Consider the following 72,089-nt stretch of genomic DNA (forward strand, 5'->3'; position numbering starts at 1 on the left):
CTTAAATCCGTGTAACAGTTGCCTCACATTTTACAATGAGAAGCCTAGCAACAAAAATGAATCAAGTCCACGAAGTGACTTAGATGAACATAAAAATAGACGGAGGCAGGTATCCTCAGCTAAACGTGAATACTGATAACTTCTTCCCGAATGCAATTTCCACAATGAAGCCTCTTATCAGGATCCGAACAGATTTCTCCGACTTTAGTTTCTGATCCCGTACAAAGGCTCTCAGTCGTTGTTGCTTTGTTTGCTGATTCTCTGTCAGACATTGTTTGTTTGGTTTGAGGTATTTTGGAAGGGTATTAAACCATACGTCAGAGTTGTGTGCAAAAAGTTAGAGGTTTTGCACACTGCAGACGTACGCCGGGATCCTCAGCGGGAGCTTTGTCTTTGTTTCGTGGTTGACGATGAACTCCGCGTCGCTATCACACACAAAACCTGGAACGACGACCAGGAACATGCGAAGCTGTTCAAAAGGACTTGTCAGGGAAAACCACAGGTGTTGTTTCCGCTGAGCATGCGCACATATTGAAGTAATAACACGCCTCGGAACTTTAGAGGTGAACCTCTGAGAAGAGATCAAACGGCACGAGCGCTTAGATCAACAAACCCTGTCTCATTCAGCTTCATTTCTCTGTGAGCCCTAACCCTAGTGTGACACCTCTCTATGACTGCCTTTAACAGATAACAGTGTGCTTTATGCAATGTACTGGATAAGAGTGTAAAGCTGAGTACACATTCCCATGCTATCCCATATATACATTCTGTATATATATATATATATATATATATATATATATATACACACACACACACATATATATATATACACACACACACACACACACACACACACACACATACATATATATATATATACATATATATATATATATATATATATATATATATATATATATATATGTGTGTGTGTGTGTGTGTAGGTTAATACTCCCTCCCCATGTTCCCACCAGCCCAGGTAATTTTGTTATTCTGTTTGCGCCCTCTGTCTACACCCACCCCTGTCTGCTGTACATAATGGTCCAAGCCCTGGGAGGAAGCAGGCATTTACTTATACAAAACCTTGAGGAAATCCCTACCAATCCTCAGGGCTCACGTTCAGGAGCGCCCAAAACACAAAGGCTATGCAAATCTGCCCAGCCTGCGTTTATCTACCCTCGGTTTCCGTTTGCACCGCGGGAACCAGCATTGTGCTGTGCGTGGCGATTATCGCATGTAATTTACATAGAATACGCACAGGAAACAGTGCACTGATCTCTAACAAAGCAAGAAAGAGTCTCTATCGGCTCAGGAGCTATCTGACGGTGCAGCAAAATTACAGGTTTAGCTGTGGGGTATTAAACCTACAAGGTGTTTTTTATTTCTGGTGTGCAGGGAACACTATCTCCTCCAAATGTTGCTTGTTTATCTGCCTTGTTTGTTTTATAACCCAACTCTAGCAGTCCCCTCTCTGAGAAAGCTGCATCTTCAGCCAGGGCTAATCTGCCCTCTGCCTGTGTTTCCTTTGTCACTGAATCCATGTATCAACACAGCGAGGTGCAGTCAGATTTAGGAGGTGTGTAATTGCACAAAGACACTCGTGCTAATATAGCTGGGAGACTGAGTATGTGTGACTGACTCAGCTGACACAAGACATGTTGTGAGTGTGAGGAATGGAAGTCATAACACTGCAGCATGGCTTCATCCATACAAAGGCTGGTACTGTAAGTACTCTATCAGAAACCTGAGACATGAGGGCGAAATGAGAGATCGGATTCCTGATGCAGACGCTTCACCTGCGGGACTGCCCGGAGAAGAAAACCCCAAAGCTTGTTGATACCTTTGGCTGGGGGTCACACAGAGGTCGTGGCCCCTAATAAATCTCCTTTCAGCTTTCACACCGACTGAATACTGAGGCAGTTCTATAAATTTAATAAAGCTGGATGTGAAACATAACAAAAGTCAACTGCGCGCACACACACACATACAAAAACAAAACAAAACTAAAACACAAAACTGATGACACAGAAGCTGTGTGATTTGTCCAAAACAGTAATTACGAAATATCTGAAAATGATCAGTAAAGTGGAACGAGAAACTGCAACAACTTCCACTATATCTGACTAACAATTTAAAAAACACACACAAAAAAGCCTGTATCCAGTGATAAGTGACACTTCATCAAAAAAAAATACAGTTGGACAAATCAACCAAAAAATGTGTACATGTGCTAAAATAGTAGCATTTATTGCACACATGTATTCAATTTGGTTGTGATTAATGTGACACAGGCCGCAGATTCACCCATAGCGTCTCAAGAATCACATAAAATGTATTATTCAGTTTTGATTATAGGCTCCCTATTGCCCCTTTTTTTTTTTTTAAACTTAAGCAGAACAGACAGCCATCTGATTTTGCTCCAAGAAGACACGCAAAAAATACACTGCCGTCATTAATACAACACTGATTCTTTCAGAACGTCCCTCCGAAGGCCAGTCACAAGCCTAGCATGGGTTTCTTACTGTACAATAGGCACCCTTACAGGCTTATCATCCCCGTCATCTTCATCATTATAATCATTGGTGGTATGATGCGGCTCAGTCATCAGTTGTAAGTATGACACCAGTGACTTTTATTTTGTCTAACAATTTGGGAAAAACATAAAAGCAGGCCTGTTACAGAACACAGAATATGTACCAGCAGCAAGACGTTTCGAATCTCACCTCCAGTTTGCTAAGAATAGCCCCAGGAAATCCTGTTACACTGGGTTAGGATTTGACATGGGTGTACACACTTGACTTTGCTCGAGAGCAAATTCTACAAAGCCGAGTTTTTACATTTTGAGTTTGGTGCACCGCCATGACAAAAGAACACACAACCACAAAAATCTGACTGTTAACAACTGCTTTGGGGTTTATTTTACAATTCAGAGAGAGAGAGAGAGAGAGAGAGAGAGAGAAAAGAAAAATGAAACAAACTAATCGGTGCTAAAAAGTCGTGGTTTTTTTTCTTTCTTTACAATATTGTCGATAAAACATTGAAATGTATAGTCATTGTGCATCGCTTATTTATTTTCCACACCATTTCATGCATCAAGTTGGATGCAAGTAATAATTAAAATCATTTCTGTAAACCAAGCCAAAGAAGCTAAATTTGTATTTTTCTTTAAAAAAAAGGTCATTTCGTAGCTCTACAGCATATATCTATGTACACCATCTGTTTTTATTTTTTAGCTTTTTCTTTTTGTATATAAAAATGACAATATAAAAGTTCAAGAATGCACACACCTTAAGATACAAACAATTTTGAGCCGTTTTTCAAATGGTAAGATATGTCTCATGGAGTACTGACATTTCACTGGTAATCATTTACACGTGACGGACTGTTCTCTTTACAGCTGAATAAAGCGACACAGTTTAGAAAGAGAAAAGTTGTAACAAACCATACACCTGGAAAATTGCTATGAGGTGATACTTCACAACAAGGAAAAAGTTTCTGCAGCAAACTTGCATACCGATGGCCGTTCATTTCCACTGATTAACTCAGAACCAGAAGCAGCATTTCACTTTTTCCAAATGTTCATGTGATCTTTTTTTTCCCTCTTTTTTACACTGACAGATTTATGAGCAGGCCATTCATCATCAAAAACATTGCCGTGACAGAAACCCAAGAAGGAAAGAGGGGCGGGGTGGGGGTGGGGTGATAATCCTTGATCTTTTAAAATCTGATTTTGACAAATGCAAGATATTTCAAAACATGTTCTCTTTACAAATTCAACTGTCTAAGGTGCTACTTCAGTCTTTCGGGGTATTCTTTCATTCTTTTGGTGTATACATTGAATTTTCCACCTTCTTCATATCAAGTAATATACAGTTATCTTTTCCACCAATTCTGTCCACTCGCCACTTTTACCGTTGAAGCAGTAGTTGTATTTTTGCCATGAAAAGATTAAAATATCGTGTTTAACCTTGATTCACTAAAATACATGCACAGATCAGACAAATAGCATATAAATATATTACAAAATAAGTGTAAAAAAGCTTGGCAAAACAAAAACAAATTGACATGAAAAGACATGGTCCAGTCAGGCAGTTATCACAAAAAAAAAATTAATAATAATAAGACTTGATTTTTATTTTTATTTTTCTGGCGGCTCAGTTCGGCCCAGTGCAGTAACTGTGAACAACGTCATTTTTAGTGCAATGAAAATCGAGTCAGTTCCACAGCTGTCAGTCTTTACTCTCAGCTCGAGACATTGTTTAAACCTTCTCCATTTTGTCTAGCTTCTCCAGTTTCTCCAAAGCGGTGACAAACACCAGGTGGTCCTCTGGAGACTTGCCATGGGTCTTGCTGAGGTGCAGTTTGACTGCGTGTTTGCTGACGAATGTCCGATTGCAAAGTCTGCACTGGTACACGGAGCCTGTGTCGTCCTCTGGCGTGGTCAAGGCTGACAGGGGGCTGCCGAATATCATTTTGTCTGTGATCACCTTCGAGGCAGCCTGCTGCTCCCGTAGGTGCTCAGCTGACAGTTTGGACAGGTCCTTCAAGCTGAAGCCCAGGTGAGACTCCAGGTGGCTGATGTAGGAGGAGGGAGTCCTGAACTGAGAGGCACAGTCACCACAGAGGAACACGGGCTGGCACGAGTCCATGTTCTTGAGAAACTTGGTGCCCCCAGTTCGTCTCAGCTGGTACTTGACATTAGCCAGCCAGTGGGATATGGTAGTCATGGAGAGGCCCGTGAATTTACAGATGTGGACCCTTTCCTGAGGGCCCAGGTCGGTCATGGCGTAGCGGCCCTCTGGGGTCTCCCTCAGGCTAGACGCAAACTGTGCCTGCAGAATGAGGAGATGCTGGGGATTCCAGTTTGACTGTCTCCCTTTCCTCTTCTGCACTGGGGAGAGGTCCTCGAGGGCATCCTCAAACGCGCTGCCATCAGCGTCCGACTTCTCTGAGATGGAGGAGGGAGTTGAAGATTTGGGCGTAAGTCTCCCGGTGAGGTTCTTTACCATGTCTGAAATGTCCATCAGAGCGTTCTCTCTCAGGGGTGAGGAGACTGTGTCAGGGAGGGAAATAAGGGGTTTGTTACCATTTACGCTACTGTTGGTCAAAAGTGCACTGCTGCTTTTGTTGTTGTTGTTGTTGTTGCTATTAGTGGCGGACTTATTTTTACTCAGGTCTATGGGCTGGTCATTATTTTCATACAGCTGGTAGTGGTTGACGGGCTCAGCTGGCTTGCCCTGAGGAGTTGGGTTGAAAGCTGGCTTTTCCATCATGCTGTTGCTGATTTTGTAAAGCATAGACAGTGGATCTGCTGCGGGACTTACTGGTTTTGAGGCTTTCCCCAGGTGTGTGTTCATGATTGATTGGAGTGCGCTAAGAGGGTTGATGAAAGGACTTTCAGGTGAGTGATCGGTGATGATGGCAAGACTGTTTCCGTTAGTTACTGGGGATTGGCACGTCTCAGAACCATTCTTTGAATGGTTGCTGTGGCTATCTACTAGGCTCTCTTTGGGCTCCTTCTTGCAGATAAGCTCTGAATCTACACTGCCCGGGCTGCTACTTCTCATACCAGATGGTTTACCTACAGAAAAGTCATTTGGAGATGCCAAATGCTCTCGCTGTTCTCTCAGTGCAGGGGAAGGGGATTTTCCCAGCGATGGTTGTCGGCATCGTTCCAGGCTCACCATCTTCTCCTCCTTTTCTTTCTTCACAGTGGCAGCTTTTCCTGTCACTTTCTCCACGAGCTCCTCCATGGCGGTGACATTGCTCCTTAGGGGAGTAGGAGAGGAAGGGCTCCGAGGTGAGTGGATGACTGAGTTGGGGTCGCTCACAAGACTTCGTAGACCACTGTTAAACATTGGCTGCATCTGAACACTCTGAACAGTCGGGGGTAGAACAGTAGCTGAGCTTTTCACGGCACCCTGCAGCTGGTAGGCCGCATGAATGCTAGGGTAGCCACCCCAGGTGGGCGTGCCTGTCTGAGCCTTGCTGATAGCACTAGATACTGTGTTCTCAAGGGATTTGAGAATATCTAAACCCTCTTTAGGGGTCTCCTCCAGGTCTTCTTCTCTAAGGTATTTATACGAGGTGGTGTCAGTCTCAGATTTCTCACCTGAGTCGTCTTTCTCTTCCTTGATTTTTTTCTCCACTTGCTCGCCTCCTTCGACTTTTTCATCCTCACCCGCTTCCCTCTTTTCCTCTGAGCCAGAGGATAGTGCAGGAGACACTGGCTGGGACTTAACCATACTGGGAACAGGGAGTCTGGTGGTGGTTGGCGGTAATGGGATAGACTGAATCTTTTCTTCCACCACTGGATCAAAGACTAGCTGCTTGCCCTTTTTGGAAGCAGAATTTGTGACCTTCAAAAAGTGACCTGTAACCATCATGTGGGCAGTCAGCTGCTGCAATGTATCATGGGAGCTCCCGCACTCCATGCATTTTAGAATCTGTGCTTTGCGAGCTTCAAACTGCCATGTGTAGCTGGCACCATTCTGGTAGCCATAGCGGTTGTTTGGCGTAACATAGGGGTTAGCTGCAGCTTTTGTGTCTTTGCCAGCATCCCCAAGAGAGACACTGCCACCACCACTACCAGCATGGATAGAGTCTGGGGAGCATGGAGAGACTATAGCATCTTGGATAGCACGTTTTTTAGCTGAAGTGGGCACCAGTTTAGTGGCCAAGGCTGGCACTGGTTCTTTGAGAGGCACTTTCTGGTAATGCTTGGTCTTGATCATATGAACGCTGAGATCTTGTAGAGATTCAAATGAGTGGCCACAGTACATGCATTTCAGAACTTTCTGGGCGTCCTCTTTCCCCTCCATTTCCATCAAGGAACGCTTACGTGGTTTGGACCAGCGCTTTCCCTGATCTTCCTCTTTGTCTTTGTTGTCATCTCGATAGTGGCCCGTCTCATTCATGTGGACCGTCAAACCCACCAGTGTGTCATAGGCAGCACTGCAGTCTTTGCAGCGGAACTTGCTCGCACCAGTAAAAACAGAGCCATACAGCTTGTTGTTCTGTCGGTAGAGCTGCACTGTGCTGAAGAGGCTAGGCTCTGGTAAAAGGTGATAGGGGGTCTGCTGAAGTGTTTTGGCAAGTGCTGCCTGATGCCAGTCATAGGCTACACCACTACCATTACTGGCAGCAGCACTGCTGCTCCCACTGCTGCTGGTTGCACTGTGGCTGCTAACAGAGCTAGCTGCTGTGCCATTTGTACTGCCACTTGCGCTCCCTGTGTGGTTGACAGTGGTGCTGGAGGTCTTGCCGTTATGGTGACTGCTAGCCATGTTGACCCCACTGCTCTTATTTATGGTTGTAGTTGTGGCCACAGAGGCAGTAGAGGCAGGCTCTGGACTAGTGAGGGCACTGTTGACACTGCCAGCTGCAGCAGGCTTAGATTTCATGATGTCCATTGTGATGCTAGACCAAGAGGCATCTGAGATGAGGTTTGCATAGACGGCCTTCATCTGTGCCAGGCTGTCCTGGAAAGAGAGGCCGTTGTTGGGACGGAAGGGAAAAGCTGAGCCCTCCCTCTCCTGACCATCCCTGGAAGAGGTGCTCTTGAAGTCTGCAAGTCGGTCGCTAGCATCACTAAGCGGAGACCCGTATCCAGCGTCAGGGTTAGTGCCATTGCTGAGTGGGGAGTCTCTGTAGCTAGGTGGTCGGCCCCCATCCACGTCTTCTTCTTCCTCGTTGCAGAGGAACTCAGTGTCCTGGCCGTCTAATGAGAGGCCGTCATCTTGCAGGTGCTCTTCCTCATCGTGAGCAGCTGCCTTAAGCTCGTCCTCGGGCATGTACGCTGGAGTACAGAGAGACAGCAAGAGAGGGGAGATAAAAATGGAGGGGGGGGGGGAGGGGGAGAAGAAAAGAGGTCAGCTCAGTGAAATTAAAGATTTACAGCACACTAACAGGACCACTGTCAAAATAACATGGAATGAATGCTCAATGGTGGGAAATGCAGGCTTTTATTCTCACCCAATGTGAGTGTGCGTATATGTCTGCATGCATGCATGACTTTGTGTGTACTTTGCACACATGTGTCTCTGAAAGCCAGTGGTGAAAAAAACCTCCAAGGGAAAAATAAATCACTGAGCTTCTGACAGTTGTCCTTTTCCTTCCCAACTATCTATTCCTCCACACATGCCTCATGTTCCCCAGGAAATGACTGGCTGTTTGGCCTTGTTAGCCAGCTGCATGCTTACATGTTCAGCTCCCTCCCTTCTCTTTCTTTCTCACTTTTCCAAGCCTGTACTGCATCTCACTCATCTAGTCCATGAAGCCTAGCTCCTCTCCCATTCAAGTTATTCGACTGGAGAGGGACAGAAGAAAAAAATTACCACTTTGGAGATATCAGTTTTCCTAACCCACTCCAATTAGCTGACGGTCACTGTGCTACTATGCAGGAACTGGAAAAACAATGCTCTCTGGTTTGAGAGCGATACAAATGCAACCAGTTTATATATTTGCACTCCAGCTGTTCGATGATCCACAACAACACGGACAATGTCTTAAAAAGACAAATTAAAACAGGAAGGCAAACACTCGATTAAAGAAAAAAAGCCAAGCGGAAACAGAACTAAGATGTAACAGGTTTCAAGGAGAAAAAAAAACGTAAAAACAAACGAGATTGAAAGACAGACTACGTGCATTTGGAGGCGTGCATTTTTGTGAGTGTGTGTGTGCATGCAAAGAAAGGCACAGTAAGCATTAGCAAGCTGCGCAGACAGGAGATGGTTAGGGGGAGAATAAGTGAATGAGTAGAAGACGTGGGAGAGAAAGAAAAAGTGAGCAGGAGGCGGTGGGTTTGTTAGGTGGGGAGAGGCGGAATGAGAGGGGAAAAAAGGGAGAAAGAAGAGGGTGAGTGAGGCAGGGAGACAGGAGAGACGGCCCCCTAGCTTCTTCCTTTATCTCCTTCCTGCATGGTGAGATGTGTGTCCTACATGCCAGTATCAGTCTCTCCCGATGAAACAGATGTGCTGTCAACTTCAAACGGCACGCTAACCTGTCATATCATAATCTAAGTGGACATAATACCTGATATATATACACTGGCACCATTTACTGCTGCCTGAGAGGAGATGGGTGGAGGGTGGAGGGTGGTGGGTGGCGGCGGGGAGGAGGTGAGCAGCTGCACCATCAACTGTGAGTATGTGATGATGTGCATGTGCGTACGTGTGAGTGCCTCCGTAAGTGCCTGTTTGCGATTGCGACTCCGCACGCATGCTCACCTTCCGTGCCCATGTGTGTACTTTATGCATTTTTCCCCCCCCACTCGTACACATTTGCTCTTACAGCGCGAACCTGAACCCACCGACCATAATATTGCCTATAAGTCTGAGTTCGCTGTGTGCTACTGATACACCCTTCTCCAAATGAGCAACATACTCCCCTAACGCCTGACAGGATTTCTGTGAAATGAGAGCACTACAGGAGAACCTGGCTGCGCTTCAATCCCACTGACAGACTGAGACCGAGACAGTTTCTAAAACTCCTGAAAATCCCTAACACAGCAGATTAGCATTATGTGCTGTACTCTCTACAACACATCTGCAGAGTGTCTTCTGCTACAGTGCCTTCCCTCTCACTAACCCGCTTCCAAAAGAGGAGGCTATCAATACATATCAGCCTTTTTAATATACAAAGCATCCTGCAGAACGGCTATCCATTCTTCTCAAGCACACAGGAACGGCGCAAGCATACAGTAGGAATTACCTATGTGAATCACTCACATCAGCTGCAGCCAAAAAAAACAGCTAGCTGGCAGTGTTCAATAAGTAGACACGCAGATACACAGACAGCAGGAATGAGAAGCAGCAGATCAGAAATATCCCTGGGTGAGTGACAAAACACAGACTGCAGCAGGGAGGGGCTTCGAACGATGAGCAGGTCGCCAGGGAACCCTTTGACGATCCCTGTCAATCAATTCCTGTCCTGCCATGTTGTCATGGAAACAACAAAGAGGGAGATATCAAAAGCCCACAGACAAAAGACTGGCAGAGACAGACATCTGTAAAAATCACAGGCAGCAAGTGGACGGCTTCGCAAGCCATAAACGTACAACGTTCGTGATGAAACTTGAGTCTGAAATAAATGATCTCTCCATCTGTTTTGAGATGCTGCATGAATTCTGACAGGATGCTAAAACCCAACAAATATTAGAAGCTACGCATCAACTCAATCACCCGCAACTTGAAGAAGTGCGATTGTGACTGGCGGCCAGATTAAGCCCCTTCTCTTCTCCTGGATGCACATATGCAGAGCAACACCAGCAGCAAGGGGCGGGCCCGGGAAGGGCTGGCGTGCCGTCCCTGGCGGTTTGGTTTGCCGAGTGGGTGATGGCTGTGAGCAGGGCCATCTGCACGGGCGCCAAAGCGCCTGTCACTTTTGCTCGGGGACGTGCCGCCATCAAGGAGACAGGCGGCAGTGCGGCCAGGATAGGACTGCAGACTCACTGTCACAAGCAGCAGCAATCAAGCCCGCCACCAGCCACGCCAGATCACCAGCAACAACAACAACAGCAACAACACGGGGAAAGGAAGCAAGACTTATCCACCCAGTGTCTCTGATCTCCTGGTACCTGCTCAGAGGGTTAATGTAGCGCTAACAAAAAGGCTTATAAAATTTGTAAAGTAGCAAAATGGGTTTGTAGAAGCCCCTTTAAGTGTTGTAAAGAGCTCTTTGAAAAATGCATAATGCACAAATAGATTGACATACACACTTAATAGAGCTGTAATGCATGCATTATCAAAGGTTTTCATGTCTCTGGTTACCAAATACACTTTGGAACACAGACCCTTATTTGATTAGAGATAAGAGCTTTAAAAGAGCTCAAGTATGTGTTTTGTTCCCATCTGCCTCATTTATTATTATTCATATTTAAATGAGATAGTTCCTGAAGGACTACCCAACTAATGCACCCATGAAGCACCCTTGATTCTAACTTCTGCCTAATATGTAAAGATTGCAGAGCGCCGTGCGCCATTACAGATGTTTGCTATCGCAATCCGTGATCAAGTTTGTGCGTTTAACGCGAGCACTCAGGGACCACACCAGAAACGAGTCTGTGCAGTGCCCTGTTATGTTTGATATCATGTTTTCTGATGAAAAGTCTTTGGTGAACGCCCTGCCTGCTGCCTCAACACAACACTGGGCCTCACAGCGAGACAGAGCGATGGACCTATGTACAGATCATCTCTTAAACATTTTCTCCGTCTACACGCAGCGTAACTTTGTGTGTGTGTGTGTGTGTGTGTGCATGACTTTTGTAAATGATAGCAAATGAAATACAACCAGCGGGATACGTCAGCTTTTTTGGCGAGGAGCAGAGCAGAAACATATCACTCCTTTTCAAAACTTTGCATCTTTCTCCGCCCTACCCATTTTTTCCTTTTTTTTGCTTTCTCCTTTTTCTTTGCTGCGAGTCTGCTGGTTGTTAAATCAATAAAACTCTCTGTCAGGCTCGCAGAGCTTCACCATTTGGCCGCTGTCAAAGCCAAACAAACCAGATAAGAAAGGCAGAAAGGCGATGAAACGAGCGAGAGAGAGGCAGAGAGGGGGGGGGGGGGGGGGGGGGGGGGCAAGAAGGGGATGAAACCAGTCAGCCTCCCCTCGCCACCACCTCCGTTTCACCAGCAATCCCTCCTTCTATTTATTTACACACATTTCTTTATTTATTTGATGTGAGTTTGGGAAGAGGGGGCAATCACGGCAGTCATTTGCGGCACTAATGTCCAATCATGGGGCCCTTCACTCATGTGATTTAGGCAGTGCAGGAGTGGGGTTCGCGGCGCAGAATGGTGCGAGGAGGGTGTAGAAGGCGGCGGTGAGGTGGGGGGCAGAGGCCGTTTAGGCCGGCCCCTAATAGGAAACTGGCAGTCTTATTCCTTCCCCAGATTCTGTTTGTCACCCCGCTCTCCATTACGTGCCTCCCAAGCCTGATGGCTTTGGACAGGAGCTGATCAAAAAGCCATCGCTTGACCTACACGCCGTGGCAGAACGAGACTCACGTCCTGCGCAGGGAGAGGAGAAGATGAGACAGAAGAGGAGAAGGAGGGGTGTATGTCAGTGCGTGGTGCAGAGCTGGAGAAAGAGGGAGGGTGATAGCTCTCGGACCGGGACAAGAGGGCTGTAAATAAAATGACATTATTATTTCCTCTGTCCCGTCATGTAGAAAAGCCAATTATGGTAATGCTGCTGCCAGCGTGTCAGAGGGAATGCTGGGATGTGCTTCCTGTGAAGCGGCTAACATGAGAGCAATGCCCTGATCAGGAACACAGGCCTCAGTTTGACAAGATACTGAACAGATAGGAAGAACAAGAAATAGCGAGGGACAAGGGAGAGAGAAAGCGAGAGGGGTAAGGCCTTGTTTGCTTAATAGATAAATATTAATACACCTGGATGGATTGAGGACCTATAGTCATCTATTCACTTTCAAATAGTTCACTTTCAACGAGGTGTAGAAAGTAACAAAATAAACACCAGTGAGGAGGTGTGTCATACAGAATCTTATTAAGTTCAGCTTGGTGATGTGAAAATGATAGAGATGCCTGAGAGAAGTTATCGACCCCAAAAGTTCATGAATTATATTCTGTCACACCTCAAAATTTGACGAGATGAATTATGCAAAGGCGACGGTGAAAGAGCCGGATATTGAGGGTGAAGGCGATCATTTACTTTAGAAGCTAATTCGTTCTCATCTCATCTCAGGCTTCTCCACGGTATCCCGTTCTTAAAAATTCCTCCCGCGCTTGATAGGGGTTCTCTCCTTAAAATAATTCCTCAGCTACCTTTCTCCTTTAACTCTCATCCATTAGCCCTTCTTTCTCTTTTTCTCCCACCCTCCTCCTCTTCCTCCTCCCCTCTCCGGCTTTGCTCACACGCCCACATGGGCCCCTCCCAAGCGGAATAATGGGAGCATATGGCCTAGGCAGCACCTACAGGGCCTTAAATAACTGCTGCAGCATTCCAGCTCGCTGTACCAATTTATCTCTCTCCCCCCCCCTCCCCCCCTTCCTCTTTGCACCCCATTTCAAAACACTTCTAGCTTGAGTTGAGCTCAGCAGACAGCAGCGGATGGGACATGTTGTTCTTCAGACACATAGCAACATAATGGACTGACACAGAAAGTGGTGTAAAAGTGATTAAGCGTCGTGCGCATGGTACTGGTGTTGAAATCCAGTTTTATTGGCAGATATTCACTGGCCTTCTTAGCGATCATTTTGCACCGGCAAATACCTCAAGTCGTGTTGCGTTACGGTGAGCTAGTAGCATTATTTAAACTCACTGCAGTGATGCTTTAGATGGTGTTGTGTGTTGAGTGAGCTGAGTGTATACATATCAATGCTGGACCTTTATTTGCCAGTCTGTCCGTTTAAGTTCTTGGCCGACAGCTACTGAAAGCAAAGCATATGCTAGCTGGAAGTTGTAAGAGTTTCCTTTTGGTCTTTGAGAGAAAGGAGCTCAGGTTCAGTGTGTTTTGAAAGAATAAAAATGCATACAAAGCGTCCACTTAGTTGCCTAAATTCTGTTCACCTGATGAGATTACTGTCCTATAAATGTGGGGCTGAAGAGGCGCTAACCTGCTACAAGTCACACTCTCGTGTAAATATGTCCCGCAGAGTTCCTTCTATACGACCTTAAAAAGAATGATATATGGATTAATGGGCAGCTCGTGTTGGAGTGTTTATGCACACGAGTGCCATGTAAGTGCCTGGGCAGGTGTAATGTCTAAGTAGAGGGGCTGAATGTGTGCGCAAATGAGAGAGAGTGAGTGCGAAAGGTGCTGCTGTTTTATTTATAGAGCCAGCGCTATTTATACCCAACTCAAAGATCAGTTCAGAGAAGCTTGCTTGTGGGCCACAGCCAAGATCACTCTCCATTACGGTGCATGCTTAACACCAAAACACACACACGCACGTACACTCTCGCCTATATGCGAGGTGGGGCTGCGGTTGCCATCATATCTGCTTTGTACGTATACACACAGTAACAAAACAATGTGATTTAGTGCGCATACGGTACAGCCATGCATTCGTTCACAAAGGGGTGGATGAGGAAGGGGAGAGGGTGGGGGTGCATGGGGGTGAGCCCACACTGACTGACTGAGTGTTCTTCATGGAGTACAGCAGGCTTTAACATGCTCAGGGATCAATACAGTGAACCAGCGCCAATCGATTGCAATTCATCTGGCTATTTTTTTTTTTTTTACATTTCATTCTCACCCACTCACACTGCACGCTGAGCAGCAACCCTGCGAGGCAATACATAAATAAACATACACACATTTGCATACAGAAGCACACACACACACACACCTGAGCCGCTGGAATGATGCCCCCCCCCCCCCCCCCCCCGGCCCCTTGCAAAAGCGTGTTCAATAAACCCGTATGGAATTTATTTATTTTTATTGAGCATATCAGCCCATCCTGGTCCTCTCTGCATAACAAGGCCTGTATAATTAAACCATAAATTTCAGTGCGCTCCTTTAATTACCACAGACAATGTCAGGAGGCAGCAGGGTAAACAAATGGCTTTGAAGTGAGCGAGGGAAAAAAAAAAAAAGGTTCGACACAGCAATGGAGAAGCTGTTCATTTTGGTGAGAATGTTGTTGCACTTGAAAAGGATGAAATGTTAAAAAGAGTGTACGTGCTCGGGGAGTACAGTATGTATTTTTTTTCCTCCCTCCTGCCTTTTCTAAGAATACTTTTGAGGGATGCAGTTTTGTCTCAGAGTGAAGGAAGAAACAATCAGCGCATTGCTGCAAGCATGACGACGTGCAAATATGTATGTCTGGATGAGCACAGTACACTTGCGACTACTAATAAACTGAGTAATGGAGTGGGTGTTTTGGGTGTGTGTGTGTGTGTTTGCATTTGTGCCTTTTTTAAGCCTCTTTTTCCCATGAACACACAGAAGATGCAGATGGTACGCTCGTGTTTATATGTAGTTTACGGGGAAGCCAAGTTTCTTGAGTATGACTGGAGACACCTTTACGGTCTTCAACAGCATACATCATATACAAATGTGTGTGTTTGTGTGTGTATTGTGCACACGTGTGTAAGCTTTAGGTCAATGTCAACACACAGACCTGTTTCTCAGCAGCTTAGCTAATTACACAAGAGCCCTGAAGGCCACTTAGAACAGGTTAGCTAATTAACAAACAGGCTGATTGCAGATTAATTGAGAGGTGTTCCTAATCTTCACCCCTAAATGCAATGACAAATGCTAACTGGCACTAATTAGGCTGGTATGGAGAGCTGAGAGTGGAGGCTGTATTTACAGTTACCGTGGCTCATATGGATGTGTGGCTTGTATCCAGCTGCCTCTTTCAGACCTGCCAACAGGTTAAAGCAAATGAAACTTTAGTGAAAGTACGAGGAGGCTAAGAGGTAGTGAAGACAGCTTCATCAGCAGCCTTTTTAGGCTGCAGTGCGATGTGGCCTCAGTATGCATGATACATTTATGGTATTTTCTGTGCGCAAGAGTAACTAATACATATTTGAATAGCTCACTTATATTAGAATGTGAATATTTACTTATTTGCAGAAAGAGAGGAAAATTGTTCAATACAACACTGTGCAAAATTGGTGGGACACAACGGATAACTATAGGCCACTGGCGCCTCTAAATGTGGAACACTGCATCCTGAATTATTATTACAACTGGCAGTAAATTTTTTTAAGTGCTGCTTTTTTTGCAGTCTCTGTGAAAGAGAAACATGTCCCACTTTACCTGTGGGGATAGTACTTTTGAAAACTCCCTCTCATATGTCTATTGAAAGCCTACTGTTAAGACTACACTATTTGCAGTTTGACCTTTCCCTGCGTGTGAGGATTGGTTCCCTCAGCTTCAGCATGAATGGCGCGCACAGAACATGAAACCTGAAACGGTGTCAACACAATGGGTTAAGGTGGATTACAAGGACAAAATAAAGAGAAATAGGACCCTCGGTGGGGATCTGAACCGGCACCCATCTGTGGATGATCACCTGCCAATAGAAAATGTACTTTATTCACAAGCCACACACACACAATCTTGCAATTTTCACAGCCACTAAAACTACTCCCCAAGGCCCGACTTCTTCTAACTTCCATCTGCCTAGAAAAATTTATCATTCAGTTCCCCTGTCTATCACACACACACACACACACACACATACACACCTGTGCCTTTTAAGCTGCCCACCCTCCCCAAACATGCACACGCACTAAGTTTCCACCTGGACTCTTTCAACCTCTGACCCCACCCTCACTCCTTCTTATAATCCTTCTCTCCATCCATTGACTTCATTGCTTCCGTCTTTCTTTTGCAACACCTGCGCTTTTAAATCCCTACATCAGGATGGCCCATTTTACCTGAACAAACACACACACTGCCAGTAAACACACACAGAAGTACCTACACGTCCTTACCCAGATCCCAGGAAACACACACAAACGCAAGTATGTACAAACACACACACACGCACGCACACACACATGCACTGTCCCTGACAAGACAACAGCCAGCAGCAGCTGCTTCCATCTCCTAGCAACAGCCAGCCTGATAGATGACCCAACGATGGATAATTACCGTAAATCACCACAGCTCACACACTAAAGGAGAGAGAGGGGCAAGGGAGCTTAAGAAAGACTGAAAATGTAAGAGAGAGGGAAAGAGCGGGGATTGAGAGGGATCAGAACTCGAGGGCTTGGGGCTGGTCATGTGTGCACTAATGCACATTGATGAGCTCAAATTCATCTGCTTTTTAAAGCACACACACACAAACACACACACACACGTATACATTTAATTCAGACAACATGCTCTCCTACACACATGCAAAGGTGCTCACCGTATACATAAACGTGTGTGTGTGCAGCACACAAACACAGTCACACAGTGTCAGCGCTGTGGCTGTAATCTGAAACCACAGGCCCCACCTTCCTATAGAGGAGCTTGTCTGTCACAGGTTCCCATCTTTTTGCACAAAGGTGCCTATCAAAGGCCAGAGGGTGCTGTACAGTGAGTCTGCGCAGTGCTCTAGAGCACAGTTAGGAATGGAAACAGCAGGCTGCTGCTTAGAAACTCTGACAACATGATTGCCTTTGATTTGTTTGAGAAGTGTTTGATTTAAGATATTGACCAGATGGATGCCAAAAAGTTCTCCAAACATGCTCTTTTTTTCTTTTATTTGGAAGCGAATGTCTGATTTGAGAATCATTCCTATTTTTTTTTAAAACCCTCTACCGACAATGATAAAGCAGATTTGCATAATGTCACATCCAACTACTGACATGCAGTCTGTATTCCATGAATTCTAAATATAGCAACATGACAAACTACCTCCAGAAGAACAAAGTTTACTCCAAATTATCAACAGATCTTCGATATGCACACGCAGCTGCTCCATTTACTTCCCCATCATTTTCAGCTCTCCCAGACATGCAATCTGTCCTTCTCTCTCTCCCTTCTTTCTTTCCTTGCTATTCTCCCCTCCTTCCCTCATTCCCCGACTCCCTCCCTGTGCGAGTCCTGGCTGCTGCAGACATTTGATCTGGCTGCCTTGTGATAGATTGACAGGTAATGAGGAGGTTGAAGGGGCGTTGGAGACAGGAGCAGGTGTTCAGCACAGTCTTTTTGGCCAGCACTAAGCTGCCATGTCCTTCACTGCTGCACCGCACCACTCCGTTTCCTCCTTCTCTCACTCCTTCTTTCCCTCCTTCTTTTCCTCCCTTCTTTCCACCATCCCCCCCCCCCCTTTCTCTTCCTTAGAGAAGAGGACTATGCAATCCATCACACGTTGACACAGTCGGACATAGACTGTCTTTATATGGGAAAAATGCATGGGCCGTGGAAATAAATAAAGAATAGAACATCGTGTCCCATGCTGGCAGCAGCAAACTAGGCCTCGGACTGATCACTCAAACTGTGCCGTGAGGATGAGACTGATTTGGAACATCCGCCTGTAGAGGAGACCAATAATGGCTTCTTATAGCAAAGCTGGCGCTGACATGACTTTTAATGCAAAAAAAAGTTTCCTTTGCAAAATAAAAATGCTTTTGTTTTTAGAAACACCAACATTTTCACATGATTCTAAAGTACATTTCAGAGGCAGACTGTTCAGAAACTCACAGGAGTAAATTTTAGGTATGTTAGTCACGTTATATTAAAAGAGGACTCCCTTACAAGCTTTACAGTACATAATGGTCTAACTCGACACCAATCGGAGGCAGATTTTGACCTGTTTCAGTCCTGCTGACACAGCAGAGCACCACTCTGCATCACACCACACAAGCTAAACAGGAGGATAGAGAAGAGAGAAATCTGATGAGTTGGGAGACGGAGCAGAAATCTGAGGACGAGGATGTGAATGATTGCAGTAGAGACAGCTTTTTTTGGGTCCAACTGTTGAATTGCTACTTTGCTGCATTTATGTGTTGCACTGATTGAATTTAAAATGAGTTATTCTCAATGATCAAGAGCAACAAGAACATTTTGTGTTTAAGTTTAACCCCAAAATGACCTCAGCTTGCTGTAATTGTTCAGAATCAGGTAATATTTGACAGAAAGTCATTTGTGAAGCTTCTCTTGTGTCGGGCAATTTCCTGACATACGCAGACGCAGGATTTAAGGTAGAAATGAACGGTTGCACCTTTGAAACCACCTTAAATGCAGTAACAGAAACTTGAATTGTCGTCATGGGAGCCAACAGGCAGAGACAGCCAGAGGAAAAACAAGGCTTCAGGCTATAAATCCAACCCTCCAGTTTACTGCCCAACATTAAAGGACATGTCACCCTCCTAAATCAGATCACCAAGAGGAGACAGACGGGCTAAAATGGGGAGCATTTGCATGTTCAGTAAAACATTCCTAAGAGCTCAACAAAGTGCTTGACCACTTTCTTTTTGTTATATCCTGCAGTTAAAGATTGTTCATACAATTTGAGATACGTACAACGTGAAGGAGTCAACTAGCTTTCTGTCACGACACACCATTCTGAATGAAAGTAAAGATAGAAATATTTATCGAGCTTCTGTTTTTAATCAGCCTCCCTAAAGGTGGATTTAAACACTGAAACTAGCACTTGGTCTGGTGTCTGACCCACGTTTCTTCCTTTAAATCTACAAAAACAGCAGCTTCACCTGGACAATCTAACAGACAGTTTAATTATTTAATATAATGCCAGATAAGAGTGTGTGTAGAATTAAAGAGGAAGCCACCAGGCTTAAAATTAGCCTATCCCAATTGTCACCCTACTCAAAGAGAACCTGTTTTCTGAAAAAAAAGAAGTCATTGACGTGCAATCACATTCAAACACACTCGCCTGTCAGTTTATAACTCTCCTACTCTCATGCACTCACACACACACACACACACACATACAGACCAAACATCGGCCAACACACAAATAGACACCCACACATACACACTTTTTAAGCCCTTGCCTGGCATCAGCTGTCACACAACCTGTCTCAGAGAACTAAGCAGAGACAGACGCTGTCAACTTAGAGTGCCTCAAATGCCCACATCCACCCAGGCAGAGGAGAAATCAAGCCTGTCTCCCAGTATAATTTGCGCTAATCCTTCATGGGAGATAGTAAAGTCTATGGCATATCTGCCTAATAGCATCAGTCACCGGCAGGTTCTAATCTCATATTTAGACCCATTTCCATCACGGACTGACGACAAAAGCACCAGCACAAAGTGTGATTACCTTCTTATTTTTTTTACATTTCTGCATGACTTGACTCCTGATAATAGTTCGGTAGGGAGGTGGGGAGGGGTGAAAACACGAGAAGTAGAAACTTTGAGGTTCTTTTCTTCATGGAAGAAGAAGAAAGTCATTTCTACAGAAGACAGGTGGGCAGAAAAAATGGAGTAAAAGTAAGTGGCAAACTGTATCAGGAGAGAAAAAGTGGAGGTAAAGAGAGTGAAAACCTTTCAGTCAAGAGCCTGCCCAGACTCACACACGCTCACATTCACGTTAACACATCCTCATGCACGCACACACCCTTACAGACTCGAAGACACACACACACACGCACACACACACACTTCTTTTCAATGCGTTTACAACCTGTGGTGTTTGTCCTGCTCTACTGGCTGCTTTACCGCGTGCATTTGAATGCCGACTGGAGTGCATCCCTCTCTTTCAGACAGCGCCATAAAAGACGACACACACAATGAGGGCTCTTTTCAGCAGAGTGGGGCTGCCTGGGGGTAGGGAAGCACCTCCAAAACCGCCACAGCACTTCAACTCTCAAGGCACAATGAGGTGCTAAGCCTTGATGAATAATGAGAGATTATTCATAAAGATGACAAACAGAACAGAAACCAACTATACAAAGTGTTGCGATGAAAAGTCCTTTAGCTGCAGCTTTCCCTCCACAGAGTGTGTGTTGACTGTGGCCGAGTGTATTTGTGTGTGTCTCTAAGAGTGACCTGGCGAAAGGAGGGAGACAAAAAGAAGGGGAGGTAGCGCAAGGATCCTAATGAAGCCGTAAATCAGAGTCTGATGAGAACAGACTCTGAAGGAGGATCACATCAGTGGAGATCAATGCAGACAGCTACACACACACACGCACGCACACTGACGAGAATAGAGATGAGAAAAAACCAGACGCAAACACATGCCAGCGTTCCCAAGTGTGGCAGACTTATGAAGGTAAAAGCAAGTACATGAGAATAAACACACCCATTCATTTCCAAACACACAAAATGACACACACACACACACACATACTCATCTAAAATCTATTAAACTCCCTCTAAGTTTAAAGCCCATCTTCCCCCAAGAACTCACCCGTGGGCTCAAGAGTCCCACCTCCTTGTTCAATCCTGCTCGTCTGAATAATATCTGCTGTGATGAATGGCGCCATAACTCTGATATCCACAATCAATCTCTGCTTTAAAGACACATTCATCTTGTGCAATGCTGAATGGATTTAGGGGTGGGGGTGGGGTGGGGGATGCAGATGAGAGGGTGGGGGGGGGGGGGGGGGGGGGTTGTAGGAGGTGGTTGGGTGCTTGCCTGACCTCCCAGAAGGAGGGTGGGTGGGGCTCGAGGGTGCTGATGGAAGGAAGAAGGGGAGTCAGGTTGGGAGGGCTGCACTGAGTGATGTGTGTCAGTTCACATCTGGCTACAAAAATAAATGAGGCTTATGAAGACAAATGAAAAGGGGCTGTCTCCCCAGTTCCCCCCCACCCACCCCACCGCCCTGACGCACACTCAAACTCAGACAGACAAGAAATGCACAGAGAGGGATGAAAAAAAAGGGGCGAAAAGACAAAGAGGAAGAAGCAAAACAGAAGAGCTGAGAAGAGACCGAGTGTATTCACCGATGTAATGACCTCACAAGGATAGTGATGAAGTTCTGGTGTCGATGAATGCATATGCTGCTTTAGTATGAGCTGAGTCATCCATGGGTGCCAAAAAAGCTATGGTGGTGTAGCGTATGCTGCCTGAAATGATTGTTTTATCATACAGTAGCTAAACTTGACTGCGCTCTTTGCACTAAAAAAAAAAAAAAAGGGAAAACAAAGAAATTAAAACGGCCACTGTGTGAGTGCAAATTCTCAGCCCTGAACTCACACCTATGGCTGAGGATACAGAGGCGGGGGGAGGGGAAGTATTTAGCGGGCTGGGGGGCTTTTAAGAGTGAACTATCCATGACCTGTTAGAAGGGTCATCTGTCGGTGACACTGCCACTCAATATTCTTCTTAATGATGTACCACGTCTTTTAACCCCAGCAGACAAAGTAAGGAAACATTACACCGTCAGGAGGGCTCCCCCACGTCTTCTTCCTCCCTCCCCGCCCCATCTTTTTCCCCTCTCATTCACTCTCGCCGCTTTGCTCACCAAGTTGTAAGACCCAGAGTTGGATTTTTAATTATTAAACAGAGAATTCCAGCCAGAGAGTTGTTCAGCTCTTTTTCAGGCTATATGATCTGCCAGGACCTGGCTGGAGTCTGCACAGTGAGCGCCATATACCCTGTTTAGTCTGGTTGTTGGAAAGCGAAAGTAAGCGCACAGGCACGGCTTTCAAAGTAGACACGTGCTGACAAGATACATCAAAACTGTATTTATCCGGACACCTTAGCATGCCTTAAAAATATCCTGTCACTTACTAACCAAAGAAAAAAAACTTTTACTTATTCGATGATTTAATGTTGATTTTACCGTATTTCTTCTCTTCAAAGAAAAAGTTTAATATACCACATAAAAACACACGAAAACAAGGCCTGCTCTAAGGCATCTAAACAGATGATGATGATAATCAGGCTCTGGCCTCTCTAAATACATAATATAACCTGATTGGAGGAAGGGAAGGGCACCCAGGTAAGATAGTTCATTGATTCGGGAAGTGGCTGCAATGGAGTTAACCCTAGCTGAGGTTATGATGGGGGTGGATGAAGGTTTGGGATGAAAGGTGAGATGATGATTGATGAGAGGAAGCAAGAAAAAGGAGTGCATGCAGTGAGGTAAGACATTAACGGAAGAAAGTAGTAGTAGAAAGGCATGCCACAACTGGACCGACACTGTTTGCTGTAGTAACCGACACATCAGCTACAACGGGCTTTCCTATGTACGAGCTGTTCTGCAGAGTAATGTGCCCTTAAACAGGCCCAGTGCGTTCAGTGCCGTGACCCCCGCGGACCTCCGACTGGGTCCCGAACAGCCAGAAAAGCTGTAATCTCTCTGTCAAACAACTCTTCAGTAGCAAGTATGAAGTGTGTTTGTGCATATAAATGTTTCCAGACTGCATCGACAATTTAAAAACGACAGCAAAAGAATGACACGGGGGAACCAGCTATTCCGTACGGAGGGTGCAATAATGACATTCAGAAAGATAAGGCGGGTTTTAAACACATCAGAAAAACAAAGGTAAATATTAATAGCATCATTTAGTGAGAAATTTGTGAATGAATGTATAAAAATATCGGTAGATGTTGTCAAACCGCTTGTAAGTGTTTCTGAATACCCTCCCAACTTATTGAATATTTTAATTATTCTTTCAGATTTTTTTTTCAAAAGTTGGCTTTGAAGATATAGCCAGCGCCTGCACTCAATGGGTCAGCCCTGCATACACAAACACACAATTGTATACACACACAAACACACACACACACACACGCACACGCACACAAACACAAACACACAAAGCGGCTGTGTGAGAGTAGAGGGAAGACAGAAACATTACAGGGCCCGTTTTTTTGGAACCAGGCAAAGTGAGTAAGGAGGGTGGAGGTGGTCGGGAGGGGAGGCAGGGAGAAGAGAAAACGAGGAGGAGAGTGAACAGCGGGGGCGGGCTGAAGGAGTAGAGATGAGGGAGGAAGGGAGGGAGGGAGGAAGGGAAGGAGGGTGGGTTGAGCGTTGGAATGAACTCTCTCAGGCTTTGTGGTGCACGTTTCCCAAGGCCCCCGCCTGGCCCCTTTGATAAATGACACATGTCATTCTGTCAGCTTGTGACACTGCAGCTGGGAGGCCCTGTGATGTATGGCTCTGCTGAAAAAGGAAATCAACTTTTTTCCCCTTCTCTCTCCCTCGCTCTCTCTCTCTCTTTCCTTCTGTCTCCCTCCCTCCTTTCCTCAGCCCAGCCTGAGTGCATGGCCCTTTTATATGAGGATTTAGGTTTCCTCTGGTCCAGTAAGCCCCCACCGCCACCCCCCAACACACACACATAGGCAGCGACAGACAGGCATGCATGCAGCCAGGTTGCGGCTGGTTTGTTCTCACGCAGACACACACACACACACACACACACACACACACAGATACACACAAGCGGTGACGCAGCTATTATGATCGTGTTCAAAGCCGTAACCTGAGGAAAAGAGGGCAACGCCACATTGGAGGTAGATCCAGGATTTATGGCTAAAAGCCGAGGAAGTAAACAAAGTGCGCACTTTTTAATAGGCAAGGGGGTGGGGGGGGGGGGGGGGTAGCAAGATTCCGGTTGGGCAGGATGGCTGGTGTCTCCCACTGGGTCATCTGTCATCCATGTGTCTGACTGGGAGTACGAGCACACACAGCTCTGGAAATGTTGCGCATGCACGCACACTCCCACAGGAACTGGGATGAACTGAGAGAGGTCTGCCACACACACACACGCAGCGTTATACAGATGCATACAGTTTATATGCAAACAGATAAATATTCACACACGCCAAAAGACTTTTCAGAGCAAATGCTCGCACTATCAATCTTGAAATGTTGGAGAGAAAAAAAAGAAAAAGAAAACAAAGACATGATGAGATTTTATTTCACAGGGCAAATGAGTCTAGCCAATGAGCTGCTCCCGTGAGGCCTGCCCTAGCCCTCCCTTCCTGGCAGATTAGCCTATCACGGCATCCTATTGACCTCTCTACTCCATGCACCGCCCACGCAATGGGTGAGCCAGCATAAAGACCAATCTCTCTTTCGCTTTTTCCCCCCTCTTGCATACACACTCCCTTACTCACACGCTCTCTAATCATATCCCAGTCTTCCTCTTCCTCACTCTCCCCCCTTCCAGTTTCTCTCTCTTTACACTCCTCCTCCCTTTCATTTCTCTCTCAACGGCTGACCTGTTATCAGTACACTGGAGATTTAACGGCCAAAAAAAAGAAAACAGCCGAGCGCGAGTCAGGCGTGGCGGAGGGACATTTCCCAGTGTCGCTTCTCAATCTTCATGTGCTTTCTCTCTTTCTCACACACACACCCAACCACCCACTACTGACTTGAAATCATCCAAATGTCTTCACTAGCATTTACTCCTTGCAGTCAGGTACAAAAAAAGAAAATACAAATCACGATGAGGTGATGGTTGTGTTAGTACGAAATCACAGGAATGAGGAGCAGGATCCAGGCCATTCATTGGGCTGCAACACACACTAATGAGTAAGAGTTCACTATGTGTTGCTATGGGGACTAGGGCTACTTTGACTAAAGGAGAGCAAAAGAGCCTGAAACACCGAAAGACAGGGAGAGGAGAAAGAGAAAGAAAACAGCATGAAAAGGAAGACGTTCGTGAGGATCCAATAGACAAAGGAGGGGAATAAAGAGTAGAGTCAGACATATTTAATAGATTTCCTTGCCACATATTAGAGGATGACCCATAAGGCAGGTCTAACACTGTGTACCAATTTCATCATCATGTGCTTATTGGAGAAATCAAACACAATGGTGTCATGAAAGGTAGCCGGATTTAACTTAATGTAGCGTTCTGATTGGATTACACAACAGGGCAACAATATTTTTAGCGTTCTTATTATTATCGTTGCTATTAATATTGGCTTATTGGCTTAGAGCATTTTAATAATGTGTAATTCTGGTTGAACCACAAAATTATTTACATTTTTTTTTCGGTGGCATGAAAATCGTCAAATTAATACCATGCAGCATTTTAAATACCATCTATCTGTACCTCCCGGCAGCGAAACACTGATATCCTGCATAAAAAGGTTCATATCTCTTTGAATTTAAATAGAATATGAAGCCAGCCGAAAAGAGAGAAAAGAGAGCAAATAAGAACCTGCTTCGTTCGGACCGTGGCCACCTGGGGGTCACGACCTGCCTGCGACCCGGTCGGATGTGCACTCTGGCTGGGGTGGGAGTGTGTGCAGCAGAAGTGTTTGGAGAGGAGTTGGGGGGGCCGCTAAGCTGGAGCACGGACACACATTTATAAATGCCAGAAGGCCTTCATGATGCTGTCAACAGCACCAGTGCAGGAGGGGTGGGATGAAGGTCCACTGGTATAACCCCCCCCCCTCCACGTTAACAGGCCGCCTCTGTGACCCCCACAGGATATTGCTATACACATGCAGACAACAAACACATGAAAACACCGCGCTGTTGCCCCTGGAAGAAAATCCCTACCCCTGGAATAGTGCAGCCACTGTAAGCCATTTTGTTTTTGTTTAGTCTCCTCTTTGGACAAAGTTCGGCCTGAGTGGTTTGATTTTGTGTTTTAATCACAGCTGGAGGACAGGAAGAAAGAGGCACGAGGAAATGAAGTAAGGGATATGACAAGAGGGGCAGTGTGTGGAGGCAAGAATCCGGGAGAGCGTGTTGTTGCAAGCGCGTATAAAAAGCTAGCAACTTTGGACTCAGAGGTCAGTTGATAAACACGACATTGACAAGTCAGGAGCAAGGACGGGGGGGGGCAAAAATAAAAAAAACCTCCAGTTTCCCTGATCTTTCTAATCTGAGCCAAGCATTCACCTCAATTAATCACTGGAATTGTTACACCATGGTAATACTGAAAACAATCTCCATGATCACACGCACAAACAAAATTTCAAATTGCTATCATCCATCTCACCTGCCCCTGTTAAAAGCACACAGCAAGGGGGGGGGGGGGGTTGGACTGTGTATGTGTGTGTGTGTGTGTGTATCGGGGGGGGTGGGGGGGTATAGATGGCTGAACCATTTGTTGGCTTCCTCCCCACCCCCGTTCCCATTCTAAAGGCCCGGCCAGCAAGATGATGGTGAAAAATTAACGGCAGGCAGCCAAACAAGTAAAAGCACCAGGGCGAAGGGATCAATGTGCGGCATCCATGGCGGGAGCAGCTATGTAAAACACTTGCCTTAAGTCAGCCGCATCCGGTTAATATTTAATCCCTCCATCCATCTCCACAAAGAGCGTTTCCCTTTTAGCTTTAGCTGCCGTTTACTTTGATTACACACAGCTGTTTGGGGGTGGCTGGGGCCGGGGCGGGGAGGAGGTAGCGGGGGCAAAGCAGGAACGATAAGAGAGAGCATGGTGGGGTGATTTGCATGGGGATGGAAAAATATTCTCAGGTTTGATAATCGCTCAGAGCAGTCTAGTGCCAGTGTGAGACAGCAGAGAGGAGGTAGGCCTGAAAGAAAGAGTGAAATAAACAGAGAAAGAAGAGAGAGAGAGGGAGAGGTGTTAGATCTGTGAGGATGAGGGGAGGAAATAGAGGTGATGCTGAATGAAGCTTAGGAAAAACAAAACAAAAAAAAACAAACCGAGTTTCACTCCGAGGGGGTTGCCTTATTTAAAACAAGAGATATGCAAATACAGCTAGGAGTAGCAAAATAACACTGATATTATCTTCCTCGGTTATTTTCTGTGGCAAATTATTTCTAGGGAGGAAATCCAAAACTGTAACTCCCAAGTGAACATGCAAATCCATCTGCGTATTCCTGGGGAGCCTTCGCCACTCGCTCTCATGTTGCTTCTTGCGCGTTGCTGTTTTTGCTTCCCTCCTTTAACCGACTGAAGTTTCCCATGTTTATTCTGCACCGGTGCTGAAAACTGCACATTACAGAAGCCGAGCAGTAAACTACGCAGTGTCAACAGTGTTACGCATAGGCGTATAATAACTTCATATATATGCATGTAACGGTAAATTAGGTGATATGTAATTAGAAATAATGGCAAATGTAAAACTGAACTTTGCGTTTCCTGCTCTGCTACTTACTGTGCGCAGTCACCACTTGGCTGCCTGAAGCCTGTGCACATAATGCTTTCGATTAAACTTTACCAATTACCGAGGGAAATGACCTACATGCCGCTGCACTGATTTAAACCCTTAAAAATTGAGAAAATATGTCAAATGTGGAACACACGCCACTTAAATTTGAGGGGGTTTTTTTTGGGGGGGGGGGTTGTTTGTTTTTTTTCCACCTTAATGCTAGAAGCCTGTCGACTCAAATGTGTTTGTCAGCCAGCGGGTTTACTGGAAGGAAGCCCTCAAGATGGGCAATGGCAACTGTTCATTTTCTCACTCGCTGACCTCAGCTCCCCACTTTACAATGTGGAATAAAAAATGGGCCCGTGTTAGCCAAGAGCGCGAGGAACACAGAGGGAAGAAGAACCAGCGGTTAGGTTAGTCTGCAGCTGCTGCTGTTTTGCAGAAGGTGAACTTAACATACACTGTGTATGTATGACGCACACCAGGGATGAAACGAAGATGCTTTTTTTTAAACCTGTGGAACAAACTGCATAGCGAGCTTGATCTAGAGTTTTGCTTTCGCCTACCGTCTTTGCATCGTTCTGGTATTATTCAACTACCAGAGTGCGAACCGGCCTACAGATCGAGGTTAAAATGGGGAAAATACCGGACCTTCCACCCATCCGCCCAACACTCGCTTCACCGTGATTGCTAATACAGCGAGCTATTGATCAATGAGTGCCTGCCGCTGGCTGCTGTTTCAAAGGGGGAGAGAACAGGGGCTGCAGGGCCTGTGACAACCCTGACAAGGGTAAAGTGTTATTTCTCTCACACACCGACAGCTGGACAAGGGGTGGGGAGCGGAGGAGAGCGTTGGAGGGGAATGTTGTAGGGATGGAGGGACATGTGCGTGAGTCGGGAGGGGCAATTCGGCCGGCCAGGCAGTAATTCTTAATTGACACCTGTCAGGATAATGGCGGCAGTCACAGCTGTTGTGGGAGAATTTGTCCATCGTCCCGTTCATCTGTCAGCTTTAATGCCCATCCTAAAAGCTACACCCCACCCACCACCCACCACTCCACCCCATGCAGCAAATACACAAACACACGCACAGATTTCATCTCCCTTCCCTTTCCTAAATATCCACCTCTCTTGAGCTTCACCCACACGGCCAATCTTCTTTGGTGCTGCTGCTTGGCTAAACATCGGTGCCCACCGCTGTCATCACACCATCACACATCCACCCCCCCCCCCACACTCCATAACAGAGGGGGGGAAAAACCCCCACACTTAATCATTACATTGCTGTATGGATTTAAGCCATGCTGAGATAATTTAGTATTTGTTAAAAGACAAAAAAAAACGCGCTTTTCAACTCTTTCACTCCCCCAGCTGCCTCCTTTTAAGCGTGTCATTCGACCCTGACAATCTCCACCTAAGTTTGTCCGCCGAGGTACAACCAACGGGATGAATGAGGAGTTAAAAAAAAAGAAAAATATATATTTTTTCAGCCAGCTTCCTTTTTGTTTTTTTGTTTTTGTTTAGCCCCAACACCAGAATTCCTTTTTTCTCTTTGCTTTTGATTGGCAGAAGAAGAAGAAGAAGAAGAAGAAGAAGAGTATTTATCCAGAAGGGAAAGGGGTGGGTGGGACGGGGTTGAGATGAGAAACATGCTGGAGAGGGTAAAAGAGCAAGAAATAAAGGGAGACGGAGTGCTGCAAAATGAGAGGGGAGATATGTGAAAGAGTCAAAGAGAGAGAGTGAGAGAGGTAGAGGGAGATAGAGAAGAAGAGAGGGAGGAGAGGGAGGAGTGTACAGGGGTTGGGTGTCCCTGGATGGGGCTCTTGCTCTTCTGTAGTGGGCCCATCTCGTTTGTCTTGTTTGTTTGTTGGCATCAAAGAGCTGCCTCTCACTCCCCCTGCTAACTGATGTAATGAGTGGGTAAGCTACATGTTTTTTTTTGTTTGTTTTTTTCCTGCGCCGAGGAATTCAAATACTTATTAAACAAAATATTCTGTAATTGCTCATCTTTTATTGATAGTAGTAACATGTTAAATTTGGCTCTAGCAGACTTTCCCATAGCCTCTCGAGGAGGCACAGCACTGATCAAGAGAGCAAATTTACCCTCGGCAAATGTAATACTTTACTTAAGAAAATTTAAGATGTCAATTTTTGTGCTGTAAATGTTGCATGACTACTTCTCTTGAACGTTTCCCCTCTTATCCTCCTCATGTCTCAAATTATGTGCCAGAGGAAAGCAAAAAATAAATAAATAAAAAACACACACACAAAATATCAACAGTTTTTTTTTTTTCATTAATGAGCTCGGAGGTCTTACATCCCTACTGTGGACCCTTAACAAACTGTAATTACTCAGCACAACACAAATATTACATAGTAATTAAGCACACTTAACAGAGAGCTGATAACGGCGACAGCAAGTCATTTATCAAAGCTTTGAGTCCTTTCTGAAATTTCATGAAAGTTAAGAAAACGAGTTTGTTATGCTGCTGCAACATTGAAAAATGAGAACAAAAATTCTTTATTTTGTGGGGAAATTGTTTTTCTATGGCAGTCAGGAATAAGACTGCTTGTCAGCCCAGTCCCAGAGGGCTGCTTTCTATCTGTTTCAGACTTGATTTTCTCAGACTAGCGTTTTTTTTTTCCTCCTTCTTTTTTGGATCCCATGACTTGCTGCTGTTTTTATGTGCTGCAAGGCAGGCAACAAAGCACATCTGGCTTCTTTAATGATATGATTTCCCATCATGCTAAGCCACCTCCATTATGACCTCCCACAGAGACATGCTGGCTGCACTTAAGCATTAGGTGTAGGTGTGTACGTGCGTTTTTGTGTGTGTACGTGCGCGCGTCTGCCTGACTGTCTGTGTTTATGGTTGACGGTGTGCATGTGTGTGTTTAAAGTGCAGCGAGGGCAACACACTGCTAGTGATGGTAGCGGCGTGCCCCGAGGGCAGGTTTTTGCTGCGAATGCCCCGAAAAGAATCAAAAAGAGGAAAAAGACAACGAGGGGCATTAGCAGTATGGCGTGAAATCTATCTTTTATCCATATGAACCACAAAAGCTACATGGTTACAAGTTTGCTAATATCATCTATCTTGTAATTAGTTATTCCTGATAATCCTTTTTTTTTTTTTTTAAAAAAACATTCAACAAACCTGTTGATCTTGAAACCGTTTTGGTTATGTTTACACAACTAATATTTGCACATTCATGCAAAAGAATTACAAGGATGATAAATGAAACTAAACCATGTAAGAAACTAATACCACACACAGACACACACACAAACACCAGGGGCACTCGTGGTGACTCGAGGCATTAGAAGAGCGAGCTGAGCAAGTTTGACCTCTGACTGGCTCAAATCCCAGATGTAAATTTAACTGCTAGTTTGGGAGGGTGGCGCAGGAGCAAAAGTGGCTATTGACGAAGTCGATCGATGCCACCTGCTAATGACGCCACCGCTCCAATTAGTGTAACCTCTAGCTGAGTCCGCACACACCGGGCTAAATAGAATGGCCAGAAAACATACAGTACATGCGAGGTGTGTGTGTGTGTGTGTGTGTGTGTGTGTGTGTGTGTGTGTGTTGGGGCTGAGATGAAACAAGGCTGCGGTGGATCGATAAGTGTTCCCGCTCTGTCTGATATCCCTCCTTTTTGACTGGGAATAGTGCAGAGATATAACAGTTGAGATATGAGAAACATGGCGCTGCTCTTGGAGCTTGTTTTCCTGCTCTTGCAGTGATGTGGGGGGTTGGGGGGGGGGGGGGGGGCAGAGGGGCAGGCCACGCTAAAAAGGATGACTAACATGGCGTGGTTACCGTTACACTCGTTGGAGTTATTCATTCCAGGAAAACTAACACCGGTCAGTGCTAAGCTACAAGCTCACACACACAAACACGCACACTCTCACCTCATCTCTCTCCCTTTCCTCCTCTTACACACTCACTCAAACATGCACACACTTCTTTTTTTTTTCCTCCTTTTTTCATCCAAATCTAACATAAACTTCTCATTTCTCAGAAGCTGTGCAGCCTTTGAGCCATCGGAAGTTAAGCCTTCCAACTTTCAAGCGAGACACTAGTTCCTTTCTTGAAAAAAATCAACTTTTCATCAAAACAAGACTGTTCTAATTCTCGGAGGGGGGGGGGGGGTATTCAAATCTGGCAACACTGAGTTTTTTCAATAAAATGCACACACACACACACACACACACACACACACCTAGAGCCTATGCAGTGCAGTATTCCTCAGGACACCGGTGCAGACAGAAGGGTGAGTTGATGTCTGTGTGTGTGTGTGTGTGTGTGTGTGTGTGTGTGTGTGTGTGTGTGTGTGTGTGTGTGTGGAGGGGGGTGCCACATAATTCTCAGCGTGCTGATTATTTCGAGGGGAGAATATCACATAACAGCATCGTCAAGTAAGAGCACAAAGGTCGCTGTGTAATCTTAGCTACCCCGGGCATGCAAAATCATTAATCCCCGGGCACTGTGATTCTCCAGCTCGGAATAAACTGGAGGCCTTCAGTGAGGCGGGCGGCTACAACACCGAGCTGGGAGAACGTTCAGCCAAAGTACGAGGAGGCCGTTCTATGAAGTGGCAGTGATTTACTGGCAAGGGTGGGGGTGGTGGAGCTGGTGGGGCCGCAACACACGCAAAAGTGTGAAAACTTCAACAGAACGTCGAGATTTTTAAAAATGGTTCCCGGGATTACTCTGGAGTGCTGATGCATCAGGCGGTTAGAACAGGCCTCAGCCGTGTCATTAATACAAAAATAAATAAAGCTTTCGCAAGAGTTGAGAAATTTCCACTGAGAAAATTACAGCAGAAAATAAGAGGAAACTTCACGAAAAATGCACTGCATTAATGATAGTAATAGTAATTTTTTTAAAAACAACCCGAAAACGATTTTCGGCGTAACCGAAAGAATTCTAATGAAAATAAAAACAATGGGACAAGCAGAAAATTAGCAGAGAACAGAGGGATAGGCTGCAATGTGGTGTGGCTGGTCTGGCTCGCTTATTGCAAGGTTATAGGAGGTGTTGAGGATGGGGGCGTATGTGTGTGTGTGTATGGGTGGGGGGGGGGGGGCCTTACTGAGGTCATTAACTGGCATTGTCTCCTGATGTGATTAGTCAGGTAGCAAAGTCCATTTGTCACCTGCACAGGCAAATTGAGTTGGTGCTGCACTAGGGGCTATGGGGACTGTATAATATCAACTTGATTACATCAAGGCAGCTGTGGACTTGACACCTTACTGAATTTGTCAGCATTAATCGTTAGGGCCTGTCACAAATCCATCAGCTCCACAGATAATTAGGGCTCTCTCTAATGAAGCCAACGGGATGCAACCTTACCCCCACCACCACCACCACCCCTTCCCCACTCTATACACACACACACCGTTTCTCTTATAATTAACCATCATGCAACGGAACAAGAGCGACTATCTCGTCGTCTCTTTTCCCTCGTCTTCCTCATGTAAGACTATGCAAGCCTGCCTACCATGAAAGGCGGCGTCACTGCTTTCTGTCCTTTACTTTTTTTGGTTTTTCCTCCTGGCCTCTTTACCTTTAAATCAAGGCATCGACTGTACGAGGTGCACGTAGTAATGCACAACATCCATCTTTGCACAAACAAGAACACCAGGGTGTGTGTGTATATATATATTTTCACAAACTTGCTGATTCAGGTTTGCAAAGTTTCTTCACATCTTGGTTTCCATGTTCTGGAATTCCTGCGTGTGAATTTCCTGATGAAAATTATAAAGCAACAGGAAGCGTGACAACGAGTGCTGCGTTTTCATTCCATCGGTGGAATATGTCATTAATGGGGTTTTTTGTCATCTAAACAGCAGTGTCACACACACACACACACACACACACACACACACACGCAGATACTTCAAAATGATCCTAAGAAATCCTGTGATAATTTTCTTAAAAGCAAAACAAAACACAAAATTTATTGTTTAAAAAAAAATTGCGGAAATTGTAAAATTTACTGCAAAATAAAGCAATCGATTAACAACCTGATCAAAGAAAAGTTTTAACATGAGAAGCTCAAGCAACCCGAAAATTCTTTGCCAAGAAGCTGCCTAAGAAGTGCACTGTGTATGAAAATTAACAGGGAAATGTGCACATCTGATTATGTAACTCAAAGAAACGAAACTGTTAAGAAAATCTTTTGCTGTTTCTGATTTGCAAAATATAACTTTGCATGGTGCGGCCTCGAAACATAACGCACCTAATAAAAGTCTCCACAAGCTTTACAAAGTGAGAATGAAAAAAATAGGCCGTCCACACAAGTCTGCTATTGTTGTTTTAATTGTCTGACTCCTGATTTCCATGCCTAGTCCCACTATGAGCTATTTCCTCTTTGAGCAGTAGCACACAGAGGAAGCCACAGGTCAGTACGAGCTCCCAGTGGAGCATCGGGCTAGCCTGGTGTGTAAGTCGGTGTGTGCATGCGTATCAGCGTGATTGCGTGTTAGTCAGTCGCTTCTGGAAGCGTGGAGTGGAGGGCGTTATCTCTGACCGGCCATCGTGTTCGTGAAAGAATGGAAAACATCCCGTTTGCCAAGCTGTGATTGACCATTACAACCCATGATGTGCATGGCACTCAGTGGACGTTGTAATGGATCAATGGTTTGTGTGTATGTGTGTGTGGTGTGTGTGTGGCAGGAGAAAGGAGGGGAAGGGAGGGGTCACAGAGATGTCATGTTTTTCATGCCTCCATCTACATGCAGAAACCTAACGGGAGTCCCTCTGCTCCCATCATGGCCAACCTTTTCCAGGGGGATATTTTGCCAAAGCAACAGCGGTGACTGTTCTCTCCGTCTCACACACACAAATGCAGAAAGGTACAGCGAGACTCGGTATATAAAACTCGATTCTTGCTTCGCGGTGTGGGCCAGAAAACATATTACAGGTTGCCACAAAGGCAAACGAGAAAAGGCGAAGTTAACAGCGAGCACCGGTTGAATGTTCATCCGTCCTACACTCCTTCTCATCCTCCTCCTCATCCTCATCATCACCACCACCATCATCTTCATCATCGCAAGCTCTCTGTTTAAAATGATAAAACCTGCTGAGTTCAAAGTCTTCGTCGGCTGGCCCTCCTGTTCGACCCGCTTTGCACCTCATATTTCAAAATCTCTTTAAAATTCTGTAACTGTCTTTTGTTCACTCCAGTTGTTAATGCCTAACTTCAAAGGCTCGGCCTCATTAGCACAGAGGTAGAAACCCCTGTCACTCATTTACATTTGTTTAAAGGCTGCAGGGAGACAAGAGGAAAAAGGGGGAGTCCACATCCAAACCACTAGAAGTCAACCTTGTCGGTCCTCTGCCAACACCTGGTTTTATCAGTTGGTCACATTATAAAAATCATATCCAGCAGTGGACCTCAGCTGTGGGCTGATTCTTGCAGTGAATAAGGGAGGAATATTTCGGACGAGGACAGCCAGAACCTTCCATATTTTCATCTAAGAATATATAGGAAGAGGAGGAGAATTCAAATACCTGTTCTTTTTAAAGAGTGTTGGGGAATTTCTTGCAATTGAACATACACACAGTGCTTTCATCTGCTTTCTGTGCATACACATTTGAAGAAATAAGGTGATTTTTTTCAACCACAATTCCCAACTTTCTTCTTTATCCTTTTTTCTTTTTCTTCCTTTTTGTCTTTGCTTTTCAGTTCCTGGTTAAAAGCAGGGTTGTGCATTTGAGTGGCTACCAGAAGCATGCTTGTCTTCATGGAGGGATTTATTGATGTTTATCAGGGATGAATAGATCAAAGACTGCCACATGACAGACGATCAATCACGCATCAAATCAAGGGTGGCAATCCTCTAATAAAATAAAAAAGAAAGGAAAAACCAGCTCTCGCCCGTTTTTCTCCCCCCTTTCTTTCCCAGTCAATTATTCATCATTACTCACTCTTGAACCTCAAAAACTCCCTTTTATCCCCATAACATGCCATTTAGTTTATCTCACCATTCTTAATAGAACTTTCCTGGCACCGGAGGATTTAAAAAAAAAATCTCAAAGTGGCATTGCGCAGATACGTGCGTCATTTGCGCAATTAGATACATTTTAAACACAACAGTGTGTCCAGGGTGAGTTGTGCGCTGTGTTATTAACACAAATAAATTGATTTAAACCATAAGTTGTAAAATAATAATAATAATAGTAATAAATCGCAGCATGCAGTCCTGCTAAAGAAAAAAAAGGTGGAAGGAGAGACTTCCAATTGGCACTTGGAAATAAAAACTAGTTGGTTACTGGGATGGGAAATGGTCGTAATGGAGGGGCGGGTTATACCTGCTGATCGCCGCGGCTCTTGCTGCTTTCTCCTCGGCATAGTGACCGTCGCGTTCCACGGTGCTTCTCATGCAGGAATTACAAACAAATGGAGTCTTATCAGTTTTGAAAAATCATCCCGTTTTTCGGGGGAGGGGTGTTGTTGATCTCTGAGCTGAGAATGTCTCTTCAAACCGGCTGCTCTTTTTTGGATGTGATAGCTGGGTCGGCTTCAGCGAGACTGAGCTCAAAAATTACGAAGGGATTCGGCCAGCTCCTGACACCTTCACTTCCATTAAAAATCATCTTCCTTCATCTCTCTCGTGGCAGAGTACGAAAAGAAGCAAAAAAAAAAAACAGCACCTTAAAACCCAAGTTTTCGGTTCACTCCCTTTGGGGGAAAAACAAAAAAAATCCCCCTAATCTCCAGTGCTGTTTGGAGGGGGACGATAGTTTGCTGCGCCTTTTACGCACACCAAAACTAAAAAGAAAAAAGAAAAGAAAGAGATTTCTGGCGGTAACCAAACAAATAAGTCCCGAGTGCACACCTCTGATAAGTAATGTATCCTTGTGTTTCCTTCCGTTCTTTTGCCACAGACCTGAAAGAGAGAGAATGGGAAAGGAGAAGAGAGATAGACAGGCATTAGATGGGTTAATGTCAATCCCGTCACCACCACGCCACCTCAGCCCGGATCCAGCCTCACCAGTCCGGCGGAGACTTTTTTCCTCCCTCCCCTTCTGCCCTCTTTCTCTCCCACAGAAGGGGGAAAATAATTAAATAAAATAAATGGAGACGAGTAGGCTTTCTCTTGTACTTACGTTTTAAGAGTCGTGGAAATGATTTTCACCGCTCATCTGATCGCATGTTGGACAGAGTCGGGTTTTTTTTTTTTTTGGAGGGTTGGTTGATGCGGTGGAGAGGATATCACTTGAGAGAGAGGGGAAACAAGACGCAGGCGCATCCAAGCTTCGCCAACAACAGATCAGATCGACATGGACTAAAATATTTGTCTCTTGAAAAAGCCAAAAAAAAAAAACAAGACGGGGGGCAAAAACTCCAGGGACTGATCCGCGGTCTCTCAAAAAAAAGAAAAAAATGGGAACGCGGCGGATCCAGAAGCTGTTTCAGACAGTCTCAACTGATAGACAGACGCATCGAGTGGCTTTTCCTGCTACATTTTTACTCCTCCCCTCTCCACAAGCGTCACCCCTGACAGAGGAGCCTACCTGTCAATCTTTTTAATTGTCTTGTTTTCCCCCTCTCTCTCTCTCTCTCTCTCTCTCTCCTTCTCCCTTTGCTTAAAAAAGAAGCCAAACCTCCGACAAAAGGATATGATCCTCTCAAAACTTACTGCGAGATCAGCTAACAAAACCAAACTTATCCCAATGCCTCTTGCAAACTATCAAAAACAACAAGGCTCACTACTTAAGTCTGAGCTTTTTGCAACCCAGGTGACATCTTAAGATCGCCTGGTAGTGACACGGCACGAGTTAGGGCACGACTCTTGCTCCCGCTGACGCTTTAATGTCCCCCAGTGCGCTCCGGCAGCTCTGTTAAGAATAGATCCTTCCAGAAAAATGACAGTCAGATGACAACAGACGATAACACAGCTGCATGGAAGGAGCAGGCAAAATAAATAAAGAAACAAATAATGGAATGAGATGAAAACAAGACACTTTCACAAATCGCCTGTGGGAGCTTTTTGGTTACAGGTGTAGTGTGGGCAGAAACATCTCCCTATGACGCTCAAAACATTTAGTATTAGGAAGAAAAGGGGGGAAAGGCGCCAGTCAAACGGGAGCGCAGTCGTAGTGCACGCTCGGACCGTGATTTTTGTTGTTATTTGTAGGTGTTGGGAAAAGATCCGATGGGTTGGCGTTCTTTTCGTGGGAGTGAAACGGCTGAGGATAGCCTGTGTGGGGAGACGAGGATTGATTTGTTTCACCTTAGTAGGAAGTGAGTGTTGTGTCCGGGAAGGGGAGGGACTCCCGACGACAAGTCTGAGGCGCTGCTGTGCTCCACGCTGGGGCTGCACCAGTGCAATGTTTTAATCCTAAACTCGGTCCCCCGCTTGTTTGCTTTGCGTAAGAGTCACGCTACGACGCATCGCGCTTTTTTTCTCCCCCCCTGTTTTTTTATTTTTGGTCTAAAAGCTCGTTTGGCTCGGCTCAGCCTGGCCCGGGCCTGGCCTGCACGCCGTGCGTGTGCAGAGGGGAGGCTTGTGGTGCAGGCTAATGGCACCTGATCGACCTAATCACAGGCACTAGCACGCGTCAAGTTTGGTCGTGAACTTTGTCACATTTCGGAATCATGTCCAGGGCGCTGTTGGCGAGAAACGGCAGGAGAGCACTACCGCTAATCTACGGGGGGCGCAGAGGCACCGACACACTTTCAGGAGTTCATCTGGCTGCGAGGCGGTTCATCGTAGATATGTCCTACTCGGCGCACTTCATGGATTTTAAAGGATCCTCCATAGCGAGCAGTATGAAAAAGCTTGTAGTCACCAAGCTCAGCCCGAATTTCAGAGAGGCCGTTTCTACGCAAACCGTGGCCGTTCCGACACCCGGAGACGCGGACTTGCTGGTCAGAAATCGGTAAGTTAATTTTGGTGACGGTGGGAACACACGGACTCTGTTTTTCTGTCGGTCGGGAAAGCGTTAGGTGACCCGAAGCGTCTTCTTTCTTTTCTTTCTTTTTCTTTTTTTAAAATGCCGATCTGTCAGGAGATTGTTGAGAAGTTATTAAACGGCTCCGCTTACCTCGAATCACCCATGTCCAGCACCTGCGATCACCCTCATCATTATCATCATCATCATCATCATCGCCACAAGATGGAAAAATACGTGAGGAATAAGCGCTGTACTGTAATTCCAAGTTCCGCCCTCTCTGCATTTGTCTATCAATCCATCTCGGCATCTCTCTCTCTCTTCTATGCTCTCTCTCCCCTGCTCTCTCTCCCCTGCTCTCTCTCTCTCTCTCTCTCTCTCTCTCTCTCTCTCTCTCTCTCTCTGTCCTGTCTCTCTACGTCACCAACCTGCAAACAGAAAGTCATGGGGGGGCTCAGGCTGGCATCAAGAGATGGAGATGATGGAGAAGGCGATGGGAGTGCTACACGGCGCTGGAATTGCAGCATCATTTCTTTCATTCACAGCAGCAGAAGGCAGAGTGGATCCAGGAGTCTGTTGTACGGGCTCTGTTGTGCGTGAACAGAGTCGACATTATTACAGTAACAGATAAATGAAATTAAAGCCAAAAAACATACATTAATGCTTTTTTTTTTTTAATAGTTGAATTTCTGCATAAATTTCTGATTCCACCTCACTCTGCTTTCAGGTTCCTACAACATTGCTGGCTGTGTGCGCCTTATGTAGTTTTTAATGTTAAGTCAGCTTTACATCAGTCCACCTCGGGGTTTACTGTTGTATTTACTGCCAATAAAATACAGTCCTCCCCGAGACTGAGTGTAAAACGTACAACATTAGGATCTTATTAGCTTGTAAGACAGTCGCTTGGTGCACCGAGACCCTTGACCGTCTGGGTCGTCTGTGTCGTCTGTGTCAGTGATGCATCACAGTCATGGGAAAATGTTTTAACTGACAGGGGAAAGTAAACCAGAGAACACTTTGTCCCGTTTTGCACGGTGTAAGAGAAATTTTAAAGGAATATAAAATGCAGAAGATTGTGAGCGGTTTTTATTTTAAAAAAAAAAAAATCATAGCTGCAGTGAAAAGAAGAGACTGAGGTTTATATATATATATTTGGTCACGCACATGCAAAAGATAAAAGTCGTATAAAATTGCAAGATGTGAGTTTTTGTAGTTTTCTGGACTTTCATTAATTCTTGAGAGACATAAGAGATTTATTTTTTATCCCCAAGTATAGCGTTTATCAATACACTGTATCTTATTTTGTAATTTCAGTGGAACCAGTGTCAAATTATTAGGCTTGCTATCATTTAACAGAGCATTTTGGCCAAACCTGTGTTACCTGTTTGAAAAGTTTTTCCAGGGCTTAGGCTTGCACAGACTGAGACTTTATTGTTACAGATCCCCTGCTAATTTGCAGTGTTATTTAAACTCAGACGCCTTGCTAGTTTATGCACATGCAAACAGTTTGTACCTTTTTTGATAATAAAATAATACGTCGCTGCGAGGAAACTGATTCCATAGATGTGAAGAAGTCAAACCAAGGCGTTTTGTTATATCGTCGCCACCCATCTATAAACCACAGAAGCATTATCTGGGAGCTCAAAGTACACGTGTGACATGCACGGTAATGAGGCACAGCGTGCGTGCCGCTCTAAAAGACAGTAAATGATTTATTTATACGTTCCTTTCTCACATATTTGTTTCCAGCATGTTACAAAAGTAAGATGAAAACAACCGTCTTCATGTTGAGGCAAGAAGCAGCTATCTGAATTTTTATTTTTTTTTAAAGTGCAGTTTGTTGTGGGTGTCTCTAAAGACAATGAATCATGACATCATGCAATGCGTTTTGTGATACAAACCTTTCCCTGTCAGTGCAGGACTTTTCTTTCCGAGCAAAGAGAAGGAAAAGAGAAAAAATAACTCATTGCCAAAACAAACCAAAGTGTTTTGGCCCTGTGCGCGCCCGTCTGCACAACAAGGAAGTTGACCTTCATACAGGATTTCAGGAAATATGTGCTTACGCTAATAACCGCATAAAACCCCGTTAACTGAAATGCAATGTTAATGTATCCATTTTGCTCAGCACATGCTGATGTAGCAGGTTTATTTCCCTAACTTTTAATCCTCAATTATTTTTCTCTTGTGTTTCAGTTTTGTGGGAATCAACGCCTCAGACATTAATTACTCAGCGGGCCGTTACGACCCTTCGGTGAAGCCTCCCTTTGATGCAGGTTTTGAGGGCATTGGGGAGGTTGTCGGCCTTGGCCTTAGCGCGAGCTCCCGCTACACCGTCGGGGATACTGTGGCCTACTTCGGCAGTGGCGCGTTTGCCGAGTACACGGTGGTCCCAGCCAAGGAAGCTGTGCCTGTTCCTGCGGTGAAGCCAGAGTTCCTCACCCTTTTGGTCAGCGGCGCCACGGCTTATATAGCCTTAAAACGTCTGGGCGACCTGGCTAAAGGTGAGACTGTCCTGGTCACGGCAGCCGCAGGAGGAACGGGACAGTTCGCTGTGCAGTTTGCCAAGCAGGCTGGTTGCCATGTCATTGGGACCTGCTCGACCAACGAGAAAGCCGGTTTCCTCAAATCCATCGGCTGCGACAGGCCGATCAACTACACCGCTGAAGACTTGGCTAAGACCCTGAGGAAAGAGTATCCACAAGGCATAGACGTGGTCTATGAGTCAGTCGGAGGGAGCGTCTTAGAGCTCGCAGTAAACAGTCTGGCCAATAAAGGCCGGCTGATAGTGATTGGCTTCATCTCAGGGTACCAGAGCGCTTCAGGGATCCCACCTTTCAAAGGAGGAACGCTACCAGTCAAGCTACTCCAGAAGTCGGCCAGCATTCGGGGTTTCTTCTTGCCCCACTTCTTAGGTGACTACAGGGAGGCTCTGAGTAGCATGATTCAGATGTTTGCCAAAGGGAAGCTAGTGTGTGAGGTGGACTGCGGTGATTTGGCAGAGGAGGGGAAATTTGTAGGCTTGGATGCGGTTTTCCGGGCAGTGGACTACATGTATGCAGGGAGAAACCTGGGCAAAGTCGTGGTGGAAGTGGCACCACCGTCTGTTAGTAATAGCAAGCTGTGATTTAACTGATTGTAGATGCACTTAAGAAATCATACTTAAAATTACAATGATTCAATCAGTAATATATATATATGTATAGTTTAATGAAGGATTTTTAACCACGGAAAAGCTCTTTATTTTTGTAAAATGACTGATGATACAGCCCAGTAACTAAAAATAATGTCATGAATAAACATACAGCAACTTTGGAAAGTGCTTTGGGGTTGTTTTTGCTTTTTTATGTGCACATGCACTCAGTCATGAATATATTCAGCACAGAATTTAATATAAAATATTTAAAGTTTTAAATAAGTGTGTGCTAATCAAAAGTCACCACATATTGAAACTCGGAAACAAAAGCTAAGGTTTTTTTCACCTCCCCCACACCTTCCGTCCACCTCCGAAATCATGTTAGACCTGCTGCCATAATGCGCTTGCTTTTGGCGCTCTCGAGCACTTTATCTACCATAAATGTTTTATGATAGACTTCATTGTTTTTCTAATAGGGCCTTACATTGGTATGTGCTTGTCAAAAGTGAGTGCTGCTCCAGGTGTGCTTGGCATTTCATTGCCTGTTTGTGGCTGACAGAAACGGCATTCACACAATCAATCTTTTCATTCACATGCCCCGAAGCTGCACATAATAAAAAAAATTAGTCCAGCTAACCAGGAGTTGGGCTAGAAAATGTCATTATTTTCTTCCACTGTGAGTAAAAAAAAAAAAAAATCACTCATAGTGAATGCTCTGCGATATGCCCTTTGACACATTTTTTTTTTTCCATTTCCATTTTTTTGAATTTAATTTGGCTTTTTGAAACAACAAAGTCTTAAAAAATACCATTTAAAGTTTAATCACATTGCACTCATTTTTATAAAACCCAAAGATAAAACTTTAGTGTTTCTTTCAACTTTGAAAGCCTTATTGAGCTTAAAAAAAGTTTTCAGAGTCCCAACTTCAGCAGTGTACTGTTAAACCACTCCAAAAGCAGGAAATGGACAAGAGATGCTTATAACAGTCCGTGTTGGATTACTGCACTGTGTGTCATTTTAAACAAACACCTGTTCCTACCTGGCAGGGATGGCTGTAGTCTTCATGCACCGTGAACACGTTATTTCCTCATCCAGGTGGCTACTCAAAATATAACCCAGTGTGAAATACGTTACAGGTGTGACCCCAGCATGCAAAGCTGCTACCTTCACCAGACGGTGCAGGAAATCAGAAACACACCAGGCCAAGGCGGTTCTGAATCCGTAGTGGAGCAAGTCAGAACACCTCTCAAAGTCACTCACACGTACGCCACAGCCTGTGTCAGCAAGAGACACCGTAGGTATGTTTGTTGCTTTGAGTCAGGCCCGTAATGTCTTACGTGCACGGTTATTTTCAATTTTCTGAGTAGCTGTTAGGTTTTTTTAAAAAAAACAAAAACAACTATTTTTAGCTGCTTAAAAATATGTGTGCATGTTAATCATTGTTTCTGTTACAGTTGGAGTTGGATGACTCACGCTAGACGATGCTTGCCATGTTTTTGTGTAGCTTGCTCTTACAAATTTAGGTTAAAAATTATTTACTTAAATCACGGATGTGACGTTTTTGCACTCATTTATTCAGTATTTAAAGCACCACATCTGTGATCTAAAGCCTCTCGGGTCAGAATAAAAACATTTTTTACCCATGAAAGTTCAACTTTGATTGCACAGTTTAAAAAAAATGTTTTTAAAGATTTTTTATGGATATAATTAAAGCAGAAATGGAAGTACTGGGAATTGCATAGGCGTAAGTGACCAAGAGAGCAAACACACTTTAAATGACTGCCAGTCACCTCTTAACACCACTGCTTGCTCAGGAGTTAAAATGAAAAAAGAAAAGCAAGCTCTTACATGCCGGCCACACAAAAGGTGAGAGGAGTGATGATGCACGTGGGTGCGTAGACGAATTTAGCATGCGTCAGTACTCCTGTGCATCCATGTTGGACTATGAGGAGAAGGAGGAGGCCGGGTGTAGCATCTCTTCAATTAACAGGAGAGGCCCTGTCTCGCCGTCCTCCGGGGCCTACCTGTACCTCCACTGATTAGTGAGCAGTCACAGCCCCAATTAGAGAACACAGGAACCTGGAGAGACAACACTCTTTATTTAATTGGATTGTGTTGCAGTCCTAGGCTGCTAACTGGCATCGTATTGAAGCAACCTGGAACTGCAGAGTGTAAACAAGACATTAAAGATGGTGAAGGTCTTCTAGAAAAGTATTCACCGGCTGCTGTGAGGTGGTGAAAGAAAGGAGAAAAAAATCAAGAAATTAGAAATCATGCTAAGTGTCTCTCTCATTTTAGTTTTGTTGCTGCTCCTCAGAAGGGACAAACACTAACACACAAACTTAAATAGGTGATGTACATGGAAGGAATGAAGGGTAAACTTCATTTTCCCTTTAATGTGAATGCGGATGACATTGTAATGCATGCAATGCAAATGTAATATACTGATTATCGCAAGTATTATCAAACTGATTGCATAGGAATTTATAACATTGGAAAAAGTTGAATGTGTTGCCTCCATTGGATCGCCATCTATTCCCAGGAATTTACCTTGTGTACTAGCTACTGTGTAGCATTTCAGATGGCATAAGATTGTAGTTTTATTTTACATTTACTACAACAGCTACTATGTAACATTTAAGGAGAAAACATTCAGAAATAACAAGCTGAATCCATGAAAAGTAAGCACACTGAGGGCTATTTTTGCTACTACAGTCATATTTACTCTGGTGTGACTTTTAAAAGTTGACTTCTTTAAGCTAATGGCAGAGAACCAAATATAGTCTTTAGTGTATAACACTGTGCACTCAGTCTGCTTATGTTATATTTCCTCGCTATTTGTGCTTTACTTTGATGCAGCAATTATGGAGTAATTGTCACTTGTGACCATGGTGGCCACGAGCTCAATAAAGTTAAATGTACTCTACGTTTGAAATAAAAATGTTCAGTCGTTGCTTCTTTTTTCCACCTTTACATTAATTAGCGGTGATCACAACTTTTTTTTGTAGCTCTCAAGTCCACTTTAATTTGCCATCCAAGACAACAGCGCGGTGCCGGATTTTATTGTTGTACGCTGACATTCAGGGTAGGAAAATTCTCAAAGGTCTCCCTCTTGTTCCTTTTTTTCCCTGCTAAATCCTCTTTTTTTTCACAGTTTCTTCTTGCTGGAATATGTGGCACATAACAAAGACATCACCCTCTTTAGTGTGGGATGGTAGTCTACCTCCAGGCACCTAAGGGACACTGGCTGGCTGCTCGGTGCTGCCAGGATCTAGACAGTCCAGTTTCTTTCTTTGCAAGTCAGTCAGGCCCTCTCAACTCCCCAACTCCCTGAGCCCCCATCACTCCTACCTCCGCCTAATTACCAAACCTAAAACCCCACTCAACTAATTAGCCACAGCAGACCCAGGAACTGTGAGTAAAGGTAAAGAGATGGCTTCATTCAAGTGTGTGTGTGTGTCGGTGTGTGTGGTGGGGGGGTATGTGTTAAAGAGAGGGAGAGTGAAAAGAAAAGACAAGAGGAAAGGGAAATGGAATATTCAAGTCTCCTTTAGCGAGCACGTCTCTACAGCCAATTAAAGTCATTTATTTTAACTCTTTGCAAAACCTGTGAGTTGTGCATGACAGCATGACAGGGGGGATGTGTTTGTGGCTGTGCGCATGTGTCTCAGGATATGTAGCCATGCACGCATCCGCGCCTAGCCTCGCACACAGACCCACAAGCGTCCACACGCGTCTCAGTATGGCTGGCAGTCTGTCGGCTTCTCTGTCTATCAGCGGAGGGAGAGCTCAGTGGGACATAAATTACAATATGCAGCAGAACCACTTGTGTAAGTCTCAATGAAGGGGAGGAATAACTTTCTTAATCAAGTTCCCGTGATTAATTGTAATAAAGGTGTCATCCGTAAATGTGTCCTCCTGATTGAGTAATTCGGGGCTGGAGACAGTAAGCACATCCCTGGTGATTGGGGGGGCTGGACAAAGTGTGGAGGAGGGAGAGGGGGAAGGTTTGTGGAGGACATAGTGAGACACAAATAGCTCCTGGGCACACTGGCAGCCTTCGCACAACTGACAGTTATGAAATACAATTATCAGTGTGATCTGCTTAAGAATTCATCAGCAGCTTCACCGGCCAATAAAGACGTTCAGAGAGAGAGAGAGAGAGCAAGGGAGGAGCAGTGACACAAGAGGAGAGAAGGCCCCACTGATTAAATGAGGTTTTTATTTTGTCCAACAGATTGTTCACATTATGTTACACTATTGTGAAAGGATTATCTGCAGCCTTCTTCCCGCTCTAAGAATTCCCCATTTTGTACCATATTATCCATTTAACCTCTGTTCCAAACAACTGCATTTAATAAGGATAATCTTTTTTGTGTATGGTCACTATGATTCAGTGGTTTCCATGCCAAACCCTCCCTGAAAAAATAAATAAAAAAATAAGCTTATGGGTTTTAGATGATAAATGAGGTGACATTTTAACTGTGGCTTGTTAATACGGAACAATGTCTTCTAATGACCAAAAGTTACACTTGGCATATATCAGCCGAAGAGTTCCTGTTCATTTGAATATTTCTGAAATCTTTGAAAAGTGACTTTTTTAAATATCCTAGAATGAAATGAACAAACAAAAGTCTGCCGAGAAAAAAAAAACTACGAATTCTTTCTTTTTTGTACTAGAAGTTTTTCAACAATCACTGAGATTCTGATCTTTGATTTGGGAACTGCTGGTTTATGTTTCAATAGCTATAAACATATAACTTTATGTCAAAGATACTGTATAATACCATACAAAAATAAGTGCACCTGAGAGGTTTAGATTCTTATAAATCACCCAATATTATATATTCCACAGCTCTCACAAGAATCACCTTGAAGTCTCTTTAGTGATGAGAATAAAGCTTTTGCTACAGTCCAGGTAGCACAAGAGAGAAAGGAAACCCTCTTTAAAGGTTTTAAGAATCCGACATAATAAAAATAATCTTAGCAGGTCTTAAAATGAGGTAAATACAAACTTTGATTAACTACAAAAAAATTATATTGCAGAATTCTTTATTTAACACAAAGTAAGCCAAAAGGCAGAAGCAGTGTGTTAAAAAAAAAAAAAAGTGCAAACTTAAGTAGCAGCCTGGTGGTGATAATCAAATACTTGATACTTGATTAACTGATTGTTAGAAAGTGTGAGTACCTGCATAAGAGTAGAGGTTTTGGTAGTTTGCTGCAGCATTCAGGTGTGTTAACGTAGTACCGAGGAAGAAATACATCAGCAATGATGTTAGAGAACTAATTGTTGCAGCCCAGCAGTTCATGAAGGGTTATAAGGGAATTTTTAAACATTTTGAAGTTCATCATTCTTCAGTAAAAAACATTTTTCACAAGAGCAAAACATTCGAGACACTTGCCAATCTTCCCAGCAAATTCACCCCTAGGTCAGACTGTACAATGAGAAAGTGCAAAAAACCCAAGAGTAACACCTCTGACTGAAGACCTCGGTCAGCAAATGCAAAAGTTCATGTTAGAGGAATTAGAAAAAGACTGAAAAAGTGCAGCTTGTTTGGAAAGGTTGAGGAAAGAGAAAGCTTTTGTATCCCTAAAAAAAGGAAGATGGTAGCACAGCTTAGTTATGAATAACCCACAAGATATGTTAGACAACGTCCTTTGGACAAATGAGACAAAAGAAGAGATGTTTGGCCATAATTTACAACCAAACGCAACATATCAGCACAAACACCTCATAGCAGCTGTCCAGCATGGTGGTGGCGGAGTGATGATTTGAAGTGTTACAGCATGCAGCAAAAGGGGCAAAGAGTTAACACCCACCAACACAGGAGGAAACTGGTAGAAATGGAGAGACACAAAGACGGGGCACAAAGAGTGAAAAAACGACAGGACTATAAATACACAAAAACAAAATGAAAACAAGATCCAGACCCATAATGAAAACCCCAAACCATGACAGCCTCCTGCAAAACATGGCACAAACTCCACACACTGAGCCCTTATCTCAAAATCGTCTGTGTGTAGTTACATGAAGAGACTTTGAGACATCCTAAATCCACAGAAGAGCTGTTGCAAGTTCTCCCAGAGGATTCCAGCAACGTACCTGCCAAAAGCCTCGAAACACCAGGTAGAATCATTTAAAAGGCAGAAACACTGAACTGATTTAGATGATTTCCATTTACTGCGCTTTGTGAGGTTCTATTCACATAATTCACGCTAAAATGTTTATATCATAAACTAGACGTGCACAAATATTTTACACAAAGCTTTGCCTGAACTGAACATTTTTGCCTAAATAAAGAGCACCGAGTTGGACAACCAAAAGCTTTTAGATCAAGCATGGTAACCAAGGTAACTTTTGACAAATGATAATTGTGTGCTAGTGGTCAAGTTCAAGAGCAACTCAAAAAAAAGCACACATTTTTAACAATGATGATTTAATACTAAAAAAAACATTGGAACAGTTTTAATTTATAACCATCATAACAGTGTAATAAAACATTATTCTAACACACTGTGCCACCTTTAAACATAGTGCATAAAAGATCAATGTTTCTATTTGACAGATAAAATCACACTCGGTAACATTCATCATGTATTTCTGCCTACATTGACCCTTCGGGGCATCTTTTGTGGCCTCAGGAGGGGAGTGAGGGTCCCTCGCTGGGTCTGTTCAGATGTAGATATACATTCAGGTGAAAGGCAAGGGCGCTATTCACCACCGCAGGATTAATGGCAACATCGTCACCAGGCTGACCAACCCCACATTTCTATTGGCTGGATAAAGAGGAAAAGAAAAGATGGCGGTGGGAACAAGGGGAAATATGAACACCCTGTCGGTGTGATGACGGACAGGTCCTCAGCTCAGCTCCCCCAGGTCCCTCCCCGTCCTCATTCTTTACTGGCCCGAGTTGGCTAGTGAGGCAGCATCTCTGCGGCCAAGGACACAAGGGTGTCAGCGATGCGTCTGGGTAACATCGTTCATCAGGGCGCATCGGTAATGGGTAGCTCTCTGTGACAGTGGTCATCAGGACACAAAAGCAAAAGGGCCTATAAACATCACATGACAGATGGCTGGGAGGACAGCTTTGGACAGGGAGGGAGGGATGGAGAGCGAGAGATAAAGTGAGCTAGAGGTAGAAGGACAGAGCTGGAAGAGAGATCTCAGGCTGGATTGTTAAGTCTTAGGAAAAGTCTCAAGTGCTGGATGGTTTATGAATGCCCATGTTCAATGTCAGCTGTGAAGGGAAAAACTAGAACCCACCGGGGAAATGCTTCGCAGCTGACGTCCGACAAAAAGCCATCAAATGAGCAAAGTCGGTGCAAAATAGCCCAGTGAAATAGTTGATCTGCAGAAATGAATGCAAATTATTTTGTCTCATTGCAGTGAAAACACCAGTTTTTAACATTTGTAATACATCTGAAATGCTGTTCTGCTGTTTTTTATGCAAAGTTTAATTTTAAGAGTTTGTATTTTCCTTTCTTTTCTTTTTTTAGTCTCCTGGTTAGTTTAACTCTATTTCAGTCATGACTTTGGCCAATTAGTGCAGTGAAACACCTTCAGCATGGTGGGTGCGGTCTAAGAAAACAGATAAACGGCAAGTCCGATATGAAAGATGTGCAAGCTTAAAAGCCTAACAGTGAAAGAATTGTTTTTTTTTTTTTAAACTGTGCTTGGAAAGTAAGAATGAGACTTTCAGGGCGATGCAAAAGGACTTCACCAAAAGGACGTTTAGCACAATTTTCACTTTGAAAAGTTTGAGAGATAAGTGCCCCCCACTGGAAGAGATGCTGAAGGAGGAAGATGTTTTTCAAGAAATTACAGTCTTAAGCAGTCTGAGGCGGAGTGAAAGTTAAGGAATAATTATGGAGGTGATAGCAATGACAGAAAGCGAGAAACAGGTTGTGTGAAAATGAGGTGAGGCGAAGGTGTCGAGGGCTGTCACAGAACTGACTGCAGAACCTGTTGTAGGTCCCTGTAGAGGGAAGGCAATTGTTGTGTTAGCAACACCTTTGTCACCTCGGGATGTATACTTTGTCTCTGCGTGTTTACAGGGACATCAAATCCCAAATGTGAAGTATCGTCTTCAAAACAGAGGGAAGTGCAGCTCTCTGTCCTCCATAGCGACGCCGCGGGCCATGCTACGTCTTTTTCTTTGTTTTGTGGAAACAGCCTTGCCCGTCCATTAATCGTCATCCATCCATCCTGCGCACCTGTATATAAAAGGGAAATTAGAATATCCATCACTTGAGCGAAACGTCACCGTGATTGATGGGTTAGTCACAGGATCCCCTCCGTTTCCTCCTCAAGTCTGTGTTTCAGCAGTGAGAAGTGAACATTATCTAGCGCCATGATCAGATTTAGTCCACACATTTCCATCTAGGAGAGCATTTTTGAGCGGATGATACACAATCCACGCGAGGAGGCAGCCAGCAGAAGGTTTATGGAAATCTAATATCATAAGGCTTTTTGGTTTGTTAGACTTGTTATTCGTGGAGTGGGCTGGTGACACTTTTGATGTAACAGTATAAGACAATGTAACGAGGCAGAATCTCATTTTGTTGAAGTGTTTCTGTCAAACTATGGTCTGAAGGATGATGGGGAAAATCTGTGCAAACAGGTTTTGAGTGGGGTGTGCTAAGACTAAAATACCAACTGTTCTCAGAGAGAAGCCTTTGGTAAATAACAGGAAACATCCTCTGAGAAGGCGATATGAATGCCAGGGAGTGTGGAATCCATATTTGCCTTTTTTTAACGTAAAGTAAAAAGCAAATGGTTAAAAAAAAAAGCATAAATAGATGGGGCAAAAAGATGATGGGAATGTAACTTGGAACTGAGATGGAAACTGCTTCTTGTCATAATCATCTGCTGTCAATCCAGAAACATCGTTTAAAAATCCATCCCGGTCAAGTTTATGTCTCCTTCTTTGTCTGATTCCCCCTGTTTGTGTGTGTGCGCGTGTGTGTGCTTTGACGAGGTGGAGACAGGAGCCCTAACGCTGCAGGATGGAGAAAGGTGAACAGGAAACAGAAGGTGCCCATGGAGGAGGTATATGACATCTGTCAGGATCCAGGGTGGGCGGGGGATTCAGCGCCCCCCTTCTGCCGGCCGAGGGTCACCCATCGCACTGCAGTCGCTGAAGTTGTCACGACACCGTGACACTTCCTTGGCAATGGTGGCTGAGAGCCGGACAGCCCTCGGACGTTCAAGACACACACATATTTTTGAGTAAATTTGTCTGAGGGGAGTGGGGGGCATTTTGTATGAGCTGTTTGTTCCTTCTCTGTACAGAAATGTCAGCGTCTTGCTTATTGTTTCCTCTTTCTTTTTTTTCCCCCTTCCCCTCTCTCTTCAGGGTCCTGGACAGAGGAAGGTCAGCTGACATGGCAAGGTCGACAAACAAACAAACAGAAGGAATTAAAATGGAGAAAAACAGGGCAGATGAAATGTGGCGGTGTTTTTTTTTTTGTTTGTGTTTTTTTTTATCTGTGTGAGGGCTGATGGCTTGTAGCAGCCATTACTCTCTGTTGTGTCCTCTGCCCCCCATTGGTTGCAACAACACCGCCTGGCACTGCTGCCAGTGTCACGTCATCTCATACTTCTGCTTAACTACACGGACAACAAGGGCCACTTCACACCAGGATCAGTTTACTATTTCTCAGGCAGCCGTGTTTGCTCAAGGTGGCAAAGGTCATTCACAGTGGATTTGATAAAAATAATTTTCCTCAGCCAGCATGAGTTCAAATTAGATTTTATCCCTTTTTTTTCTCCTCGCCCTCTCTCTATATGAAGGGGAAAACAAAGGAAGTATACCCGCAAAAGTCCACTCAAACGCTTCGCAGAAGCCTGGACCCAGACCTCTAGCTCGCTGCCAAATATCTGATTTCTTCATGAAATGGCAATTCAGTCTGATTATCTCATCAGGCTAATTGGAGCATCTTAATGTTCTGTCTACACTGATGATGTCTGGCTACCCTCGCTTTTACAGCATTTATCACACAAACCAAATGACAATACGTTGACCTCATGATTAGCTCGGCTGGTCCACAAACGGACAGTTTATAAAGAGAGATTTGTTTGTTTGGTTGAAAATCCTTTTAGAGTGAAAGATGAGAAATATGGATAAATTATAACTCTGAACTGAGCTTTAAGTCCTAAATTCATTCACATTTAATCTATATAGTGCAGGAAACTGTGCTGTAGGTACATGTTAGGCCAGTTTTAAACCATAAACAATTTTGTAGCCCTCTTGAGTGGCAGTCTTGTGAAAAGATGAAAGGATGTTGTTATAGATCATGATTTGAAAGTAAAGCCTTGCCTAGAATTGTTCTTTGCCAGCTATTGTGCAGAGTGCAAAGCACGAAGTCGAGTGAGTTCAGACTCAAGTGCAAGCATCAAAGTTTTTCTGGTGCTAAATTAATTTCCAGCTCGCGCCTACAGATGACAAAGAATGATGCCGTCATTTAGGCTTCACCGCGTGGAGCCGGTAGGATCCTCATGACGTTCGGCTCGGGCTGCTGCAGGTGAAGCCTGGGCCTCACCCTCGCAGATCTGTATGCAGAGTGTGCCTTTAAAAAAAACATGTTTCTTTTGTTTATTCTTTGCGTTGTCTTTTCCTTTCTGTGTGGAGTTTTGACATCGGAGATGACAGGTGTCTGTGGAGTGGAGGAGGAGGAGGAGGAGGAGGAGGAGATGCTGGTAAGAAAACAATCTTTGACTGCCTGTGGGTGAAGGCAGACTCCTCTAGGCAAAGCGGCCTTCAGCGTTTAGCTGGGGGCGCAGTATCAAAATCACAGCCACTGCTGTACCCCTAAGGCGCTAATCTCAGCCAGTTACCGTCAAGTGCTGCTTCTTCTTTATATAATCCTTCATTCCCCCCCTTCCCTCGGCTCTCTCCATCTCCGCCATTCCTCCGTTTTCCCAGACCCAATCCGCAGAGATGTGAGGATAAATGACAGTTTGAGAAGGTGCAGGGGAAGCCAGGCATCTTGAATCCAACAATGTTTCTTTGCTTACCAGTGTTAAATCCAAACTGCGCCGCTTTCAGAAAAACGGTTTGCTGGAATTGTAATATCATAATTAGCACGGCTTCTGTGCTTATCTCCACTAAACTAGGCGTCTCACCAGATGCCGAGGAGACCTCAGCCGTCATTCAGCCGCCTAGATGGAAAAGGGTTGTTGTTTGATCACTGGATGACTGCTAATTTAATAAGTGTTAACTATGGTGCGGCCAAGCGAGCGGGAGGGAAAAAAAGAGAGAAAAAAGGGAGGGAAAATGTTGAAGTAAAAAGCATTAAGATTAAATGATGACATGTTCAACTGTGCGCATAATATGAGGCTTAGTTAAGTACGCGCATGCTGTTTGTCAATTATTTAAAACCCCAGGAAATTAAGTCCAGGTAATCTCATAAGGTGTAAATAACATTCTTTTCCATGGCAGCTTAATTGAATTCATTTGACACTGTTTAGAAATAACAGAATTAGATTTGCTTTCACATGAAACTAAAGACTGTCACAGGGAGCTCTTTGTAAAGTTGAATAGAATTGGAATTAAAGTTTAGTATTTCAAACACATCTGGAGGGATCAGATATGAGAATAATTGAAATAACGGAGGATTACTCGTGCTGCCTGCCTTTTGCAAAAGAAACCAGTGTGGACTACGGTAATGTTTGCAGCACGTCAGAGGTCAGAACTGACCTGTTATCTGTGCGAGAGCATCACATAAATGCCCCCAAATGCAAAACATTTGGCATTAAAAAGGATCTCGACCCTCTGCTGACTTCTAAATGTGGAATAAATTCAATTTCTACTCTCACTTCAAAACATTTTCTGTAATTATTTTAATCTTCAGTGTTTCACGTGGAAAGTAAGTTTAGTTCTCGTACATTTATTTGTTTGCCACCGCCGGTTATTCCACTGCAGGCCCCCACTATATTAAAGCATAAGCTGAAGACCTAAAAAAGATAAGTAAATGTGTTGCTGGTGAGGAATGAAGCAAAGATGTTTGACAGCGGGTTGTAAAGACCAGGCAAGCCATGCAGACACAGAGACAGTGGCCTCAGGCATTTCTGATTTGGCCTTACTAGTGGGATGGCATGGCTTGACGCTATTTAAACACACACACATACAAACATGCACGCACACACGCGCGCGGACAAACACACCCACGAAGAGTTTTGATGCAGACTGTAGGTGAAGGCCAGTGTATGTCTGTCTTGTCTTGTGAGTGAGCGGGGCCGGAGATGGAAGCTGGGTAGACAGATTGGAGGGACGCAGGAGAAGAGGGGAAATGGAGGGATTAGATGAAACCTTTCAGTGCGTGTCATCATCCCTGACATTCTGTAGGGCTTGACCTTAACAGAGCAACATTGTGTCAGAGACAGGGTCTCATCACAGCCCACACACACACACACACACACACATATGGGCGCACAGAAAACTCTTCAGAGATCCCGATAGCCTGGACATCAACACCCAACATATTTTCAACCTGGGGAATAAAAACAGATAAGTCAGGTGATCCTAAAAGTCAAGTATCAACAACTGAGGAACTATTATGTATCTCTGTTTTGATGTTTATTATGCGCTGTGATGACCTATTTACTGATTAGTGAGTGATTACACTTGTTTTGTGCAATTTAAGAAAATGTGATGAAAGAATTTTGTGGATGTGTTGCTTTCCCAAATTTGCACACTGTTGGTAACGAGCTTTCCTTTCAAACTTGATCATTCATTGCCTGGTATTTCCGGTTGGTGTTCACATCAGCTTTTGAAATCAACAGTAAGAAGAAGAAAAGCAGACATAAAGACTGACAGGTGACTCGTTTTTTTGACGACTATCCCTCATCATCGTTGCCGCATCCCACGGGGAAATCAAGTTCCTTTGATAGGCACCAGGAAGTGCAGCTCTGCTACTGATCCTTACATGTACAGCAGATTTACATTGTCTGGCATCACAAGGTTGAAAGAAAAATATTACACGCGCCGTTAGTTATGATCACAACCTTGTTATAAATGACAAACACAGAGAAACAGGACAAAACGAAGCTCCGGGGTTTCGTTTTACACTTCCATGGCAGAGGAGAGATAAGAGAAAATCAAAGAGATATGACTTTTAGTCATTTCACATCAAGCTTTAAAACTGTAAGACTGATTTCAGTAGTGCAGCTTCATATGACAAATGGGCAGTTTTGGGTGGTATTATCAAGGGTAAAGTGGGCTCATGAGAGGATGGTATCCCAATAAAATTAATTACATTAAAATTTCAATATATTAAAAACAAATTATTATTTCTTAAATACAGGAATACTTCCAGTCCCTCAGCCTAACTTTGGCATAGCATAACATCTATTAATTCTGCTGAGAGGATATAGGAGTTACCAACACTACCACCAACCTGCAGCTTTGGTGTTGTTTGTTTTTCAACTATATTTTCACTGTAACAGGATCCTCTATGCTTCCAGCACTGCAAAAATTATTTGTTTGGCTTTTTCATGGAATGGTATTCTGTGTAATTCTCTCTCTTTCTCACCCACCCCCACCTCATGCATGTGTGTGTCGCAGGGAATATTGTCGAGGCTTGTTGCCAACTTTAAATAAAACCTATTATTCTCGTTATTTGAGCCGTCCCTTTATTTATGTTTTTTTTTCTTTTTTTCCATTTGAGGGCAAAAATGGAAAGCAGTTTTTACGTTTCACTGCACGATGTGCACACAGAGATTTGTGTCCTTAGCCGTTCACGTGCGGTTAAGAGACTAACGTTTGCTACTGCTTTCACACTCACAACAGAAATTTAATTTAAAGCCAGCCTATAAAACACAGAGGGAACCACAAGTCTTATATTGTGTTAGCAGTGTTGGGGTCGTTACTCGCGAAAAGTAACGTATTACACATTACTTGTTACTTTACTTAAAAGTAATGCGGTACATTACTTTATTAGTCTCTGGAGAAAGTAATTTGTTTCATTACTTTCTTAGTCTTTCGTAAAATGACATGAAATGCACTAAACAAAATAAATCTTATGCTACAGTCCCACACACCAATACGAATCCCTATCTAATGACGATCTTTTAGTGTTTAAGGTCGACAACACAAAGTTGAAACCATCACAAAGAGAATACCTGGTGAAGCTCAGGGTCTTACTGCTCAGCTGGGATCAGCATACACACGGCTTTATCATTACTCTGGGTTGGCTAGCTTAGCGTTAGCATGCTGTCTGTGCAGATGCTTGCAAAGATGTTTTGTTTTTTCCCATCTTAGAGTTTTAGCTAAATCCAAAAACTTGGTTGCAGTAGTAGTTCGTTTAGCATCGTATCATCAAAACAGGTATTAATAAGTCGCCCATATGTACATATACATATATGTGCAGGTAAGGGATTAACGTTTGCTATTGCTTTCACACTTACAGCAGAAATTTACTTAAAGGTAGCCTATAAAACACAGAGGGAATCGCAAGTCCCATATTTCTACCCTGCCCACCTGTAAAGAGCGCGTCGTAACAATGCCTCGCACACGTACCGGATTTTATCTCCTGCACCTTCTCATTGGATGGCTTCCATTTTCCCAGGGACAGATTTAGAGTTGGCCATAGGGCTGCTATTATAAAAATATGGTTGACCTTTGAGGACCAGGGATGGTTTAGAGCCAGATTGTTCCTCCCCAATGCTGTTTGGGCAGCCTGCTCTTCTCAGTCTTATTAACATATGCCAGTCTCTCTAAATGTTCTCAGTCACTTTATTAAAAAATTTAAGTACAACAGTATAATTTTTATGAGGCCTATAAAGGCAGAGGTAGCCCATATTCCTTTTTTCATGAACAGTGAACTTTCGGAAAGAACCTCAATGGGTTACATAATTAATTTGTGCTTTCTGCGAGTCCATTGCCATCCATTCTAAAGTCCTGCTCTTTTGGTTTTTGCTTGAACCTTGTTTATCTAGCCATCACAACAATGCTGCCATTATTCAACAGGAGTTCTCTCATAGAAGGTGTTTGATTGGGACATTATATTTTTCTATTTTGAAACATCATAATTCAACAAACAGCTAGATGGAAATACTTTCTGGTGTCTGGTGTGTTTGTCAATAAGAGTGGTGCTAGGAGTCTGCAGAAGCAGTGCAGCAGTAACTGTGTTTCTGACCCCATCATGCTATCTGTTCTAATGATGCTCAGGCCTCCATCAAAGTAGGGACCCCCTGTGGCTCCTGGGGGCCCCTGGGCTCAGGCACAGTCGCTCTAGTTCGGGGTTTTTTTTTCCCCCTCACTGCTTGAGGCTCGGCACAGTAATGAGAAACAGAATTTAAAGAAAAGCAAAACAAAACAACAAAAACCCCTCAATCTTAGACTGACATGCAGTCTGTGTTCAGTCAGCTTGCTCTGTTTCTCCTTGTCTGTATCAAAAACAAAGATTGTTTTAATGGAGCAGTTCAAACACACTGGGCAGCTTTTGTTCAATGCAACATTTTTTTTCTCTTCCTCACACGCACACATGCAACTCACACAAACAGAGGGGTGGGGGGTGGGATTAGTGCAGAGCGTGTGCACATATGGATTGATATGTTACAGTTTACTGGACCGAGGCAAGACAGAGGGGGAAAAAGTATTGATTTTTTGCCAATATGGCTGCGTGTTGATCCTGGGGCCACATTCATTTTCATCACTCAGATGTGGTGGTGGTGGTGGGGTGTCACACTTGTTTTGCCAGTTTCCATGGCAATGAGGATCATCCAAGTCAGAGGAGGTCAGGCCGCTGGTGAGAGGCGAATCTGGGTTCACTGAAATCAACATTACATGAAATGCCCTCCACAACTCTCTGTCTGTCGGTCTCTCTGTGTGTCCATCACCTCTTCTGTCTCTCTTTAAGCTGCGCTTTCTGCTCTCCCGTGAGCACAATCACTTATCCTCACCGTTCAAACTATTTTCTGGTGTTCCCGCATCAGCTAGGAAAAATCTCTGACGGTATGAATAAGAGCACGGGTGCCCCAGGGGTTCTTATGGAACTAGCCAGCAGCCGCCACTAAAACACAGAGGACCTTCCCTGCATTTATGAAGTTTAAACAGATCACTTGTCTGTCTCTCTCTCGTGCTCCTCCACTCTCATTTTAATGTACTGACAAGGCAGCATCCTTCATCCCTCAGTCTTCTTCTTATATTAGAGTTTATTACTGCCATCCCAGATTTGTTGTCACTTTGTATTTGGGTGAAAATTTGTTTTATGGCTCCTCATCCAATTTGCTTTGGGCTGACGGGCGGCTGATTTCAGGAGAAGTGTGAGAAGAGGAAAGGATAGCTGCCAACTGACTGAGGCCAACTGACTCTCCTCAGGTGATAATTGGCTGCTGATCCAACATCCAGGCCCTCGTAATTAATCTTTGTTGTTGTTGTGTGTGTGTGTGTGAACATCAGAAATGTGATTATTTTACATTATGTAATCTGTGTTAAAATAGCTCTCTGGTTTGGAGGTTATCCCTTGAATGCAAGTGCATAGAGTTGGATTTCTTTTTTTTTTTTTACTTTATATCGTGATGTATTTTCTTAGGTGTAAATATTATATTGCTGACATGCTTTATCTGGCCAGTATTTGATTACTGTAAAAATCTGAGTTTATTAGACACAGTGAGTCTGAAGAAAGTTCCCACAGTTTGCGAGTTTATGTAATAATCCACTTTGCTTGGTTTTGGTGTTGAATAATAATGATAAGTCAGAAAGGGAAGAAACTCTTTGAGGACTCACTTTTAAATACCATCCCATCGGTTCACATGTGAAAAAAATGAAGAAGCAAGGATTCACCAACATTATAATCAAAACCACCATTGTGCAAAACACAAGACTGGATAGGGATGTGGCCATTTTAGCCAGCAGAACCACCATTCCCTTTGCTTAAAAAGCACTTTAGTTGCCATAACAATAACCATAGCAAATATTTTTTTCTGTTATCAGTCCACCTTACCATCCAGTTCACTTGTTTTATCTGATATTGTGACATGAAAAGAGATAGGGGTCTATCTGCAGCTTCGCTACACGACACACACCACCGCCGCTTAAACAAACTCCTTGAAGTAATGCTAGCTAAGTCTGTGAAGGAGGAGAAATAATACCAGTAACAGCTGTCATTGTTTGTTTTTACTTCACTTTAGCAAAACCAGTATGTTGGGATGACTACACATCAGCTCCAGCTTAAAACAGCAGTGGATTCAGAAAGATACAATGAGCTCTAGTGTTGGTTAGGGAAAACTGAATCCTCTCCCCAATCAACATCAGTTTGTGAAAAGGTTTGCCACACCAAAGAAAAAATCTGTTATAAACAACCCACCAACTGGAACGGTTAAAATAATTGCCAAGTCTATAAATCTAAGTTTCAGAATTATAAAAAATAAGAGAGCAGCGTTCACAACTTTGAAATGTTGGTGTCATGTCCACTGAGGGGACTAATTCACAGCTCTTAGATCAGCTCAGGTAGACTGTCCCAAGTAGACAAATGAAGCAGAAAATAATTTTGTCACGTCGGCGCTCCTTTTATGTGCGGTCAGTTTGGAAAGCTAAATTTAAAACTATCCAACAAGGTGGCTGGAAGATGTGGATGTTGATGGGATTGCAACTTATTGTCTGGCGCTCTGTGTTGACCCTGTGATGGACGCTATGGTACGGTGAAGTGGAGTGTCACTGTTGCTAATATTAACATAAAATCTTCATCTGTAACTTTTGTCAAAGCTGAACTGTTGCACCTAAGAAACACTCACCAAGAAATCAACTAACCATAAGAATGAGATAATAATCCACATTCACCAGTTCAAATCCTGCTCATAGAATTAACATCTTTACCTGGTCAGGTGACCCACTCCTCTCACAAATCAGTCCAAAGCAAGACCTTTTGAAGTACGGCTGTAGCTCAGGACATAGAGCAGGTCATCTATTAACTGGCTGGTGGTTCGATCCTTGGATGCTTCAGTCTGCATGGCAGAGTATCCTTGGGCAAGATACTGAACCCCAGATTGCTCTCTGACGCACTCATAAGAGTGTGAATGTGAGATAGAAAGCACTTAGGCATAGAAAAAAGTGCTTGCATGAATGAGGCATGTTGTATAAAACACTTTGAGTGCTCAAATAGAAAAGTGCAATACAAGAAACAGTCCATTTACCAGTATGAAATGCCAACTGTGACCATGTGCACATTCTAAAAAGTTCCACTATTTTAAAAAGTGAATACACTTACCTACTTAGCCATTCACCCCTAACTGCATCCTTGCTGCCTGTTAAACTTATCTGCTTATTAATAAATCAGTTAAACTGGTGACAGTTGTCTTGGTCTGCTTCTAGGTGTTCTGCTCACGATTAAAGTTTTTGCTGTTTGAGGGTCTGGTGCATTAAAGTAAGTATTAACAAACTGCCAAAATCTTTTCAGGAATCTCCTAGCAAAGAACTATATCAATGACAAAAAGCCTCAGTCAGCATGTCAAATGTTAAAGTTCAGGATAGTATAATTAGTTTATGGTTTATTTTGAAAGGTTGCCAGCAGAAAGCATCTTCTCTCTAAAACAAAGCTGCACCTTAACAAACCACAAGCCTTCTGCAACTGTGCTTAGAAAGACGAGATCAAAGTGACAATACAATGCACAGCAGATCAGCACAAACTCATTTAGGAACTGTCAAGCATGGTGGTGGAGGAGTGATGATTTGGGCCTGTTCTGAAGCCACAGGACCTGGGCATGTTGCAGTTACTGAGTCACTCATGAACTCTTCTTTTCTCACAAATTGGGTCACGCAAAAGGACAATGACACGAAGCACAGCAGCAAATCTACAACACAATGGATGAAAAACACAGGGATCAAGGTGTTGCAATGGCCTAGTCAAAGCGCAGACCTCAACCTGGCTGAAATACTGTGGTGCCACCTTAAAAGAGTTGTGCATAGATCAATACCACAAACCTAAAAGAACTGAAGCAATGTTAGAACAAAAAACAATGTTAAGACTACAAGTTTTTGCTGCTAAAGGTGGTTCTACCAACTACTGAATCATGAAATGTACTTAGTTTTTTATAGAACTACACAGAGACCTGTGAAAAGCATCTTTTTCACATGACTGCATAATCTTTTAGAAAAACAAATATTTGAATTTTCTTCAGACTTTAAACTGGAGGCGACGTCAGACTGAAGACAAAAAGAAGTGTAACAAACTGACAACTCTCTCTGATATCAAACAATATGTTTTTGCCAAAACCAAACCCTTAACCAGTACAAATAAGTGCCAAGTGCAGATAGAAAATGAAGAAAATATTGACAAAAAATGATAGTGGACATAATATACTTCATAATCAGCACTTTTTTGTTTGGCATTAGGGTAGAATTACACACGGTTATGTTATTTTTATGCATTATTGTATTTCAAAGACCAAGTTTTAATGAACAGTTAGTGTCAAATGCTGTTTATTATTTTTACCCAACCAGTGATTACAACAACACTGTTTTGCATTTCATTTCCAAATCATGCTCATGGTGATATTTGAAATACAGTATATTGCTTATTCTTCTAGAATCCACTGGCAAACACTTGAGTATCAGCTTATGGGATAATTTTATGTAAAATTTGCAAAGAATAGTGTATTATTCTACAAAGTTAATTAGAATACATTTTTTTTGAAAACAATATTACAGTATAACTTTTCACATAATACAGATCCGGCAGTTCAAGTCATTACATTGCAGTTGGTGATAAGCCATGAAAATTACCTGACAGAGTACAAGGTAGAGATAAGAGGCAGATAGAACGAGCATCTATCTTACTGTGTTAATTAAAGATAATCAGTCCTTAAAGACATCCAACTCTTCAAATTAACACAAAATGGTGAGCCCAGCACCCACCTCAGAGGGAAATAGACTGAAAACAGAGATATAAACACAAATAGAGATAGAAACTGTTTCCAGGCAACTGTCAAAAAGACTTATAAAATGTCACCAAAACGTAAAATGTTAATTACGTGTGTTTGAGCTGAGATGGTGTCATTATACACTTCTTAAACATAGAACAGATATATAACAAAAATACATGCAGGAGATGGCTAAAGCTGATGAGCACATTATTTATTCATAGCTGATGTAGTCGCGCGTCATGTTGTCTGAGAATGAGCACAAAGAAATATGTATGATAATCTACTAATTAAGTGTTCCTTAATTTCAAATCCTGTGTCACTCTAACACCAGTGGAGTTATTATAGCCCTGAAGTCAGTAGTTGCTTGTGTCTTGAGGCTTTGTTTCTCATTTTTTTCCTATAAGATTCATAATTTTGTAAGGGCAAAACTTCAGGGTTTGAAGGAAGACAGTCATAATCATTAAGCCGTGTTAACAGGCAGAAGCAGTTATCTACCATTTTCAACAGCCTATAGGAAAGAAATAACACAAGAGCCTATTGCAAACAGTGTTGGGGTCATTACTCAAGAATAAGTAATGTATTTACTTTTAACTTTAAAAAAGCAACATATAACATAATTACTTCCTGGAGAAAGTAATTTATTACTTTGCTCATTGCATTACGTATTTTTTATTTTGCAGCATGGCCTGAGATCCATTGTCACATAATTACCAGTTAACAATATAAACCTTAGGCTACATGCCCACACACTGACACAAATCCCTATCCTAATGCGGCGAACAAACAAAAGATCTTTCTTTTAGCATTAACACAAAGCTGACAGAAAAGTTGGTGGAAAATCAGCCCGAAGAGCACTTCACAGACAAAAGCTGTGGCCACTGTGGAAACAGGTATGGATAGGTTTGCTACAAGCCTGACTGCGAATCGCTATTTTGATGAAAATCCAGCTTTGGCTTCCCGCTGGAGTCTGCTTACACTCAACTTTAACATCATGCTGGGTCCTGGGTTCATTGCAACTAGCTTTGTTGTCTTTGCAGATGTTTGCAGAGTCTGTGTCATGTTAACAGCAGTGCATTTTAGTTTTTAGTACGGGCACTACTGGTACTTTTCTGTTATGTTTCACACAGTAAAAAGGAAACTAACCTTTATATGCCCATTTCTCATAAGATGTAGATTGAGGTGCTATTTTTTTTCTCTCTCACCAGACAAACTGACGTCAGCTGAGGAAGAGTGCAGAAATATTTGATCATTTTTATCCACTAAAAAAGGAGGCAACTGAAAAACACGATTTCTTGATTAGTAACTGTATTGTGATTACTTTAGTACAGTAATGGGTAACATTACTGCATCATAGAAAAAATATAGTGAACTTGGAATTGAAGATTTTGGAATGTGTTACTAACCAAACCTATGTCTGATTATAGACTCACTGCACTTTGTATTTTCCTTCCTATTGTTTGTCTTATTCTGGCCAAGCTTACAAATTATTACTATTGTTCAAATTATAATGCAAAAATGGGCTGAAAATTCAGGGTTCAGTTCAGTCCAATTCAATTTTATTAATATAGCACCAAAATCACAACATCACCCCAACAATTAGAATTTTCTGGCAATTATTTCAAGGTTCAGGCTTTAAGGGTTAATACGGGCAGTAAAGGATCCAGGATGACTCCAGGGTTCCTCACAGTGGTACTGGAGGCCAAGTAACAGTGATGCCGTCCACGATAAATATCTGGTTAGATGCCATGTTTCTAAGGTTTTTAGGCCTAACAGGAAATCGAGGTCACCCTGGTATTTTTGTCTTTAAGTCATTCCTGCAGTTTAACTAATTGGTTTGTCTTTATCAATAGATAAAGCTGGTTATCATCTGCACAGCAATGAAAATGTACGCTATGCCTTCTAATGCTACTGGCTAAGGGAAGCATGTACTTTGATTCAAGTATGTTCAGCCTCAATACAGTGAACAGTATTTTTACTGTATGTCATCGATTTTTAAGTATTTAAACCGTTTAATTTGCACAGTATCAGTTAACTCGGTTGCAAAATTAAAATTTTGAAGCAAGGAAACAAAATAAAAGCTGTTAGTAAGTTGCTTCTGGAATCTTAGATTTAATAAAAGTTTGTAAAGCAAATAAATTTTTTGTTCCAAAAAAGTAGCTAAATTTGTAAAATGGTTCTGAGGCTAATATTTCCAATTATTTCCATAATAGTTGGGTTGCGGTCACGTGGTTCTGATGACGTGCGGAGGCAGCGCGATTTTTGAGTGGAGGGCGGAAGTAAACATGGAGGACACTGTGGAGAGTCAGGAGAGCAGCTATTGTGCAACTTTAGACCCCGTTTCTCGGGAGAGATATAAACAGATAGTTAAAAAATATATCGGACGTGATCCGTATTCTTTGAAAATGTCCGAATACACCACAGAAGTAAAGGATTTGCCTACTATCGAGGCTGTGGATATCACCAACTACTTGGTCCTCCAGACTTCTTACTACACTAGGCAGCAAATGAAAGCTTTCAAGAGTCTGGAGGCGTACAATTTTTTTGTCAGCGGGTGGGTCCACAACCTTGGAACAAAACGTCTCCGTGATGGATACAGTTTGGTGTTTGCAAGGGTGAGTGTTTGTTCTTATATTGCTTCATCTTAAACACGCTAACAGTTAGCGGTAGCGGCTTTAACGTCAACAAACATGCCACATCCTTAGGACTTCGTTAGAGTGACAGTTGTTTGTTTCAAGGTAAACCATTCTCAGAGGTCTAACGAGACACCTCTGAAGACTTGGGTAATTGCAAAGGAGGATGGAGAAGTGATTGCAGCTCATTGCAATTGTATGGCAGGGTTAGTAGCCTAATTAAGTAGGCTCAAATCCGGGCTCTCAGCCGTCTGTTGCATATCCAAAATCGCCTCTGCACATCGATGCTGTTCTGCCTTAAGCTTCATTCTTTTCTCTCGTTTGAGAACTGATTCCGATCTGGGTTTTCGTTCGTAGCCGAGATTGACCGTCGGAGCCCAGTCCTCCGACTCTTCGTCATCCAAAGCACTTGGGCAGCCTATAGTCCCAATCAAGTCAATATTAGACTACTAACTTAAAAGCACTAAGTAAGCGAGAATTTAACGACAACCTAATGCTAATAAGTTCGTTTGCAAACATAACATTACCTCTGACGAAGTGGTCGCTGCAGACACGGGCATTGGCAGACTCTGCTCCTCCCGACTGTAAACGTAAATTTAAAATCCATTTTTTCCTACGTTTTTCGGTTAGAATTTTCCATTTTTCTCCTCTTCGTTGGGCTATTTTTGGTACCCTAAAATACCGTTTATCAGTTTCTCGGGTCGACCTACTGGAGCATCCGTAAACACAACAGGACATAGGCATTTTGCGTACTGTCTGTCTGTGATTTTGCGCTTATCTTTTTCACTTCCGACCGCCAGTCAAATTTCGCGCTTTACGTCGACGTCACGTCTACGTCAAATGAAACCTAGCTATTGCCAGAATTATTGTCTTCAGCTCATCTACACAGGTTCTTTCAGCATTACGTTTTGACTGCAGACACTTTTTCTTTTTGTGTTAAGGTCACATGTAGCCAGGAAACATAGACTGTCAGTAAATGGATACACTTGGCACAAATCCTATCATGATTTGTATAAAAAACTTGGCTACTGTCGTTAACGAGTATAATTTCTGTATTTACCGAATGACAATCCACAAAATAACAGATCATTTTCTAATATTGCATGATTTCCAGAGGTAGCTTTTAAAAGACAAATGAAATTAATGTCTTTTTATAAAATTGTGCCAGTTCATCACCTATGTCTTAGGCAAACCACACAAGCAAAGGCCTGTCTGGGTGTCTGCTGCTTTTTTTCCAGTGATCCAGTGGCTGGCAACAGTAGGAAGCCGGGCTTCCTCACCAGGCTTTGTTCTCTGTGACTCCCCAACGGTAGCTTTCATTTGACTCCCAGTGTGAGTTCCGTGTTAATTAGGTAAATGAATACATGTGTACAGACGGGGCTGCCCCGCACTAATAGCGACACCAGCACAATTGCAACAAAAGGGCCCCACCAGCTAAGGCCAAGTTTGTGATTAAAGAAAAGGCCTCTACGGTGAGGTGTAACAAAATGGTATACAGCAGGCTTTGAAGCTTATTTATGGCGCTTTATCTAATCCCTACCACCCGTGGCTATGGAGGAGATATGGATGTATTATTCATGATAATGTATGGTGGTGACTCTTATGCAGATTCACAACAAAGGCAAACTTTCTTTTTGTGCCTCCAAACGGCCAATTAATTTTTTTGCTCTTTTAGACTGATGTTGGAAGGATCAGATGATGAAAAAACCCTGTGTTTTTGACGTTTGGTGGACCGATTTACTGTATGTTCTTGTCTGTCTTGTGTGTGTCTCTGAGCCCTCCAGCTATGGGCTTCCTTGGCAGAACTTCTGACTACAAATCACAGTTTTATTCTTCTCACCTAGGGGATGCCAGAGATCCTCTATAGTCCTAGTAGTAAAATTTGAACTCAGTCCAAAACCACATTATGAACACACAGGTTGCAAAATGTAGAGTGTTCCTTAAAAACACAAGTCTACACAAAAATATTTAAAATGATGAGTATTGTAATGATACTCATCATACTTTGCATTTCTTTGTTTTTTGGTAATGTTTCTTTTCCCTTCCTCATGTCATCTGTGGATTTGTGACATTGAAAACATGTTGTGGATTGCTGATTATTTGATTTACATATGGAATTTTTCCAGGAATGATTTGTCACAGAGAGCTGGGAGTGAGCACGGAGTATAGTAGAATATTTTTCTTTAACCAAAAATAACCACATTAAGAAAGACTCAATTTAATGAGGGCCTGTTAAATGGTCACCCAGTGCAAATGAGAATGTCATAAGTTAATCTGTGTCCTAATGAACTAAGTACACAAACAAACAAAAGTCTGTTAAATGAGAAAGTTGGGGTATTAGTGCCATTCATTGGAGAACTTTACAGAAGATTGGGGGGAGTGAGTCCCATAACAATGATGGCACCATCAGAGAACGCAAAAAGCCCTGGAGTTATCTTCTCTGGATTAAAAAAGAAAGTTGATAATGACAATGACCATTTTCAAAGAGATTATTAAGGCTTAACTATTGTCAAGCTAGTTTTTGCAAAAACACACCTTTGGATAATGTCTGTATTTATTGGGGGTGAATTGCTGTCAGAGTTTACTTTAGCTTTAAAACACCTGAACCCTCACACACATGTATCCACTCCATTTTGCATGTCGGCCACAGGTGGATGGCTGCTTTTTCACTCATTTTCAGTCCAGATGTTGTACCTGTCAATATTCAGAAGAAATTGTCTTTATTAAGCCACTTAACAATCACCACCTGTGGATCATTCAAGCTTAACAAAAGCACTTAACACTAGAGATGAAATAATTTTGTCTCTACGCATAAAAGTCAGCTTAGCAAAGAACCAATTTTAAATTGTATATTTAGGCACTTGCTAGCTGCCTGTCGCAAAAACATATCATTTGTTCCCATTTCTTAAGTTGAAACTATAAAAAAATGCCAAAGATAACACAGTTTGACAGGAGTAGAATAGTATTTTTCCACCAACAAGTTGATTAGCTGAAAACTTGGCATATCTCAGCATGGTGTGCAATGTGTCCTTAAAACTGGACAAGCTGTGGACAAAAGAAGAAGTGGCAGGGCTAAAAATAATATGTACGGAAGATGAACATTGTCTAAGATAAATATCCTTAAGAAATTCAGCAAAGGCCTGACACACGACCTGAAAGATGCATCTGGCTCTTCAGTTGATTAAGCTACTGTTCACTGAAGCCTCATCAGAAATGGTCTCAGTGGAAGCATGGCTATCCAGAAACCATACTTAAGGAAGGTAAACAGGGAGGAAAGGCTTAAGTAAGCCAAATTACACAAGACCTGGACAGAAAATCAGAGGCGACAGGTCTTCTGGAGTGATCATTTGAAAATTTTGATAAAGATCATTGTCAGTTTGTACATCAGAGGTCAGAAGAGAGGTGAGTGTCTGCAGTCATCTGTATAACATGGTGGAGGCTCTGTCATAGTTCGGGGCTGCATTTCAGCCAGTGGTGTTGGTGGAGTAATGAATGCAAAAGATTTTGATCCACTGTTAAATACTATCTGGAAAGCAGAAAGTTTGACAGCATCTTGACAATCATCCCAAACACACAGCCAATGCAAAAGCATACCTGGATAGAAAAACACACAGTGCAACAGTATCACTTTGTAGTCCATTTGAAAGTTATTTTGCTTATTTTTAAATACTTAAATAGTCCTGCCCCACCTTACCGCTCTGACCTGCTGACCCCTACACTTCTCTCTGAGCCAACTGCTCCAGTGTACACAAAAATCGAAGCAGAAGTCCAGACCTCAGAGGGGACAGTGTCTGAAAAAAATGTCCTAGAGCAGCGGTCCCCAATCTTTTTTGCGCCACGGACCGGTTTAATGTCAGACAATATTTTCATGGACCGGCCTTTAAGGTGTCGCGGATGAATACAACAAAATATATAATAATATAATAATAAACACTAATTCGCTGTGTAATTGTGTAACTTTATTATCAGGGTCCTCCTGAAATGTGCCAACAACATTCAGAGTAACAGCCTCCTCTCTGCCCCTTAATGCTCTCTGGTTGCTATGGTAACGTGTAAATACTTCTTTCAAAATAAGACGCACAACTACAACATGGGAAAAGACCCAGGGAAACCGAGTTAACGATAAAAACCCTGAAAACCTGGACAGGTATCAGTCCGTGGCCCAGGGGTTTGCTGACCGCTGTCTTAGAGCATTTTCTATCGCTGCCCCTATGAAATAAATCGCCTTGGCACTAAAGACAGTCACATACATTGTCCATTTTTAAGTCTCATTTTAAAACACATTTATACTCTCTATCTTAATAAACTCAGCATCTTATTTGTTTTTATTGTTTTATTATCGCTGCATTTATTGGTGTCTTTTAATCTTTTTTAGTATATTTTTTCATTTTTGTGTACAGCAATTTGTAGTTGCTGTTGCTGTTGTTAAAGTGCTTTATAAATAAAGTTGTTATGGTATGGTATGGTGTGGTATGGTGTGGTATGGTATGGTATGGTATGGTATGGTATGGTCTCCCTGGAGCCCAAACCTCAACATTGAAGCAGTGTGGGATCATCCCGAGAGAAAGCAGAACTATAAGCAGTCAGCATCCAAAGAAGAGCTTTGAATGCCCTTTAAGAAAACTGGAGAACTATTCCTGAAGACTGCTTGAGAAAATGAAAAAAGACTTCAGCCTGTGTTGAAGAATAAAGGTGGTCACAGCAAATATTGACTTTGAAGTTTGCTAGAATTGTATAAACTCAATTTCATGTGTGTTTGCACATCTTTCAGTAAATGCTGCACCTACTTCCCATGTTCCTAGCAAAACATAAAGAAATGAGGGATGGCTCATTTGCACAGTGCTATATCTCCAAGTTGGTGATTAAAAAAAAGAATATGGGTTTCTTGTTTTTAATTAATTACATGTTAGCTCATTAGTCTATTTATTGGCATATTATGACCAATGTGACTGATTAGTGATATAATGTGATGCCACAGATACGGCTGTATATTGCATGACCCATGGGCTTGTTCATGCATGTATGCATATACTCCTATGTATGCTTAAAATAGACAAAATGGGAATTTATTCCTTAAAAACCTAGCGCTGTAGCATTTCCAGAGGTCAAAAGCTCCACGTGGAACCATAGTGTTGGATATTTCCAATACCGAGTTTGTTTGAAGAGACATCAGCAAAGCAAGCAAGAGCACTAAGTCACTCACATATTTTGGGGGGCTTTAAGCTTTTAAAGCTAGGAAATGCAGGCTGAAGTTAAAAGTAAAAAGTTTCCAACAGTAGAGATTATCCAGCTGTAAGAGAATGCCTCAATTTTCAACTCATTCTAATTACAGGCAAGAGCAGAATTGCTGCTGGATGGATAAGTCAACGGCAAACAATCCCACTTGTGCAAAATAAAAGACTGTCATTAATTCAAAAGCAGTTAATAATGGATGAGGGAAGACATCACTGAAAGCTATTTACAGTTTGAGGAGGCAGACATATGAATAGATGACCCTTCCCTCTCTCGCAGTGACAGTCGAGGGTTACTTTACAAAACTGTTGGCAGCAGAAGATCTTCCTGTAGCAGACAGACAGAGCTGCTGTCACTCAACACAGAGCTGTCACCTTCTGCAGAGATACCACGAGTGCATATGTGTGTGTGCGTGTGCGTGTGTGTGTGTCGATATGACAGGGCTGAATTAATGAGAGGTATGTGTCAAGGGGAGGGAGAGACGTTGAGAAGTAAAGAGGGCAAAGATGGTGAATGAGTAGTGGCGACTACAGCATGTGTGTGTAGCAGTGGCACTTAAAAGAATAATTCAAATGTTTCCTGCCTGGTTATTTAAGGTGAAGTCAGAATCAGTCATCGTGAATCTTTAAAGTTACAATCCCGCTTTCCCAGTTTCATCATAAACCATGTCCTAATACTCAATAATCCTGGTGTAAATACACCAGCAACCAGTACGTAGACTAAGATTTTTTATATTTGTTCTTGGAAAAGTAAGCGTATGTTTTGTTGGTCTGTAGTCACAGGGGATGATATCATTTATATTTCAGCTTGGAATACAAAGATAAACTCCTGCAATAATGTGCTGAACCTCAAAGAGACAGACAAGAAGAGTCTACAACAGTGCTACACTAGCAGATCTGTGAGGCTGTATTTTGACAAATAATTCTAAAATGTTACGTTTTGATAGATACATGCTCACAGAGTTAATGATTACATGTTGATGCACACTTGATGCAGGGGTAGATGCTGGAATATCAATAGCTTTACGGGTATTCTGGCCATAGAGATAGTATTCGGAAAACAAAAAATCTGACATGATGGTGGGAAATCTTAAATGTTTGTGCCAGATTTAAAGACAAGCCACAGAACATTTTTCAAGAAATTTGCTTAAAAGGCTCCTTAAAAGCTCCCACCACAGTATTTCAATCAGCCTGAGGTCTGGACTTTGACTTGGCCATTGCAACACCTTTATTCTTTTTTTGTTTTTCAGCCGCTTCTATAGATTTCCTGCTGTGCATCACCGTCCAGTTTTGGCCAAGCATTAGCTGACGGACAGATGGCTTCACATTTGACTCCAGAATACTTGGTATACAGAAGAGCTCATGGCCAGCTCAATGACTGCAAGTTACCCTGATCCCATGACTGTAAAACAAACCCAAGTCAGCATCCCTTCTCGGCCATGCCTGACAGTTGGTATGAGTTGTTTGTGCAGACGTAGTGGTGTTTGATTTCCTCCAAACATGTTGCCTTGCATTATCTCCACTTTGGTCTCATCTGTTCAGTGGGCATTGTTCAGATGCTACTTTGCAATCTTAAGCAGTTCTGCCATGTTCTTTTTAGAGAGAAGAGGCTTTCTCCTGGCAAAACTTGCAAAAAAGTCAGACTTGTTCAGTCTTTTTCTAACAGTTCTGCCATTAACTTTAGCATCTAATGCTTTAACTGGGGCCTTTAGAGTCTGAGTTGTAGCTCTTGGGATTTTTGCAATTTGTCTGAGCGTTGCAAAATCTGACCTTGTGGGCAAATTTTCTGGGATATCCACTCCTGGGAAGAGTGTGACATTCTGTGAACACACACCAGAAAACTGCCAAAATTCCTGCTTTTACAGAGATGCTCACACTCCCTGACGATCAGTTAATGAAAAGCATTTGATTAGCAGCACATGGCTGCTACTTACCCTTTTAACTCCTGCAGAAGTAGTGAAGGTGCACATAGTTTCTCACCACCGTGACATGTCTTATGAATTATACCTTACAAATTCTTACGCTTTGTGTTCGATTTTTAACATAGAAAAGCATTTAAAAAAAACCGAACTCCACCAGAACCATTTTAAGTATTAAAATATTAATACACAGCTAACTTACTGCCTTCGTATTTATGCGCCTTTCTTTCCTAACCAGCATGTCAAATATGATACCTTGCCTTTGAAAGGATGTGATGCTCCACATAAAGAACAAGATACACGCAGGTGACTCAGATGGGTAAAACTCAGTGTGTGTGTGCGTGCCAGTTTCCCCTCCTGACTGAAGGAGAAAAACAGCCAGGGAGAGTCTATCAGCGTGGCACCCTGCTCCAGAACATTCTTGATGAAGCAAAGGTTGTCTTCATTAGGTGCATTAATATTCATGACGAATGGTAATTTTGACACAGAAAAGGTCTCAGTAACCTTTTCTCGTGCATTTTTTCACTTCTCAAGGAAATTACAGTCCGGCAATGACTTAATTAATGCTTGGTTTCCTCGCCAAGTCGTTTGAGGGCCTGTCACTTTGAGGTTGGGGTATCTGTCTCACACCGACAGCGATTGAGAGAGAGAGATAGAAGTAGAGGGGGAGAGACAGAGGGAGAGGGAGAGAGAGAGAGGAATTTCAGAGAGATAGGCAGGGACAGGATCAGTTGCTTCTGCACAGGCTTATTTACTCTTAAATCCTCCACTGTTTTTCTTCCATATGCTCTATCCCTCTCCTCCCTCTCCTTCTCTCCTCTCCATACCCCCCTTCTTCATTCACTGCATTGTGGTGCGTTGGTATATGGAGGATGTCACCCTCAAGGCCCTGCAAGCCTCACATTTCAGCCAGGAGATGATGAGATGTGACAGGATGTGACTTTTCACTTTCCTCTCTTTATCATCTCAGGGATCGTTCTGCAACATGGCTTCAATGCCAC

The 72,089-nt window shown here is 43.3% G+C and overlaps 2 protein-coding genes across 3 annotated transcripts; one reads left to right on the forward strand and one right to left on the reverse strand.

Annotated features, from left to right (window-relative positions):
• Positions 1 to 2,892: 2,892 nt before the first annotated feature.
• LOC146563679 (teashirt homolog 1-like) lies at positions 2,893 to 38,758 on the reverse strand. Of its 2 annotated transcripts, XM_085290908.1 has the most exons (4): positions 38,465 to 38,758; positions 36,524 to 37,271; positions 35,726 to 36,303; positions 2,893 to 7,801 (listed from the first exon to the last, which is right to left on the reverse strand). In XM_085290908.1, the coding sequence occupies exons 3-4, from the start codon at positions 35,763 to 35,765 to the stop codon at positions 4,263 to 4,265; spliced, it is 3,579 nt and encodes a 1,192-aa protein (XP_085147034.1). In that variant the 5' UTR covers positions 35,766 to 36,303; positions 36,524 to 37,271; positions 38,465 to 38,758; the 3' UTR covers positions 2,893 to 4,262. The 2 variants fall into 2 exon arrangements, with proteins under 2 accessions (XP_085147034.1, XP_085147035.1); XM_085290909.1 differs by lacking the exon at positions 36,524 to 37,271.
• LOC146563680 (prostaglandin reductase-3-like) lies at positions 37,567 to 41,631 on the forward strand. Its single transcript, XM_085290910.1, has 2 exons — positions 37,567 to 38,299; positions 40,505 to 41,631. Exons 1-2 carry the CDS (start codon positions 38,016 to 38,018, stop codon positions 41,433 to 41,435), a joined length of 1,215 nt encoding a protein of 404 aa, XP_085147036.1. The 5' UTR covers positions 37,567 to 38,015; the 3' UTR covers positions 41,436 to 41,631.
• The last annotated feature ends 30,458 nt before the right edge of the window (positions 41,632 to 72,089 follow it).

This window comes from Mchenga conophoros, linkage group LG11, assembly GCF_057382185.1.
Source record: "Mchenga conophoros isolate Kocher_MC1m ecotype Shallow Benthic linkage group LG11, M_conophoros_male_GT1.1, whole genome shotgun sequence".
NCBI lineage: Eukaryota > Metazoa > Chordata > Actinopteri > Cichliformes > Cichlidae > Mchenga > Mchenga conophoros.

What these genes read in the sequence shown, in the direction of transcription:
- LOC146563679 (XM_085290909.1), bottom strand. Translation starts at nt 35,765, where the DNA reads ATGCCGAGGAGAAAGCAGCAAGAGCCGCGGCGATCAGCAG. An exon ending in AGAGCCGCGGCGATCAGCAG is followed by an intron (nt 7,802 to 35,725) that starts GTATAACCCGCC and finishes TCTGTACTCCAG; the next exon opens with CGTACATGCCCGAGGACGAG.
- LOC146563680 (XM_085290910.1), top strand. Translation starts at nt 38,016, where the DNA reads ATGTCCAGGGCGCTGTTGGCGAGAAACGGCAGGAGAGCACTACCGCTA. An exon ending in GACTTGCTGGTCAGAAATCG is followed by an intron (nt 38,300 to 40,504) that starts GTAAGTTAATTT and finishes CTTGTGTTTCAG; the next exon opens with TTTTGTGGGAATCAACGCCT.